We start from the raw sequence: 58,967 nt of genomic DNA, 5'->3' as shown, positions 1-58,967 counted from the left end.
GCAAAAACTCATAAAGGCAAGTATTAATGTACATTCATCCTCGATATTTACAGCTTAAATTTTAAGAATCCTTTGTTATGGAGTCCTGTACTCACATATTTTCGACAAATATGACAATTATGATGAAAACTTAGGTTTCACTGCTGCCGTAAAATCAAAGTGGTACCAAAAACTTATTTAAAAAATGAATGACTGAAAATTCAAAACATTGTGTACAAATAACAGAAATTCTTGGGAGCTGTATAGATAAAGTAGATGGAAACAAATGTTGTTAAAATAGGCTAATGAAAGCGTTTTCATATTTTCAATTTAATATCACTTTTATCAATGAGGTTTAGTCATATTAATAAATGTAAATATTTCGTTTTAATTTAATAAACTCTGTCACAGCTTAATTTGATTCTTTTAATTCATTCGTGAAAGATTCCCTGCCAAGTCCTTGCTGGAACTTCACAACAAACACAGAAGGAACCAAAGCATTCGATGAAACGCGCGCAGTGCTCATCCAAAAAGCTGTAGCGCGCTGAGTCTAAAATACTTTGTTATTCTATACTTGTGATGCAGCACGTATTACACCCAAACTGGTTCTCATAAAACCCACCCACGACCATATTGCACCAACTGGACCTGCAGTCTGAGAAGCTTTACGCACAGATGGTGAACGCGGCACATTTTGCGCACATTTGTTTTTATTTATTTACATATTTACAATGTATGTGCATGTTTATAGAGTCATCTGGACATACATTAGAAATAGGCTAATGTATATATTGGTATGTTAACAGCTATATCTTGTATAGGCTAATGGAAAATTCAGGTAGGCTAACTGCAATTTTGATGTTAAAATGAACTAATTTCACCAAGGAATGAAGTGAACCGTTTTAAAAATGGAATCAGATGATCTAATTGGTGTGAGGAATCAGGTGAATATCTCGGCTGTTTTTACAAACATCTCACCAACAATAACAGGACCTGAGGAGCACGCGCCTTCATACGATTTACTAATAACATCCATACTCGGCACAATTTTGACCATCATGTGTTCAGTAGGAGTAATTGGAAACGCTTATACCCTGATCATCATGAACACCTCCGTGCGCGTGACTGGATCGATGTACGTCTACATTGTGAACTTGGCTCTGGCGGACCTGCTGTACCTCTCCACCATCCCTTTCGTGGTTTGGACGTATTTTGCGAAGGACTGGTACTTTGGCGACGTCGGATGCCGCGTTCTGTTCAGCCTGGATTTGGTCACCATGCACGCCAGCATCTTCATCCTGACCATCATGAGCACGGAGCGCTATCTAGCTGTGGTGAACCCGCTGGACACTTTCGGCCGGTCCCGGCGCTACAGGCGCGCGGTCACCTGCCTCGTGTGGCTCTTCTCCTTCATACTGGCTCTGCCGACCATGATCATGATTGACCTCAAGAGAGACGTGCACAATGGAGTAGAGAAGCGCATGTGCCATCCGACCTGGCAGATGACCGCGTACAGAGTGTATCTGACCATCCTGTTCAACACCTGCATCTTGGCTCCTGGGTTAATCATCGGATATCTCTACCTGAAATTAGCCCGGACCTACTGGCTGTCGCAAACGTCTATATTCCCATCCAGAGAAATGAAGAAGTGTCCTAAACAAAAGGTGTTATATATGATCTTCAGTATAGTTCTGACTTACTGGGCATGTTTCTTACCCTTCTGGTTGTGGCAGTTGCTCAGTATCTATTATTACGCGCACGGAGGGCTCTCGAGCAGCACGGTGGTGTACATTAACTTCGTTGTTACTTGTTTGGCGTATAGTAACAGTTGTATCAACCCTTTTTTGTACACTTTATTAACGAAGAATTATCAGGAATATGTGAGGGACAGACAGAAAAGCAGCACAGAGTTTAAGAAGAGGTTCAGACTGTCCTCTCAAAGGTCTGTGTCTTCTGGGGGTCAGCAGTGCGCACCGTGATGGCGTTCTTCTGGATGCTTACAGCACACTTGATATGATATTGTTGCTTAAACATGGCTGCTTTGTGGAACTGATAATTACATTTAACAAACTTATTTCCTCAGTGTTGTATAGGAAAGATTCATAGAAGATTCCGAAACATACTTTTTTTATATTTTGGTTAACCAGGACAGCTAACCAAAAAAAAAAAAACCGTCAACGTTCTGGGAAAATTATTTTATAGTTGTAAAAAATAAAGCCCCAAGAATAATTTGAGAACAAATACTAATATTAATGTTCTGTGTTGGTTGGTGTGTTTCATCAAATCTGCATTAGAGATTTGCTAGACCGATTATATGATAATTGTTGTCATAAACAAATATGAATGTTAATATTTTGCACTTTTTTGTTCATGTTATGCATCTAAAGAGTTGTTCTACATCGCTGACCAAATATGTGACCCTAGAGCACAAAACCAGTCATAAGTAGCAGGGGTATATTTGAAGAAATATAGGCAAAAATACATTGTATGGGTCAAAATTATCAATTTTTATTTTTATTCCGAAAATCATTAGAATATTAAGTAAAAAATAATGTTCCGTGAAGATATTTTGTAAATTTACTATCATAAATATACCAAAACTTATTTTTTGATCAGTAATATGCATTGCTTAGAACTTCAGTTGGACAACTTTAAAGATTTTTTTGCACCCTCAGATTCCAGATTTTCAAATAGTTGTATCTCGGCCAAATATTGTCCGATCCTAACAAACCATACATCAATGGAAAGCTTATTTATTCAGTTGTCAGATGATGTATGGGTCTCAATTTCAAAGTTACAGTGCTGACGTGGTTCTGAATCTAAGGACTATATTAAATACATGCAGGTTGTTTCATTGTTTATTGTGAGAAATGTGTGCAATCATAAATAAAGAGATGGATGTGCAATATATAAGTAAATAATGTGTTTGGATTGATCTTTGATTTCTTTTTATTAAAAATCACACATGACTTTCAATAGTTTTTGTATTATATTTATATGTGCTTTGTTATATATATAAGTTATATAACAATATGTTCGTTATAAAGTCTAGTTTACACATTAAATATGTTGTACTCAAGTACTTTGTTTTGCTCAAAAGCTATTCACAAGGCTATTGTCAGTTGTGATTTTTCATTTGCATGCAAAAGAAAGCAGATGTGGTTGAAATCATGCAACCAAACCTGGAAAAATGTCCCCATAGTGACGATGTCTCAATTTCCTTTAAAGCACTGATGCCTGGAATATTGTCAATGCATCACATCCATATATACTTTTAATATGGCGTTTTATTTTAATAAACTGTAAAAAAAAATAGTGCAAAAAAGGCATTTGTTTTAGCTTGATTTTATTTAAAAATATATATTGTTTCTCTTTATGTTTATTCTTCTCCTTATTTGTGAAAATAAACTTGGCAACATGGTTAAGAATTGTTCATTGTTAAGCGTCCCATATAGTGTCTTGGACACTCACTAGACTTTAGTAAGCTGTTCTTCCAAACTATTTTTGAATGATCTAGATGGTCCAGTGTTACTAAAGCCAAACACTTACTCTGTTCAGATATTGTTTCAAATGCACACGCTGTACTGGCTGTTCTTTTTTATGTTGAAGAATTGAAACCATCTATCTGGCTACAGTTATCCTGGTCAATGCGTTTTGGACTTCTTCTTGACTCGCCTTCAGTTGTGTAATAAATGTCATGGCTCCTGTTCAGGGAAGCTGCGCTTTCTTGTAAACAATTTATATGTCATACCAAGCAATATATTTCCCACAGAACTATACTTTTGGTTACATTTGAAGCAGAAGGAAAAAGAGTAACTGACAGCAAAAGTCTCAAAGTTTTTTATTCATTGTATAAAATATTTTGATGAAAAGATGACCCTTTAATGAAAGACAGACATTTGTAAATTTAATTAAAAAAATCCTACAATACCGATATTTCAGCAAGAGGTCTTTAACATTTATTAGTTTTTATTTGTTTTAATAATTTAAAAATAATAAATACATGACAGATACCAATTGTATATTCTGTTGGAGTTGGTAGTGGTGGGTTAATATTTTTTGGGGGGGATTTTAAATAAGGTTTTGCAATCCCTATACCATCACTACAGTGAGCCAGACCTAAAAATGTTGTCTGTTAACAAACATTTACACTTTTGAATCATTGCACAACAGCAATTTTCTGTAACAATTTGATTTATTGTGACTCATAAATCTCTTTTAAACAGCAGATGAGCAGCATTCACAGACTCTTTTAAACATTATATTATATAATTAAAGATATTTTTACCTTTTGGACAGAAAAAAAAAAACTTGTGCACAACAGAGGAAATCTATATTATTTCTTATTTTGATGAAGGACTGATTTAGGAGATCCCATCTGTTAGCTAATACAATGTTTTACCATTTTCATGGCCTGGTAGGGGTATGATTTTAAGGATTGATATTTCAATAGATTCTCCTGCTGGTAAAGTCTGAACTTGAGTGATGACTGACAGGGTAAAACCAGCATTTATGAGAATTTTTATGAATAGCTGATATGTTTGTATAGCCATTTGCAGATGAAGCATTAATTTTTTAACTGAATTTTTTATTAATGAGGATACAACAGCTTTTAGCATATGACACATGAGTGGAAGCCCACAGGTGCTACATTCCTCGCTTTGAGTTAAAGAAGTAATGACTGAGATTGCGGTTTTCATTGGTAAGATCCCATGTGTAGATTTCAAGTTCGTTCTTCCAGTCATGGCCATCTGATGCATACTTTCCAACTACACTGACCTACTTTGAAATGTCTTCATCATTTTAGTCATCACCTTTTGCTGGAGAGCCTGTTGCATCCTAAGGGAGTCTAAGCATAATTGCCCACCACTGTTCATCTCTCCCAGGGCCAGCATACTTTCCATTTTCATGAAATGAAGCTAAGGACAGTCACTTTGTTTGACTTGGATCTGTGCCATTCAGAATAAAGACTACTTTGTTGGAGAGGCTTTATTTGGACACAGTTTATAAAAATGTTTTGGTCAATATATTTAAGATATGAGACCATGTGCATTATTAAAGTCACCATCAATTTAACATTGACAATTCTTCTCCTTTTTTTATTTAATTTATATGTATATTTTTTAGGGACATATGATGCATGGCATTTTTTGTAGGCAATAACCTGGAAACAAGTTAGCATTTTCCAGTACCGTTGTCCTTAAGTCAGTTAGTTTTTGAATGAGTTTTTGGTTAAATTTATATGTGGTTAACAAGCTCAAGATATTTAAAAAAAAATTCTATGCTAAAATATCAGTGATACATACCCCCTTGTGATTTTTTTAAAGCTTTCACTCATATGAAATGGTCTTGAAACAGGTGATTTATCTGTCTATTTGTCTTTCTGTCTGTCTGTCTATGTAAAGACAAATATAGGGATAAAGATTTGTCTGCAAATCACCATAAATATTATAGGGAAGACATGTCCTCAAATATTCAAAGCAGAGTATAGCAAAATAAATAAATAAATAAATACAGTACTGTACTGTACGGTACTGTACAGTAATACCTTAAATGTTTTTTTTAACTGTAACTGTATAACTGTAATTCTATATTTTCATCAACGCTGTCTTGTTGATTTGGATACAGGTTTACATTACAAAGGCCTACATGCAACCACGTCAGAACAGAAAACAAGGAAAAGTGGGACATGGGACCACAGAAACCGTGAATGGAAAATAAAGATGATGAAATATTGCATCCATATGTAGCCCATATTACAGTAATTGATGTCAATGGATCACAGGCTATTATCCTGGAAATCATTAGGTCTGTCTAAACATGAAATAGCCTATTGCCCATCACTTTCCCTAAAACAATGAATTAAGAATAATTGAAAAGTCAGTCCGTCTACAGTTACTTCAACTAATAGTTATTTCATCATGATGAAATTAATAGACAGTCATCTCAGACGAAAGTTGTGAATTGCACTTTGGAATTAAATGCAATTAAATTTTAAATTTCATTTGCATTTAACTAATTTTCTTATGTTTATGTGTATCCAAGAAATTGGGGGGGGGGGTCTGGCATGTTGAAAAACATGACCATCTGTTAAGAGAGTTTAATCTAAAGTTTAAAAAAAAGGCATCAAAGTGGTTGTAAACTGTAAGAAGGAAAACAGAGACACCTAGAGGACATCCAAAACCTAACAATAAACAACAGAGAACTACAACCCCCATGATCCTCCGCGGCTTCGCCTACCGCAAGACGCATTTGCGTCTGACGTCACACGCTGTCTTGTTTTGGCCGTTTGTTTCGATATCCGGCGATCAAACGCTTTCGAGGTGCTGGATATTGTGACTGAGAGGTACGTGCAGTTTATTAAACAGTCTTCGTGTGTTGTAGCCTTATTAGAGTTCGCTCGTCCTCGCCATTAAGTTGGGATGAAACACCCGTCTAAGGATGAAAATCTGTCTTGTTTAAGTGATATCAGCTGGCGCGGTCGGTTAACGCCAAACAGCTAACGTAGCTGAGCCAGGCTAGGGACTTTAGCGAGTACAGATTTGTTTGTTTCTTTTATCCTACTGTACGTTTTACTGATCTGGCAGTGTCCACATGTTATAAAAGACGAAGGAAAGCGAAGGCTCATAACATCAACAGGGTTTCTCAGCACTTATATGCGGGATCAGATAACGTTAGTGTGTTGTTCTTCCAATCTGCTGTAATTAACAGGCTGTGTTTCAAACCCTAGTGAGCAGACTATTTAGACAGCAGTGTCACAGGCGCGTTGATCTGAATCATCATAGATGCACATAACACACTTAACTCGCTTTATGTGTGTGCTGTGTATGAACTCAAACTGAGTAAGGGTCATGAATATGTTGTTTTGAATCTGTCTTGCGTGCTTTAAAAATTTCAGTCATGTTTGGAAACTACATCACTTCGTGTGAAATAGGAAATTAAATCGTACGTGCACACGCACAGATGTATCCAGTCTAAGTGCATCATTAAGATACAATGACTGTGTTTATGTCATAAGCATGATGAATACACACCATGTCATGAATGTGCGGTTCTGCTTGTCTCATTTCAGGTTCCTGTGTGTGTGCATGGGTGTTTGTGTGAGAGAGCGAAGGTGGACGACTCAGGGAGTCTGTGTGTCTTATCATGGCGGACGAGTCCAGTGATGATGATGTCATCCACCTGGCTAGTTTCAACACCCATCGCAGTCGGGGTACTGTCACCAAGCCTTTATTTTGGCGTCACGTTCATCTTTATTGGAAGTAATAGTAGTATTCTGGGTGTCATGACACTTTCGTTGTGTTATTTTGGTAGCTAAAAGAGCTAGGACGAGGACGTCCTACATAACCATATCCTCATCGTCGGATTCTGATGATGAACCTGTCAGATTTGTACCAAATGTCCATGTTGTGGGCAAGGACGATGAAGAAGAGGAGGACGTTCGCATCTTAGAGGTAACTGGAGCTGCTTTCCAATTCACAGGGTCCCTGTTTGGTTTTTCTTCTCCCTGCATTCTTTATGAATATGAAAGTAGAATTTATGAATATGATAATATAGTTTACTAGTGAGTGGAGTCAGCAGGGACCTGGTGATATTGCTTTATAACCATATATATATAGGTAACAGATTAATAATATTGAATGATAGTTGAGCAAAAATCTGTATCTGCATTTGGCTTTTGTACTTTGCACTTGGCTTTTGTACTTTGCACAGTTGTTATTCCTATCTGGTTTAAATTTTATTTGAATTTGATTAGAATTTTGTGAGAGATCATCTTTTAAAAAAAAAAAAACAACAAATGAAAAAGACACACCTCTTCTGCAAGAACTTCACCACGTCACAGCCATAAACCAATGCACTTAGACATACACAAGACTGCATTTCGTCTACTCTCTAGCTCGCTCACTAATTTAAGTGTCCTGGCATTTTACATTGCAGATTTTGTTGGCTATTTGACATATTGCTTTTTCACCTCTTATTATGAGAATGGTAATATGATATAATAATAATAACACAAAATATTAAAGGGGTCATGGCTCATGAACTGCCTTTTTACTTTGTACTGAACATCATAAAAAAAATCATAATTTTCGAGTAATAGGATATTTTCTGTTCTCATCAGAGCGCTCCATTTGAATAGTTGTGGCAGATTGTAGACTCAGAACAGAAGTAAATGCCCACTGCTGTGATTGGCTAATAGTTGTGTATGTTTGACAAGCTACATCCTTCATAGATGGACACTGATGTGATTTAGATAAAAAAACACATAAATACTCCGTACATATCAAGCGATCTGTACTAACAATCAAAGCAATCGTGATCATGTAATAAAAACTGTTACTCACACTTGTGTTGTGATGTTACTGTCGAATCCCATATAGTCAGCACAGCATCGTCTTTTAGTTTAAATCTTCATGAAAATCCTGCGTTTTGTGCTTTGTTTGTAAACAAATCCGCAGTAAAATAAAGTGAACAAAGGACCAAGTTCTGACTGATGCTGTCTGGAACTTAATTAAATTTAAAGTTAATCAAATAAAGTTTATAATTAGTTTTCTGTGTAGACCTGCATTTGCCGCTCTTGTCATTTAACCTACCATATGCACAAATCTGTGGACAGGGCTAAATAAACAGCTTACCAAATCAGTAAATAAATTAACAAATGACAGTTAGTTTTCCTCATTTGTAAATCACTTTGGATAAATATGTCTGCTAAATTAATGAATGTGAAACTTGGAACATTACTTTTTAATTTGAATTATTTAAATGAAACTTACTTAATAATAAATGTCAATGGATGGCATGGGCTTAAATAATATATAGTTTCCTAAAGAGAATCTTACATATGCCGCGTTTCCACCGCAGGAACTTTACCCAGGATCTAGGGACTTTGGCCTGGTACTCGGTGTGTTTCCACCGCAGGAACCAGGAACTAAATAAAGTTCTGGGTAAAAAAATGCCCCTCAGAAAGTCCCTGCTGGCGAGGTGGTACTTTTTCAAAGTTCCGGAACTTTCGGGGGCGGGACTTGGCCGCTAAACATCCTGATTGGTTGAGTTCACGCAGCATTGGTTGAGTTCAACCACCAGTTATTCGGATCAACATTTTCAAAATATTACTGTTATTGTGTCATGAAATGTAATTTTAAACGTATTTCAGGCGAGAATGTAGTTGTTTAAAACTCAAATCTGTGGTTTATTTATAAAGACAGCGCCTATTTAAAAATGTGTTTCGCCGATCTCAGAGACGGTCAGCTCGACGCGACCAGCGGGAGCTCAGTGATCGTCTATCCGCCAAGAAGCAGCCTCTCCTCGGCTATACCTTCTGATGTGTGCCGCTGGCTCTGATGTCTCTTTAGTGGTTAAACATAAAATATAATTCGTTTTGGGTAAATCTAACAGGTTACCTTTGGTCTGTATTCAATTTATCTATATGTTAAAATGAAAATAAAAAAGGCAAATCTATATAATATTTCGTTTCATTGTAATGGCTGTATATATACACATATCCCTGAACTAAGTACATTTCTGCAGCTGTTATTATGCTTAAATGAAAACGAAAGGAGGCAGTGGTATTTGATATCCTATTTCGTTTTATTGTAAATATACTGAGAGGAAAATAGCAGTAGCCATGGTCAGCTGACTGAAGTTATCAAGTACTCTGCTGTTTGCAGAATTAATGAACTTGCGTCGTCGCGGACATCACACTCCCGAGTCGAATGCACAAAGTCTGAACTACCGAGAATGCACGTCCAAAATCAGCGTACTTTGTATTGAGAAACGCGCGCAGACCTACGTCACCAGTCTATTTGCCTAATCTTCCCGGTACTTTACACCGCGGTGGAAACGCAGAAAGCAACAGGTCTGGGGGGAAAAAAGTTCCTGGGAAAAAAAGTTCCTGATACAAATGTTCCGGGTAATTTCGGTGGAAACGCGGCAATAGTATATTGTGAGCTTTTTTTGTACTTTTTACACAAAAGAATTGTTCAATGGGGGCATGCAAGCAATTTCTGTGGTTACAAACAATATGATGCCTGCCTGTCAGTGAAAATATCCTAAAGAAATCACTAAATACTATAGTAATAAAAAAACACTTTCTGTGAAGGACCTAAGTTGAGGATGCATTCACAGTTCTATGATCGTTCCACACAGGCACTCTGGAGCCCCGCTACACGTCTTAAAGGGATAGTTCACACAAAAATGAAAATTCACTCATTAATTACTTGCCCTCATCTGTTTCCAAACCTGTAAGACCTTTGTTCATCTTCAGAACAGAAATGAAGATATTTTTTATGAAATCTGAGTTTTCTGACCCTCCATAGACAACAATGAAACTACCGAGTTCAAGGTCCAGAAAGGTAGTAAAGACATAATTAAAATAATCCATATGACATCAGTGGTTCAATATTGATTTTATGAAGCTACGAGAATACTTTTTGTGAGCAAAGAAAACAAAAATAACAACTTTATTCTACAATTTCTTCTCTTCTGTGTCAGTCTTTGATACGCGTTCACGAGAGTTTCAATTTAGCATCAAACTGCCTTGTTATTTTTTCAGGCAACAGGGTTAAGTTAACTAAAGCTAAATTACTAATTACTTGATTAAAAATATAAATTAAAAATAAAATATGAAAAACTTAATTTCAACTAGTTGCCGATTTTTCATTTTAATTTAGTTAAATTTGATGTGCTAAAATATGCAAATGCGTTTATTAATAAAAAAGTTTTTTACTGTTACAAATAAAAACTCAATACTAAAATAACACTACTGTGGTAGGCAATAGCGCATGTAACCATTTGATATCTCTTGAAGTCTGCGGTCTAATGATTTTTAATGATATTTAATTGTTCCTTAAATGTCTGAATACTTTTAGGAGCACTGTTTTTGTTTTGGAGTTAAGAGATCATTTGCTCAGTGCTTACATTTCTGATTTCCAGAAAATGTATGTGTAATCACTGCACTAAAACATGATGAGCAGTTCCTGTTCAAATATTAAACATACACTCTCTTTCCATCCGGCAGCCACAGCCCTCACCTCATCGTGAGCTGATCCGACCTGCTGCCAAGTGGGGTGCGAGCACCTTCCCAAGCCAGGCATCTGGATCCAACAGACATCCTACCAGCGCACACGCTCATCATCCTTCTGTAGTCACCGCACATCCTACATTAGGAAACCAAGCCATAGGTGTCTTAACCACGGACCAGAATGCTGTACCCTCGACGTCTAGAGAAAATGCCTTGCACAGACCTCAAATGCCTGTTAAGGACTCACTGCCCCTTCCTAAGGACCCTTCATCCAGTGCACACTCAGTGAATCAGGCCAATTCTCTTTTCTCAGCTCCACCCACCACTGAATCAGGTCAGGCAGACTTGGGAAACAAAATTAAAGTGGTTGTCTGGCCGAGAGCTGAAAGGACCACTAAAAGGCCTCGGACACCACAGGAGACTGTGCTAGTAGAGGTCAGACGAGACGAGCAGCCGGTGGCCCCCCCCTCTCCTGCACGTTTCCCTGCACTGGCTGATAATGAGAGACCTGGACCTTCAGCTCCCAGAGAACCCTTCATACAGGAGACCCCTGACCGGACGGCCCTTGATATACTGGTGAATGGGGTGGTGAGTCTTTTTTTTAGCTCCTCATGTTAAAGGGTTAGTTCACCCCAAAATACAATTCTGTCATTAATTACTCATCCTCATGTCGTTCCAAACCGGTAAGACCTTTGTTCATCTTTAGAACACAAATTCTGATGTTTTTGATGAAATCCAAGAGCTCTCAGATCCTCCCATAAACAGCAACGCAAATGTAATGTTCCCAGGTCCAAATAACGTAACAAGAACATCAGTGGCTCGACTTCACTTTTGCAAAGCTATGAAAATACTTTTTGTGTGCAAAGTAAACAAAAATAACTTTTTTTCAACAATACTTTGTCCCCAATTTACCGTCTTCTGCCATTTTGGAGAGTATCACAACACACACGCACACTTTCCCCTAAGCATAAACAACGCTGATTACGTTCATGTGTGCTCATTCACCCCCGAACATAAACAGCGCTGGTTACGATATGGGGGACTCTCCAAAATGGCAGAAGATGGTGACTCGGGGGAGAAGAATTGTTTAATAAATTTTTATTTTTGTTTTCTTTGTGCACGAAAAATATTCTTGTACAACTCCTGATGTCACATTGGTTTTACCAATGTCCTTGCAACGTTTCTGTAGCTAGGAACATTACAGTTTGCATTTCTGTCCACAGAGGGTCAGAAAGCTCTTGGATTTCATCAAAGATATCTTAATTTGTGTCTGAAGATGAACGGAGGTCTTACAGGTTTGGAACGACATGAGGGTGAGTTATTAATGACAGAATTACAATTTTTGGGTAAACTATCCCTTTAAAGGATCAGAGTATGCAAATTGTATTTTAAAGGTGGGATTTATTTTGACATTTTCAGATGGACCTTTTCCCCGATGTGCAGGACGCATATGTAGCAGAATTGATCGAGAGAGGTGACCTGAAAGATTTAAATGTGTAAGCACAAACCTTTTTCCGCTCATTTTTGATCAGACGTTTTTTGTTTACATGGGATTTATTTTTTTGTGAGACATTGTTTTTTTTGTTTGTTTTTTTATCACAGAATATGCAATCTGTTGTTGGAAAACCCTGATTATCCGAAAAAAGCTAACTCAGTTTTGACACAAAGCAGTGTTCTCCTCGAGACGAATGATTCTGAGACACAGGTTTGCACAATATTTTCATCAGATGCGTAGTTTATGTGTGGTGGTGTATGAATGTATTAAATATAAGCATCTACTGTGGTGTTATTTACTTAACTTTTTACTGTTTTACGCAGGAAAGTGAAAATTATTTTGATTACTTCAAACTAAAGACTGTTGGCCCAGATGTTGTCATTCAAGCTGCAGACATGCTGATGGGTGACTTCAGAATGTTGAGCTGTCAGGATATCAAATGGGCCCTGAATTGCCTCAAAGGACACTATGCAATCACCCGAAAGGTGAAAAATATTCTCTGTTTTCATTGTGTGTATTTTAAGGAAAATTGTGAATGATCTAAATATTGATTTGATTTCAACTAGGGCTGTCACACTTGTTCTAGAAGTTTTGGCTGGAGTGTAATTGTTTAAGACGTAACTGCGATTATGACGATTAATTGTCTCTTTAACATTATACTTAAAAGAGACATATTTAGAAATTCATTTATTGTCATCGTAGCAGATGTAAGAAAAAGTTAGGATGATGTAGAAGATCTTGATGCAGATGCTTATAAAGTGAAGTGACATTCAGCCAAGTATGGTGACCCATACTCGGAATTCGTGCTCTGCTTTTAACCCTTCCAAAGTGCACACACACACACAGAGCAGTGATAACACACACACACACTGTGAACACACCCCCGGAGCAGTGGGCAGCCATTTATGCTGCTGCGCCCGGGGAGCAGTTGGGGGTTCGGTGCCTTGCTCAAGGGCACCTCAATCGTGGTATTGAAGGTGGAGAGAGAACTGTACATGCACTCCCCCCACCTACAATTCCTGCCGGCCCGAGACTCGAACTCACAACCTTTCAATTGCGAGTCCAACTCTCTAACCATTAGGCCAAGACTTAAAATATAATTTGCAGTCCCATATTGTATGACCACTAGTCATTTGTGTGGCATTAATCTCTCTGGTAACCTTTCAAGGCCTTATTCCAAGCCCTCAAGAAGTGGCAAGAGAACTCCACTGACCCCTCAGGGAAGAAGAAGAGAAGGAGGGAGCCAAATGAGCGTGCATTCATAGACTTCAAGTTTGAGCAGGGTGTGTACATATGTCTTTATCTTTAGCATGCTATTTACATTACATTTAGTCATTTAAGATGACTTACAAATGAGGACAATGTAAGCAATCAAAACCAACAAAAGCGGAATGATATGATTCTTTGTTGAGCGCAAAATAAAACCATGTAAACGCTGAAATAAACACTGCATCTCGTTCATCTCAGCTTCTTTTAAACTGGAGAGAAAGATGTACTTTCTGGAGAAGAATCGCAGATGGAGCCGCGGTAATGAGAGTACACTAGAGCCGTCGCTTGTGAAAGAGCTGCAGTTCTACGAGCAGAAAGCCAAGGAAATGGCTGAGGTACTTTACATGGCTCACTTCTTCTATTTATTTCTCATGGTTCCTCCTGAAATAACCCAAAAAAATTGGGTTGTGGTGAATTGAGCGGACGGGGTGTTAATTGTTGAAATAATTATAAAATAGTTTTTTTCTCCCACTTTCAGCATGAAGATTTCCTGTTGGCTTTGCAAGTGAATGAGGAGCAGTATCAAAAGGTGGGTGTGAAGAGCCAGTTTATGTACTTTAAATGCTCTTGTAAAGGACATGTCAATCCACGTCATGAGAAAAAACTGTAGTGTTTCCAGCTCTAAAACCAAATTAGAGTGACCAAACTCTGCCTTGTAATGTGCTCTAGATTATAATACTGAACTGTATGTTGAAAGCATGTGACATTTTTGACCTGTGCTCTCAGGACGGCCAGTTGATTGAGTGTGGCTGCTGCTGTGGGGAGTTTGCCTTTGAGGAGATGACCCAGTGTACAGATGGTCATTTGTTCTGCAAGGAGTGTCTGGTGAAATACGCCCAGGAGGCAGTGTTCGGCTCGGGACGGGTAAGTCATCTGTTCAGACTGTTCAGTCTCTTCACTAATTGTATTACTGGAAACTGTGTGTGCGTTCATGACCATTATTATGTCACAGTGTTTTCATGCATTGTGCACAGGGTTCATGTTTTGTTCTCGTGTTTTTAAAATTCCCATGTGTTTTGGTTTCATTTTGCCCTGTGCTTTTTAGGTGTTTCCCAATTTGTCTCCCATCTGAGTTTCATTTACATTCTAATACTGTTTATTCACCTTGATTATTGCACAAAACAAGGGATACGACAAGTTCTCAGAAAAGCTCTGTCATCATTGGTTTGCAGGCGTTTAATATGTTATGTCTAATGGAGTTGAATTCATACATAGTGTTTAGACACATCCACTACCATTCAGAAGTGTGCGGTCGGTCATTGTTTTTGAAAGAAATCCTCACCAAGATTGTCTTTACTGTCACATTTGATCAACTTAATGCATCATTTAAAAAAAGGGCATCTTACTGACCCCAAACCTTTTAGCAGTAGTGTAGCTTCTCAATGCAAGCACTCGTTTAATTTTACAGTTGTAGTGTACTTTGGTATTAAAAAGGGTGCTTTGTGCTTTGTGTGTGTTTGCAGTCAGAGTTGAGTTGTATGGATGGGAGCTGCACCTGTTCATTCCCTACCAGTGAGCTGGAGAAGGTTTTACCTGAAAACATTCTGTGCAAATATTACGAGAGACAGGCAGAGGAAGCCGTAGCAGCCACCTGTGCTGATGAACTGGTCAGGTGAGTTAAATGTGTCGATCGACAGCTATATGACTTAGGGCTGCAGGATAAATCCCATGCGACATTGTTCACTTACAAGCTGCGCCAAACCACGATCATGTTTTGCAAAGCTTGTCAGTGAACAACTGCTCTGTGTAGTTAATGCTGCTCAATGAGAAATCACGCACGTAGAGATTTACCGCTGATTACAGAACCGTCTTTACTGACAGGATGCACATTAAATATCGCATGCGATTTATCGTGCAGCCCTGTCATATAGCCTAAGTCATAATCCACATTAATGATACAAACTTGAGATTAAAATGATCCATCATTATAAATCCTAACAACACTATTTTTCCTCACTTTCTTTTCAAGGTGTCCATTTTGTAACTTCCCAGCACTGTTGGATAAAGACGTTTCTCTGTTCAGTTGCCCAAACCCACGCTGCAGAAAGGTTAGTCCATGTGCCTTGATACACTAGTGTGTATGTGGAATTCAATCGTTGCAGTGATCTCTTTATGAAAGTCCTGTCATGTTCTGGATCAGTTCTCTCTTCCTCTGTCAACCTATATTTAGCAACCTATACCTAGTGGTCACTTGCTGGCGCCATAGGCCTGGGGAAAAGATGAGCAAAGTCTGTGGTTTGCAGTCTGAGGCCCCATAATGAACCATGCTAGAGTATATCAAACTAATGGTATTTTTTTCATTGGCAGGGTTTACTTAGCTGGAATCAGTCAGGGCAAGAACAATGACAGCAATTCATCTTGTCTGCTATAAATATTCAGCACTCTGAACCCTAAACAGAGCTTAACCAGGGTCAGGGAAGTTCAGCAGAACTAGATGAATCAGTATTCTGGGATATCACTGCCTCATGATGTTTTGGAAATGATAACAGGGAGAATTTGGCTTATACCTTTGGGATATGAATCACGAATCCCAACCTGTTGTTCTCTTTTGAAGCAAGGTTTCGGAAAACAGACTGAAAAAGCGACTGCTGAAAGGAGATCCTAGCTTAACTGTATTTTTCAGTAGTGTCACAGTAGCTTAGCTGTTTGTAAAATGATAAACCTTTCCAGTAATAACCTTCATTTTATAACTACTGAAAAATTATTCACTGGTCAGTGTTTAGTAAATAGTGTTTAACAGTAAATGAATATGCTTAATGTTGCTGTTTATCACAAAGTTTTGACTTTGTAATATAAATCAGGGTGTGTTCTAGTTTTTCTAGTTCTATTTATATTCAAGTTTCATGGAACATAAAAAAGTGTCAACCGTGAGAATGGTCAGCATTGTTCCAGGGTTTCCTTTGTCATGGAAGACCTGGAAATATTAGGCATTTTTTTGTGTGTGTGTTTTGGAAAAGTCACTAAACTTACTAAAATCTTAAGTCATGGTAAAGTCATGTAAAATGGTCCCCAGCTTCCACTGCTAAAGCATGAGGCAAAACTTAACCATTCGGTTAAATATTACAACACAATGCTTTAAAACTAGGAAAGAAATAGTACTTCTGCATTCAATTTTACAAAAGTAGCGGTGTAGACATGAATAATATTACAAAAGATTTAGTACAAAAAAACGCTGTTCTTTTGAACTTTTTAATCAAAGAATGTCAAGAAAAAAACAAATCGTATTATAGTTTCCACAAAAATATTAAGTAGTTTTCAGCCTTCATAATAATAATAATAATAATAAACGTTTTTGAGCAGCAAATCAGCATATTAGAGTGATGTTTTATGCATGATCAGTGTCCAAAAGTTGTCCTCTAGAAATCTTAAATATCTCTTGTTTTACATTTTAGATGGTAGTTTGTAGCTGGACAAGGTTCATGCCATGGTAGCTTCTCCAACACTGGTTACAAGTACATTTGATGTTTTGTCTTGAGTCTTATCAGTGTTGGGCTGTGAGGAATGTATCGGGCCGTGCCAGGACACAGAGAGCTGTCGGCCCGTCTGTGTGTTAGTGGATTCAGCTGGCAGGGGGAACATGTCAAGGACCCTGGAGTCACAGCTGCTTTCTCAACAGGCCTGAGAAGAATGCTAGAGCCGTCTGCAGTGTGTCAGGGCTATCTTTCCATTCATCTGTCCACCTCCATTTCTCTCTCTCTAGCTCTGTTTGACCCTCTATCACTTTTAAAGTAATAAGCGCATGTGAGAGGGCTGTAATCGCGAGTGCCTTTCAAACATTATCGAAGCTGAGGGTGTACATATACATACATTTGTTGTCATTTAATGTAAAGCATGTTTTGAGTTCCTTTCATTTTGAAGCAGACCATTTCCCACATAACTCTGAGTCTTATCGTCTCAGGAGAAAAGGTTTCTTGTAAGTTTGCTAGATATTCGCAAACAGTTGAGTATTTAGTAAACCTTTTTGTTTAGGGGTTAGAGTTGACCTGAAGGCCACTCACTGTCCAACACGATATTCAAAGACCCCATGATGGCTAAAATATTTCTGCTGTAATTATAAGAAAGCTGCTTGATTTCACACTTTATTAACAGATACTGTTGATAAAGTTGATAACTTAAAAATCACCCCCCCCCCCCACAATATTCAGTATTTTCTTATTACTGAGAGAAACCGTTGCTTTTGTGTGTGTATTTCTAGCATTTCAATTAAGATAGTGGTCTGTGACTCACTGGTTTTGTGTGGTCAAACTTTGTATTTGTGTTTGTAATTTTTATGTGTGTTTGTAAGTGGAATAATGGAACATGGATCATTGAATTATTTAAAATTAGCGCATACCAGAGATGTAATGATACATTATTTATCATTAATCATTCAGTGGTTTACTGGCAATTATTCTTTAAATATCTTTGTTGGTTATTATCTGGGCAAGTCTTACTGATGTGAAAGGGAAGATGATGGTAGGCATTTCTCTTTTAATGTCCTGCCATCAGGAATGCATTTTGTGTTTTCGGTCATATAACTGTTGTCCATTGGGTGGCGCTCTTGTTCTATGACTCCAGAGAAGTTTTATTCTGCCTGCCTCACATCTGCTGCTGATTGCACTGCTAAACCCCGCCTCACACTTCTGCAGCAGCTCACAGCAGGACGGGAAGCCGCTCAAATGGCCGCGTCTTTGGCCTTCCTCTCGGCACAGCCGTTAGATTAAGTGTGCCATCAGGCAGGACCTCCATTTTCTCCTCCTATCCCTCTTCCTCCTGGTGGAGTCACTTGACTGGACGGGGGGAAATTGAAAATGGTTGTGTGGTTTGATTTCATAATGTGACCCACTTTCATTTCCTCTTTCTGGCTCTCAGCATGGCATTCCTATCGAAATGGAGAACTGTGCTCTCGTGCACAGCAGTGCTTGACTTGGCCGGCATTATCAGGACTTTTCCAAAGCCATGCTTCTAGGGAACAAATTTCTTGGGTAGATAATCTGTATAAAATGGAAACCACCTGATAAATGGTCAATTCTAGTAAAAAGCTTACAGAGCTGTGGCTTAGTGGTTAAACCGCTGAGCTGGTAACTGAAAGGATGTAGGTTTCAAAGGGTTGGTCTATGAACCATCACAAAAACATTAATGTCCTAGACTACTAGGTAAAATAATTTATAAATGTGCAAAGTTTTATGCATCATCAGTGTCCAAAATTTGTCATCTAGAAATGGTGAATAATCTTAAATATTTTTTTCATTTTTTCCAGAACTCCATTTGGCTGTACATTACAGTTCTGTAAAAATAGACACTTCTGTTTTCCCTATAAGTAAAAGTCATTGTTGTTGTTCTCAGTAGATGGTCTAACATCACTTTCATCATTAAGAATACAATACTATTATTGTTAAGATGCGCTAACATTAGCAAAATTACAGTGAAAATTTGTCAGTTGTGTACGAAACACAGCTGAGACAGAAGTCACTTTCAAACCAAGCAGCTTTTTATTGGTTCGCTTTCAAAAAAAAAAAAAGTACAAAAGCTGTCCTTTTTCAAAGGTAAACCTTTATACCTTACTTACCCCTAAAGGTACTTATTATAATTAAAGTTTACATATTAGTACCTAAGTGGAATATAGTAGTACTTTTTGAAAAGGTAGCAAGTTTGTGTGGTGGACTTAAACCCATTGTGAAATAGGGGTTGAACGACTTCTGATTTTTTTTTTTTAAGTCGTCTTTTATGTGATGAGAGTCGAGTCGAAGTCGACTAGTTGCTGATGTCATCATTAATGAAATAAGTCTGGAGCTGTGCCAAACCCCTTGTGCACAGCTATGGCATATAACACAGCGCTGCGTACATGGCTATTGCAATTTGGAGCATCCAGCAATATATTCACACGTCTTGTGGAGCTTACGGAGTATACATTTATTCGTAATTTTAACTATTTGGAAACGGAGCGTAAATGTGGAAGTCCTTCAAATATTTCTTATCCTGTTGCGCCCTCTATAGGACTAGCGACTAATCAACGTCAAGCTTAAAGCGTCATGACAGAGCACTGAAGTCAACTAGTTGATTAGTCTGTGCAACCCCTATTGTGAATGTAGATGGCGATTAAAATGTGGGAAGCACGCTGACGTACAGAGCTGTTGTGCTACAGGCGTCCCGAGTTCGAGGACCTTTCCCAATCCTGTCCACCTCCTCTCTTCCTCTTCACTTCCTGTGAGCTCCAGACTATCCTATCATAATAAAGGCAAAAACATCAAGAGTAAAAAAAATCTACAAGAAATCTTTTGCCCAATCACATGCATACTTTTACATATGACTAGATGTTTGTTACAGTTCTATATAATGTTACTGGCCCCATATTCTACCATTTTAAAAAGAAAAAGAAAAAAAAACATATTGATGGACCTCTACTCTAAATATTGAGGGTGATGTCTTCCCATTTCTGATTGTGTATGGAGATTTTTTTTGCAGCTGTCTAGCCCACATTTGTCCAGTCGGCTGTGGAAAACTCTGGAATCCCAGTTCCCATGTTAACAGCACAAGTTTTTTCCCTCCTGTCTTTTTTCTGTCTGATGTCCTATTTGTCTGTGGTGATGTGTGCCCTCAAGTTCCTGTCTTCAGTGGTGAGGAGACATCCTCTCCTCTGTCCTTCTCTTCACTCTTTTCCCTCGGTGAAGTTGTATAACTGACACACTTTCCCCTCTCCACTGCCTCTGTGGCCCCACCCCTTGTTGTGGATCAAGGACTTTCATTGGCTGGACCCAGATCCTTCAAATTTGAAATGTGGTACAGTTCATATTTGACCCAGATTTTTTCTTATTTTGCTTAGGGTTGTACGTTTCCAAAAAAGCTGTTTTCCTCTCAGTGATTGGATGTGTTAGTTGTGGTGTTCACACGCAGATCTGCCAGCATTCCCTACTCTCTGGCTTAGTTGGGGCGCTTTTGTTTGCGCACTATATTTTCCATGAAATCCATGATGTTTCTGAGATTGCCTTGATAGACAGCAGCAGCATGCAAATCCAAGATTTTTCAATAGTACCATATTTAAATATATTTACAGTAACTTTAATATTAATAATACAAAATCCTCTACCATTCAAAAGTTTGTGCTTGGTCAAATGTGTTGCCAAGTTTCTTCTGCTCACCAAGGCTGCATTTATTTGATCAAAAATACAGTATAACAGTTTTTATAATTATAATTTTAAAGAACTCTTTTCCATTTTAATATAATTTCAAATTATTTATGCCAAAACTGAATTTTCAGCATCATTACTCCAGGATTTAGTGTCACACGATCCTTCAGAAATCATTCTAGTATGCTGATTTGCTGCTGAAGAAACATTTCTTATCATGATCATTGTTGAAAACAGTTGTGCTGCCCAGTATTTATATGGTAACCGTGATACATTTTAAACATTGCAACATTATAAATGTCAGTTTTGATTAAATGCATCTTTGCTTGTGGGTATTCGTTTCTTGTGCAGTAGTGTATATAGTAAATATTAGTTTGGAACGCATTCTATCAAACCGATCTGGTTAAGACATGCTTCATACTCAACTGTTGATGAGTTTTATAGAGAGCTGTGTTTGTTCAGCCCTGCCTCCCATCACTTATCAAGAGCCAAACCCTAAAATCTTGAGTGTTTCATCAAAACCTTTTTTCTGTTCTAGCTTTATGATATGCAGCCTGGGCTTAGGGATGTTTGTGTGTGTTAGCACGCGCTGTGGGTGTGTCGCTCTCTCCCTGAGGCTCATTCAGGCCCGTGCTTCTCCAGAACAAGCAGCCCCCCAATCAGATGCTCCGCAAATCTCCTCTTCTGCCTTATAAGGCCTGCTGCTGCGGCACGGCTGTTCAGGAGAGAAGCAACAGAGAGGGCCTCAACAGATGTTGCAACAGTTCACACTTTGTCCTAGTGTATGCTGCTTTACTTTGGAGAACTAGCCACATATGCAGTGGAGATGTGTCATGGAAGCTGTATGATTATGACAGAAATCATAATATTGTTTTTCTTCTTGTGATAGTGCTGTCGTGATTATTAGAATTGACAGTAAAATGCTTATTTTCATGCTCCTATTTTAATATAATCACTGAGCGCACAGGTTAGGGTTAGACAGTTTTTGAGTACCAGATTTGAATGCAAACTAACAGATTGTCCTGACCAAGTTTAGTCAAGGCATTTAAAAGGATAATCCATCCTCAAATGCAAATTGTCGTCATTTACTCACCCTATTTATATTTTAAGAGTCTTTCTTAGAAAGTCAAAAAAGTGTTTGGTTACTGTAATGATAAAACCTTTCATATTCATCCGGAAGAAGGAGGCGGGAAACGGCGGACAATGAAACAACATTTTAATAAAGCAAAATAAACACAAAACAGCGCACCAGCCCCTCACGGACGACTGGTGCGCGCAAATAAAAACCAAAACACAACTAAAAGCCCAGGCCTGGTCCTCTCTCGTCCTTCACTGATGTCGCTCCAGTTTTATATCCTTCCATCTCCTCCGTGGGCCTCGAGACCGGCGGGTCGAACAGGTGTAGCTCATCTCCAATCACTCCACCGGCCTCGCTCCCATGTCCCTCGGCCCCGCCCCACTCGTCACAGTTACTAAAATATATATATTTTTTGTTTCACAGATGAGAGCAAGCAAGGGGTTTGTTCTTGGATGCTCTCGTCTAATCAATGAAACGGTCTAGACTGGAGAATAAATCATTGTTTACGTCTTATTGATTATAATGGAAGCATTTTAGTTTTCTTTCATCTCTTACTCGCTCGTTAGAACAGGCCTATTGACTATTTTAGATGGCTCTGATTTGACATTACAATCATATGCATAACTGATTGTATAAGTTCTCAACCGCTGCGAAACATTAAAACAATGAATGCTGGTGGCTTTTCCATCGGAGGAGGATATGAAAGCGGAGTCCAACAGAATGGACTAAATTTACACCAAAATATGTTCAGTCAAGATAAAACTAGCGTGACTACCTTTAGCTGTGGTTTCGGGTTATAAGGTTTCAGCTTAAATGAGAAGTCTGCACATAGTGATTAACAGGAAAGAAGGGCTTGTTAGTTTTGGTGAGTCAGATTTATGTTAGAAGAATATGTGGCGTGACCACAGTTGTCACCTTGGGCATGTTTTGTTGAGATAAAGACTTGCCGTTAAAGCCGTTTTCCTCTTGTCACATAAGCTGTTTTTCCAGTTTATTGTGGTACTTCGATCACTATGCTAGATGTCAACCAATTTTCTGTCTTTATTACACAAAACAGACGCTTATGCAGGTACAGACGAACGCTACACACATCCTGTGTGGTTGGAAGGTTCCTGTGGCTCATGTGAAACAGTATTTTAGTGATATATGACATCTGCAAAGTCACTTTTCTTAGCACTGTGATTCATGGCACTGTAGCCATGTCTTTCTCGGCAAGAACACTTTTTTTCAGTTCTGTAGTAGTTGGAGATCATGAAAGAGTCATGTTAACCGGGTTGTAAATTTCTTTGGTTGTTCATAAGCTCCAAATATCATACACTTACTTTGAAGGAATCTGCAGTGTTTGCCAACACTGATAAGAACTGTTGCAAAACAGGGGCGACCTGTGAATCTGAGACTGACTCCGCCCCGTTTCCAGAGTGTGCGCCCTGCTGAACAGGAAGCGTCAGCCTGGCCTTGCAAGGTATACTTTGTACCAGGAAGTGATGATGTCAGTGTGATGTCACCGCTGTATTTTTAGTGCTGTATATAAACAGAGGCACCAGTGTGTGTTCACACTCCTGATGGTGAGAGTCGCCTAAACTGAGAGCCGCAGTCACTTTCCTGTTAACTCCTTTTGTCTGTGCACATAAAAACATGCCATTCAGTGATCTAAACTCAAGAAAAGGTCATTTAGCCTCTCAAATTTTTCACATTTTCAGAATCTCTTTACATTTTTTTAAAATAATGAAATAATCACTTAAACAGTTAGTAATTCATAATCTGAAAATTCCTACTTTATGATGTATAAAATATACCTAAAATATGTTTATAATAAAATATTTAATGTGATGTAATATATATAACACATGTGTGCGTTTGTGTGTGTGTGTGTGTATATATATATATATATATATATACACGCACACACACATTAGTTATATTAGACACGAAATTAACTAGAAGAAATAACTCATTTTAAAAATAGGCACTATAATGCATATTCATTATATTTTAATAAATCTGTCATGAAATTACTTTTTATTACATCCATCCGAATAAACGTTAATATTTTAAGAATGAATTGAAGTCGGAAACATGCTTATCATTAAAAAGTTGAAATAACCCACCTTATGTTCAAATCAAATGTTTATATGGCACTTGTTTTTGTGTGTGTGTGTGTGTGTGTGTGTGTGTTAGTTATTAAATAAACAAGATTTAACTATTTGATTAAACTTTTTTCAGATAAAATAATTTCGTTTTCTGGTACACTACTAGGTATTTTAGCTTGAAATGTGTTTTTAGTAAGTAAATTAAATGATTATTAAATGTGATTTTAATTAATTGATTATTAAATAAACTTTTGGATCTTGGTATTGTTGTTGTCTAGTCTGACCATGATCTGTTTCAAATATGAGAATGATCTCTGTAAAATGAAATATTTTTCAAAGACTCTCTTCATTTGAAAGGTGTTGGCCTTCCCATGTCCTGCTGTTGTGCTCCACTAGGGGGCAGCACATCACTGTGGGACTGTAGGTCACACCTCCTCATGTCTCCACGCTTCACGCCTCATGGCTATTGTCTGGCCAGATCTTTGCGCATCATTCATTGCGTTTCCACTACAGTTTCTGGTACAGCTTTTTACACAACAATACTGATGAACGATGACTTATGTTTTTTAAAACATGCAACCTGAGGCTGTATTTCATAAGTTTATTTCTGTGGAAGTCACTTAGCTAGTGTAGTTCATCATGTAGGTACGTTTCCTGACACCAAGGGGCAGGAGCAATTGTTCTAAGGGCTTCTGCATCACACTAAGCTGTCATTTATCATCTGTCACTGTCATTAATATTCAGCTTCATCTTTAATTATTTATGCTAATGGTATTTACCATGGGGACTGATAGCAGGCAACAATGGGTTACGGGATTAGAGAGAGACATGTGCCGCTTCTCCATCGCTGGAAGAAATGGCTAATATTTATTTGAAAAATGCATGCAGCTTTGGCTATTTTGGAAATATTCTACTTGGCAGCAGTCTTTAACAGACTCTAGCAAATGTAGACGTGTCAAACACATCCTAATTTACTAGCCAGCTGTGCGACTGTGAAATGCGTAGGCGTTTACATGGTCTTCATGTGCTGAATGTAGAGCTTTAGCTGCATGTTGCACTCGGATGTCCTTTCCAGTCAGCTGAAAGGCAAAGCATTGTGGGCAGGCATGGCTAAAATGGAACAGATGAAAATGTTGTTTCTAGGCAACCAGACAGATGAGGAATCACTTCCAGAGTGGAGGGCTGTTTACCCTCAGTCTGCGCTAACTGCTTTTTATATGATATTTTATAAAAGCAAACAGCCATGTCAGACAGTTTAGATTAGTTTATTGTTATTTGTAATCCTAATGAACAGTTCTGTAGCCTTTTGCTGTCGACAAGTGATATTTTGGGCCCTGGTCATTTCTTTATAAATATTGTTTGTTTGTGATGTGACATACAGCCAAGTATGGTGACCCATATTTAGAATTCGTACTCTGCATTTAACCCATCCAAAGTGCACACACACACAAACCGTGCACACACACACACTATGAACACACACCCGGAGCAGTGGGCAGCCGTTTATGCTTCGGCGCCCGCGGAGCAGTTGGGGGTTCGGTGCCTTGCTCAAGGACACTTCAGTCGAACCCACAACCCTAGGGTTAGGAATCAAACTCTCTAACCACTAGGCCACGACGTCTCTATTTGCTATTTGTCATTCTTGCATAGCATTGCATTTAGGTATGTGAATAAACTTCTAACCTATTGTACTTATTAAACCTCTAACTTATTAGGCTTATATGAATGTAACACTTGTTTATTCTAGGCTTATGATTAATTATTAAAATCCTGCTGTTTGTAAAGGAAACAGACTAACTATTTTCACTTCATGGACATAAAATGGCCAAAAAATCACATAGAATTGAATTAAAAGAGGGAAGTGCCTCATATCAAGGGACCAAATATCGAATTGGAAGTGGCCTTGTTTAAGTACTAGATGCCCCAAATATGATCATCCTTTTGCGAGGTACTCCTATCTAAAAATGTAAAAACAGCTATATAGTTTCATGTATAATTTTATACATAAGTTTATACAGTTGAAATTTATTTTAGATATGTAGGTTTGTAAATAATTCTTTTTTCAAATCACTGTAGTACTGTATTATTCAATTCAGTTATTTAAAAAAAAATGTTTTGCAGTAAGCCCATGTCTTTTTCCTACCTGTTTTTTATGACCCTACTGACCCACCTTAATTTAGCAATTTCTAATATTGCAACACACACAAACATACATATATATATATATATATAAATATGATTTCTGTGCTATTTAAAATGCCACCATGGCATTTAGTTATTTCAGTGTCAGTGTAGAAAACGTCATCTGGCTTTAAACTAGTTAAAATCAGGGCGACATTTGTGGTGTGTCTGAGACCTCTGTGCCAAACTCTAATGCTTTTTACTGGATTTTGCAGCAATGTTTAGTAGCCTTGTGATCGAGACCAATCAGCAAGCATCAACACATTTGTTCTGAGCTCATGCAGCGCTGTCTTTTGTGCCAAGCTAATAACGGTCCATGCAAACTGCAAGTGCATTCAAGAACTAAGAATAGCAACACTAAAAACACCTTGATAACCACATAGCATTGCTGCAAACCACCTAGAACACTCTAACACATAAAATATAGCATCATACGACACAGAGAAAGACACACATTCACTTAAGTATATTAGTACACCAGCTGATATGCCAGCAGTGCTGGGTTTCATATTTATATTTTCTGGTTGTTGTATGTGCGGTTATGTTTTGTACAATAATACTGGTTGGTTGCCAATATCTACATTGGGATTAATTCCAGAAGGGTCATAGAGCGTTATGCATGGGGAAGGAAGCAATATGCACCTCTGAAACAATGCTGGGAACACAGACTCCATCCGTATGTACATACCCGATTCCAAAAAAGTTGGGACACTGTACAAATTGTGAATAAAAACAGAATGCAATGATGTTTAATTTTCAAATTTCAATATTTTATTCAGAATACAACAGATGACATATCAAAGTTTGAACTGAGAAAATGTATAATTTTAAGGAAAAAATAAGTTGATTTAGAATTTCATGGCATCAACACATCTCAAAAAAGTTGGGACAAGGCCATGTTTACCACTGTGTGGCATCCCCTCTTCTTTTTATAACAGTCTGCAAACGTCTGGGGACTGAGGAGACAAGTTGCTCAAGTTTAGGAATAGGAATGTTGTCCCATTCTTGTCTAATACAGGCTTCTAGTTGCTCAACTGTCTTAGGTCTTCTTTGTCATCTTCCTCTTTATGTTGCGCCAAATGTTTTCTATGGGTGAAAGATTTGGACTGCAGGCTGGCCATTTCAGTACCCGGATCCTTCTTCTACACAGCCATGATGTTGTAATTGATGCAGTATGTGGTCTGGCATTCTCATGTTGAAAATGCAAGGTCTTCCCTGAAAGAGACGACGTCTGGATGGGAGCATATGTTGTTCTTGAACTTGGATATACCTTTCAGCATTGATGGTGCCTTTCCAGATGTGTAAGCTGCCCATGCCGCACGCACTCATGCAACCCCATACCATCAGAGATGCAGACTTCTGAACTGAGCGCTGATAACAACTTGGGTTGTCCTTGTCCTCTTTAGTCTGGATGACATGGTGCCACAGTTTTCCAAAAAGAACACATTTTGATTGGTCTGACCACAGAACAGTTTTCACTTTGCCACAGTCCATTTTAAATGAGCCTTGGCCCAGAGAAAACGCCTGCGCTTCGGGATCATGTTTAGATATGGCTTCTTTTTTGACCTTTAGAGTTTTAGCCAGCATCGGCGAATGGCACGGTGGATTGTGTTCACCGACAATGTTTTCTGGAAGTATTCCTGAGCCCATGTTGTGATTTTACATTACAGTAGCATTCCTGTGTGTGATGCAGTGCCGTCTTTTCGGCCTTGACCCTTATGCACAGAGATGATATTATGTACTGTAGATGATGATAACTTCAAACTCTGCAATTTTTCTCGGAGAAACTCCTTTCTGATATTGCTCCACTGCCACTCTGAGAGGCTTACATGCAAGTTATTGTTAATTTCGTCAGACGACACGAGACGAAATATGTTTGTCAACAACCTTTTTTTTCATGACTAAGACGAGACGATGACAAGACTGCACCACTGTCCAAAAATGCTGATTTAGACTAAATTAACATGCGTTATTGTTGCCGAAAAAAGATGAGATAAAATAAAAAATAAGATAAAATCTCTTTTCATTTTCGTCTACTATCGTCTCTGGTTTTTCATCAGCTGTTACGGATTTAAAATATTCAGAATGAGTTCGCGGCTTCGCGCTGTTGCTCAAGTTACAGGTCTCATACTCCTGAACTCCGAAACTGCTGAACACACAACACCCGAAGCGAACAGGAGTGACAAGCGACAACGACATGCTAGGTCGAAGGAAGAGGCTCGTTGTGCGTTATAGTTTGCAGCGGTCTGTTATCAAGAAATAAAATAGTGTGTGAGTAGAAAGAATTTGTCCACACGCCGCTCAAAAAAAATAATAAAATAAAATGAATTCCACCGTCTAGGCAAGCTTTTGTGTTAAATTATATTTCCTGTTGCTGCGCAGGCTCTTCTATTGTACATGACAGCTTATTGCAGTCTTTGCATTAAGATTAAAAGCAGTATCAATAAAGTAAAAAAATTTGATCAGGTTAATCATTTGTGAAAGTGTCTCCTAAGTCAGAAATTGAAAACCAGACACGTTTAACATTTGCATTCAACAAAAATCATTCAAAAAGTGTATTTTGTCAGGTAATTATGACATTTAACCAATGTTTGAGATATGTGAAACACTTTTTTTACTGAAATGTTTATCAGTAATAATCTCAGTAATAATGTGTTATTTAAAAAAAGACATTTTTGACTAAAACTAGACTAAAATTAAAAGACTTTTAGTTGACTAAAACTTGACTAAGATACCTTGAGTTTTCTTTTGACTAAAACTAGACTAAATGACGAGACATTTAGTCGACTAAAACTGGCCTAACAAAAAAAGATATGTGAAATGACTAAAACTAACAAGGACATTTGGCACAAGACTAAGACTAAATTAAAAATAGGTGACGAAATTAACACTACCAATCATGTTGCCAACTGATCTAATAAGTTGCAAATCGGTCCTCCAGCTGTTCCTTATATGTACATTTAACTTTTCCAGCCTCTTATTGCTACCTGTCCCAATTTTTTTGGAATGTGTATCTCTCATGAAATCCAAAATGAGCCAATATTTGGCATGACATTTCAAACTGTCTCACTTTCACCATTTGATGTGTTATCTATATTCTATTGTGAATAAAATATAAGTTTGAGATTATTCCGTTCCTTTTTTTTTACTCACAATTTGTACAGTGTCCTACTTATTTGGAATTGGATTTGTATAAACGGGTGACTGAGCAACAGAAATGTGACCCTTTTTTTCTACTGGATGTATGAAGTGTAGTGCAGGTGTTCTCTTTCCCCTGTGCTTTTCAATTGTGATCAATAACACAGATGCTTATTTGTGTCCCCTTCCTCAGGAGAGTTGCAGGAAGTGCCATGTGGTGTGGAAGGAGCATGCAGGAAAGACCTGTGAGCAGGTGCTGGAGAGGGATGAGATCCGGCTGCGGGTGGCCTTGTAAGTGCCTGACTGAAAACTCTTAGCTTGTTAATAATTCATCCGTGCACTATTGAGGGTACTCGATAGTGTAGCGAACCACCTGGGAGATCATTAGCATCCCTAATGCTGAGTCAGCTGTTTCCCCAGGCCTTTCTCATGGCAGGGTAAACACTTGCTGTATTTGATGGATTCCCTTGAGTGTTATGTTTGCAAATACCCATCATCCAGAGCTGCCCCTGTGTGCAGCGGGCATTCATGAGGAAGTGAACTGGAGTGTGGGTGTCTGTGTAAACTGATGCAGTGTGAAAGCAGCCTATCACTACTGCTCAGTCTCTGGACTGGACAGGATGTGGTCACCGGGCTTCCTTCCTATCATACACATGAATCAAAGACTGTGCATCCTGTTTACCCCGAACCTTTCTGTTACCTACATTTATAGAGACAGGAAAGTGACCCTGACTGGGCGATTGAGTTAAGTATGGTGTCACAAAGGCAGATTGTGTTTTCACATTTATGTGATACAGCAAGATAATATGTCTCTATATGTTACATACAAAATTAGTTTAAGAATTAAGTCGTTAATGGTATAAATGACAAATATTTTCTGAATGCTGACAGTACATTAAAAACAACATTATAGAGACAGAGCGACACACATCATAATCTGAAAACAATCCAATGCTTATAACAAAAAACAGAACAATGTCTAAAAACTGCTGTGTGACAAGGTGTACAGCAATCGAGCTAAAAACCCCAAAACTATGTTTTTATAAGCTGTTGACCCCCCCCCCCCCCCCCCCCCCCCAAGCCGCGAGATGTCGGTGTATTTCACGTTAGGCCGTTCAGTTGGATCATTTCTCAAACAAAAGGAAGGTTAGGAAAAGGGGCACTTACATAGAGCAATAAAATTGAGTTTCTTAATATATCTCCTCCTCTCAGATTCAAATTGGGTGGTGAAATAATCTTTTGCCATGTTAAAAACAAAGAATGTTTCCTGTCGCCGCTTACGTTTCCCTCTAGTGGGTGTAGTTCTCACAGTAACATGACATGTTGTTCTCTTTCTTTTGTGTCCTTAAACCCAAATTCTTTGAGTCTACAGCTTGTTTGCTGTACACCTTTTTTTGATTTTGAAGAGCGTTGATGTGCGCGGTCTCGCTCTTCTGTGGTCGACGTGTGCACAGGCGCGCTTTTCAGGGAGAAATGCTCATATAAGGAGTTCCATTCTCATCTACGCCTTTTCGATCCACGATCGCAAAAACAGTCGAAACTTGTACCAACCCGGAAGTAAGATTTTCGAAACAGAAATTCTCAGTCATTCTTCTAAATTATTATTTAAAACTTTGGCCATGTTTAGCATGAGAATCCATCTCTTTAACACTGTGAACAACTCTGAATACATGAAACAACATTGTACCCCCCCTTTAATGGAGAGCACTGGATTGTTTTCAGATTATGATGCGCGTCGCTCTGTCTCTATAACGTTGTTATATTTAAAATACTGTCTCGACAGGCAGATCACAGTGCTTGCATGTAAACTGAACTCAAGTGTCATTTGTTTCATGGCCAGTGAGGAAAAGATGACCGCTGCCCGTGTCAGGAAGTGCCACAAGTGTGCCGCAGGTCTGGTAAAGTCGGAGGGCTGCAACCGGATGTCGTGCCGCTGTGGCGCCTTCATGTGCTACCTCTGCCGTGAGCCTATTAACGGCTACAACCACTTCTGCCAGCACGCTCGCTCACCCGGCGCCCCCTGCCGACAGTGCAAGAAGTGCTCGCTGTGGACGGACCCCACGGTAAACCATGACACACTACACTTCTTTTGTTTTGAGAGAGGCTGCTTTCATGCTCAAAGCTTGAAAAGCAGCAGACACCTTTATTTTCTAGTTCTCCAGGTTTGGTGTAAAACATGTTCCAACCTTTTGTCCACTAGCCTGAGCTTATTTGTGCTCAGTTAAACACTCCTTTTACATGATGTACTTGCTGCTACTTTTTGACCCTCATTTTGGAATGTGTCTGGAATGGTTAATTGATTAAATTACATGATTTGCATTCTTGCTTTTATTTTAAATAACATTTTTTATTACTTTTTAAAATTGTTTACTTTGTTTTATAATTAACAGACAAAAGCATTTACATTTGAGTAGCATTATTTTTCAAGAGAATAAATTGTAATACATTATCATCTCTAGCCTGTGTTGCACTGATAGATTATTTGTAATAAGAGTGATTCAGTCTTAGGATGAACACCAGGTGATATATGGAGTTGTGTTGGTTTTGTATACAGGACTCTTCATGAGTATAACACAAGAGTGGAGCATGCTGCTTCTCATGCGTGTTGATTGTTTAGGAGTGCTGAGAGCTCTCCACTGCAGGAATACTGCAGCTACCGCACTCAACTGTCATGCATTAGCCGCATATTATATAATAGCAAACTGAGCGCTAAAGACATAGCACTCAGCAGGCCATGACTTAAGCACAAAGTGCTCATTCATTATTTACATCATGCTGGTTATTGTTCCATTTATTAATCATAAAAGGTTGTTATAAATACCTTCTTAGTAGATGGGTAAAATACACAAATATTGTATTAGATTTTAATGGTGAAAATCATCTACTCATACTCTCTTAGCTTATTCTTTTTATTAATTTTAAAAGTTATCTAGAAGAATATTCCTCTGTTTTTACACCCTAGCTGTAAACTCTAATTCATGTTGGTAATTTATGCATTACGCATTGATGCTGCTTGTTTATGACAAATCGTAATCAAGATTATTTATTGATATGGAAACATCAATCATTTATATACTTAAACCTTTTAATAGTGGATTTGAAATATAATTTGACTGAAAAACTAAACAATATATATACAGTACAGACCAAAAGTTTGGAAACATTACTATTTTTAATGTTTTTGAAAGAAGTTTCTTCTGCTTATCAAGCCTGCATTTATTTGATCAAAAATACAGAAAAAACAGTAATATTGTGAAATATTATTACAACTTAAAATAATAGTTTTCTATTTGAATATACTTTAAAAATAATAATTTATTCCTGTGATGCAAAGCTGAATTTTCAGCATCATTACTCCAGCCTTCAGTGTCACATGTAACATCCAGTCTATCACATGATCATTTAGAAATCATTCTAATATTCTGATTTATTATGAGTGTTGGAAACAGTTCTGCTGTCTAATATATTTGATGAATAAAAGGTTAAAAAGAACTGCATTTATTCAAAATAAAAAAAAATTCTAATAATATATATTCTTTACTATCACTTTTTATCAATTTAACACATCCTTGCTGAATAAAAGTATTGATTTTATTTAAAATAAAGAAAAAAAATTACTGACCCCAAATTACTGACCAGTAGTGTATATTGTTATTACAAAATATTTATATTTTAAAAACATAGCTTCTTTTTTTTTTTTTTTTACTTTTTATTCATCAAAGTATCCTAAAAAAGTATCACATGTTCTGAAAAAATATTAAGCAGCAGAACTGTTTCCAACTTTGATAATGAATCATCATATTAGAATAATTTCAAAAGGATCATGTGATAATGATCCTAAAAATTCAGCTTTGCATCACAGAAATAAATGATAATTTAATGTGTAATAAATTTAAAAACAATTATTTTAAATTGTAATAATATATCACAATATTAATTTTTTTTTTCTGTATTTTTGATCAAATAAATGCAGGCTTGATGAGCAGAAGAAACTTCTTTCAAAAGCATTAAAAATAGTAATGTTTCCAAACTTTTGGTCTGTACTGTATATTTATTTGTATTCCATTATTCTATAAATAATATATTTGGGTGAAAGCAGCCCATTGTGAAGGAAAGGGCTACACTGGATTTATAACACAAAAGCATCATTGTGGAATGGAATGTGGCCCAATATCAATCTCAATTATCTTGTTTTCATACTTGTTAAAAATTGCACAGCTCTACTCCACACCATAAAAAAAGAAAAAAAATTGAATTTCTTTTGTTCGGACTTCATATGTATCACGACCGGTGTGTAACTTAAGAGCTAGTGTTTGTCCCTGATTTTCACCATCAGAAAGACTGGACATTCTGCTCGCTCTCTTCCTTTTGTTGTTTTGTGGCAAAAATACATTTTGGGTTTGGCCCAACTTGAGGATGAGTACATGGTGATGGAACTGTCATTTTGGGGAAAAGTATCCCTACACAGTGAGCATGAGTGAGAAATCCCTTTCCGGTTGATCCAGGAGTTCCACTAATTATCCGATTAAGGCATTTGAATGGTGTTTCTGTGTGAAGAGCGCAGTCAGGGTGGCGTCCCGCTGGCAGCCTGGGGGCTGCAATTACTCCTCCATTCACAGCCGTGCCTAATCACCTGGCACCGTGCACCAGGCAGACTGATGAACTTGAGCTGTTTTGTGTTTGACTGATGAAGTGGACTCCTCCCAAGTTCATCTGATGTCCCATTTTGGTCCAGGCTGTGGTCTGACGTGGACATGGGCATCAGATTGTTTCTGGTGGGGTTTGCTGGTCTTTTCACATGATTGAACAGTAACCGGAGAGCCTAATTGCCGTGCCATTTTTGAAAGGCTTTTTTGTTTTCTCTACTTCTCCCCCCTTTCACTTTCTGTGTCTTTTTTCAATCCACAGCAAGACGATGAGCGAATCATTCAGGAGATTCAGAAAGAAGGGGAAGCGGAGCTAAATAAGAAGATCAGTCAGTCAGGTCAGTGTTCCTCAGCTGGACATCTTGAGTCTACCAGCTAAACCCCAGTGGTTTCTAATGATATTTTGTAATGTCTCCCTCAGAAAGCACAGGGAAGAGAGTGGGACCTCCCCCTGAGCCCATCCCAGCGAAGCGCCCACGGGTGACACCGCAGGCCCCTAACGCTGCTCCTCAGGCCGTGCGTGCCCCACTGCTCATCCCCCAGGTCATGCTGCCCGGCCCACAGCGTGTTTTCCTTCAGCCCATTCCAGCCCCCTACGTGCCCCCCTTGCCCAACCTCCCCCCAGTAAACTACAACCCACGTAACCTGAACTTTGACTTCAATATGCCTATGCACTATGGACCACCGCATCGCTTCTTCAGACCTCTTTGAGGGCACCATGGTACAAAGCACCACAGTCGAACTACTAAAAAAAATAATCCAGGCTTCTGTGTCTTAACTGTTAGCCCTCGCTGTTTTTTTTCTACGTATTTTGTAACAGGACCTAAACTGATTTTCTGGTGAGTTTTCAGGATGCCTGTTGGATTTTTTTTGAACGGCATACGAGTAAATCATATGAACACCTGTTAGTTTTCAGTTCAATAAAACAAAGACTTGACGGAACTTTAAACATTGTTCGTGAAATCAGTTCAAATATGTGTTGGTTTGGCTGGGATTTCCAATGATGTTCCCCGTGAGGTCATCAGAAGAAGGTCAACAAACCACTAATGTTTTTTTCATCCAGGGTTTTTCTTGCTCAACATCTTTCTCCTCGTGCAAATGCCTAGATTATTAGTTTAGATGGATATTGATGCCATTTCAGATCGGTAAATCAAAATGTAGGACCAGTTTTTGCTACTGATGTTTACACTGTTCAAAACTTTGGAATCTGAAAGACATTAACAGTATTAAGAAATTAATGCTTTTATTCAGCAAGGATGCATTAAATTGATTAAAAAGTCACAGTAAAGACAAAAGATTTTTATTTCAAATCAATGCTGGTCTTTTGAACATTATATTCTTCCAGAAATCCTGGAAAAAGTGTATCACAATTTTTACCAAGGTATTAAGCAACTGTTTTGCAATCTTGATAATGATAAGAAATGATTCTTGAGCAGCAAATCAGCATATTAGAATGATTTCTGAAGATTGTGTGACCCTGAAGACTGGAGGAATGATGCTGATAATTCAGCTTTGGCATAACAGGAATGAACTGCATTTAAAATATTACAATAGAAAGCAGTTTCACAATATTTACTGTTTTGACTGACTCCAGACCTCAGACATCGTTATTAGTTTTAACCCCCTAATACTTGTGAGTCATGAACTTTAAAAACACTGCAATATTCACAATTTCATGTCAGCGTAAATTGTGAATATTCAATTTGGTGCCCAGCCCTAGCTGGGATGTAACATTTGAGAGCTTATCAGGTTTGCATCACAAAGGGAAATGGAGGAGGAACTGTAAGCAGATGTAAATGGAGTGGTGGAGAACATACAAATTTAATTAGATACTAGACATTTCTTTGTTCTGGTACATCCTCACTGTGAGCTTGACAGTCTCTCTCATGGATGTTTGTAAATGTAGATCTGTTGAGCTATTTTTATGAATTTATAATTACTATCTCTTGCTTTCATATTCATACATGCTTCTTAATATATTTTCTGCACTGATAAGGGAAACCTGCAGAATTCAGCTGAATTGATTTAAGCAAACGTGTAGTCACATGAACAAAACTACAGCAAAATATCATGGGCAAAGATGGTCAGTTGTCAGTGATGCATGAAGCGCCGCTTACTCTGGTCTTTTCCGAACTTACTAGTTTTTAGTTGGTCAATTTCTGTCCGAAGTTAACCAAGTGTGTGGGGAGCACGTCCATCACTAAAAATGACCAAACCCTTCAGATTCCTAATGCACCGGCAGAATTTTGGCTTACAAAGGCAAATGTGTTCACACCCTTATGCAGAGAGTGTTACAGTCATACTGGTAGCTAAAAGCATTATCAAATGAATCAAAATTTGTAATAAATGAACATGCAAATGTTTACTGCAAAATGTGTGAATGACAGCCGTTCCACTTCTGCAGAGCGTTTTCTCGTGAGTTCTTTTGGCTCGTAATCCATGTGGACCTGCTAATCTGACACACAACAACAACATCTGACAGAATGATTCAGGAACTCTTGCTTCTGATTTATGTAATGCAGGCCATCAGTGCCAAAGATCAATACATTATCAAGCATTAAGCTGTTGTTATTCCGCACGGCGGCCCGTAATGCCTGTAAAGTGGCTTGTTTATTGTGTTGTATTGCGTGACTCGTTCATTGGCGTGACTGGTGCAGTGAGACTCCCACAGAGAGTCCCGTTCTCTTGCCCAGAGCTTCAACAAAGAGCCACAGCTCTTGCTCACTAATGGAGCCCACAGGATCCTCACCTTCAGCTCTCCTGTGTCCCCTCTGCCCCGGGCTTTATTCAGACCCCTCACGCCTCTTAAAGCACATTACTCATCCTCACAGAGTACGAGGCTCTTACAGAAGCCCTTTCTTTGGTGAAATCAAAGGGATGGTGGTGTGGAGACCAATCAAACCAGCAAAATAACACAATCCTGAAAAGATCAGGATAATCTGGTCATTTTTTACTCCCATGTGTTGTTGGTGGTGTATCTGAGCACCGGTGTACCACACCTGACGCTGTGCAGGCGAATGAAGGGTCTAAGTTTGACATGGTAACCTCCTAATGGGTCAGCAGATGGACGGTCTTTAGGCCTGTAGGCCTGCAGGTGTGAAGGGTCGACCCTGGCAGCTTGTGCTAAACGCACCCACAAATTAAGAGCTTCCTGAAACTGGATCTGTGCCCCTGAATCTTCTGCATCATGTTTCCTCAAGTATCTCATTCTGAAAAATAAAGCTTCTTTTTGGCTTCTTTTTTTAAGAACGTTAAACAACCATGGAACCTTTCAAGATGTTCTTCACATTAAGAAAAAATGGTTCTTTTCAGAACTTTTCACTGAAAGGTTTTTTTAAAGAACTCATAATGGTTATTCTATGGCATTCCTGTGAAAACCCCAATTTTGGAACACTCTTAAAAATAAAGGTTTCAAAAAGTTTTCTAATTGATTCCAGCGACAAACACTTTTTGGGTTCCTCAAAACTTTTTTTTTTTTAATTTTGATCATTTTAATAACTGAAAGGTAGTTTGGGGGACCAGAAATCTGCTTCTGTGGCATCATGCCGAAAACCTCTTTTTGGAACACTGAATTATAACAGTTACATTGTGGTTTGTGGATATGTGTCAGGTCAACCTGAAGCTAGATTGCAATTCTTCAATGTTATGTTAATGTACGGATGATTTCCAGAGGGATGGTCAATGTATCCAATAATCAGCCTGAAGGGAAGTCATGTTAAGATTTCCTCCTTTTGTGTTTGCTGAAGTGTTAATGTTGTGAAGGGCTGGACTTGCAGTCATGAGAGTGTCATCATGCCCCGTTGTGATCTCCTAGGCGGTGGTCACACATTGCAGTGATTTCCTGGGGTCAGTGATAGTCATGTGACTTTATCTGCTGTCCATGATATTATAAACTCCCAGAGATTAGGTTATTTACTTAGGAAGGAGATATGTGTGGGGATGCAAATGCAATCATTTCCATTTAACTGAACAGTTTAACCTGATCACTAGTAAATGTATTGGATTTACTTTATGGATTTACTTAAAATTTATTTATTTGGCTATAATTTGCATGTCAGTCTTTTCCTTATATAATGGAAACATCATTTTGGCATACAAACCTCTGCAGTATAAACACTATTATTCAAAGGTTTTGGGGCCAGTCAATTTAAGAATTTAATACTTTTATTCAGCAAGAACATTAAATTGCTTAGAAGTGAAAATAAAGATATTTATAATGTTACAAAATATTTTTATTTCAAATAAATGAGGTTATTTTCTTTATTTTCTATTTATCAAAGAATGCTGGAAAAAAACAAGAATACTGGTTTACACAAAAATATTAAGCTGGAAAAGAGTTTCAACATTGATAATAATAAGAAAAGGTTTCTTGAGCAGCAAATCATCATATTAGAATGACTTCTGTAGGATCATGTGACACTGAAGACTGGAGTAATGATGCTGATAATTCAGCTTTACCATCACAGGAATAAATCACTTTTTTAAATGATATTTTATAGTTATTTTCTGGGAAAATAAATGAAAATTGAAAATGCAAGATATTTTTCAAGGCCAAATGTAAGATAAGATCAAGGGTCTAAAGTCACGGATAGAGGCCTACTGTTTCAGTTACTATTTAAAAAAATATATCAGGCAGCATACCTTGTGAGTACGTCCTGTTCCTTTTCACACATATCACAATGCAAATGCATGCAAAACTTCGAAACCACATGTATAATGAGAGAAATGTCCTGACATTTGTCACAGTGCAAACATTGTTGGCCACATCGGTGCAAAGCTGTTGCTCTGCTCTGATGTGTTTATTCAAATGCCATCCACCGGTCCATCATGTGAATCTGAATTCAGCCTCTGTGATCTCAGCTTGCACCTGCGTCTCATGAAAATCATGACTAAATGAAGAAATCCTGGCCACCTGAAATACTGCAGTTCCAGTCCCACCGTCAACCCCCCACAATACAGCCCTTTCAAATGACATGCTCTGAGTTACCATGGAAACACTGGCCCCTCAGGCTGGATCATTTAACCCTTTCAGTCTTAGTTCCTGAATTGAAATGCTCATGGCGTCATCTTCCGCTGTATTTGTAATCTAATATAACACTCATGAAGACTAATAGTTATAAGACGATTCATGAAGACTATTAGTCTACCTGTCAATCTGGTGCATGCATATTTATTGAACTCACAAATTTCTGATGGGCTTCCTGTTCAATAAACCTAATTTCCCAGCTTAGAGAGTATGATGCACACTCTTTGTTTCTGGGATGGCTGTGTATGCTGGACGGATCAGTCTACAGCAGTACCATTTCAGTTTTTCCACTTAAAAAAAATGTTTTATTCAATGTGTTAACTTGCATTTGTTGCAATTAGTATGTGATCTGGGTATCTCCATTTAAAAATGTCTGTTATTTTTCATGTTCAATTAAGTGGCTTTTCTGCGGGTTTTATTGAAATATTGTGGTTTTTAAATCTTTTTATAGCTTGCAGCAAAGATCACATGCTTTCAATTTGTATTTCTATCTGCGGTTTAGATACGGAAGCTCCTTCTTTGTACAGCGTAGTGTCCGTTCAGTTACAATTTTAGGCTGAACTTCTGTAGCAGTTTGCAAACTGCTGCTCCAGCAATAACACTGAACAAAAGCCTCATTGGTGGAGCGGCCAACAGCTTAAAAAAATTAGATGGAGTTGCGATCTCAGGAGAAAACTATTTTCTCTCATTCTGCTGCAGCGGAGGTAAGCTTTCCAAAACTCTGGGAGCTGCGCTCATACTTCACCAATGCCTGCTCAAGCTTAATGACAATTACCATATCACTTCACAAGAAGAAAAGTGTGTTGATCATTGGTTTGCCACTTAAAGAGAACTAATATTTCTAGATGTTTCTTTTCTAGAATTAAAAACAATTTCATATTCAAAGTTTCATATTCAAACCATATTTATTTCCAGATTTCATTTGTACCCATGGCACATGAGGAAACATAACCATAATATCAAAACAATATAAAAAGTCATTTGTAAAGACTTTACAAAGTATAATGTGGAATGTCTTTTCCCCCCCAATAATAAGGCACAGTCATTATCATTCCATTAGCAATGGGAGATCATTATCATGTGAAATGATAGCTCTATTCTTAAATAACGAGAAGTTCAGCTCAGAGGGACTCCGTTATTTTGACGCACACCTAAAAACCAATTAAGCACCAGTTTAACCTCAGGCTTAAAACTTCTGGTGTGAGAACTAAGCAATCTGGTGTGAAGTTTTACGGTCTTAATTTGGGGTTTTTGTCTGAGGTGTAATGTGTATAAAGGAATGAGGTTTATGATAATGTCTGTGCCTACTCAAAAACAACAACAAAAAAACATTTAAGTTACTTTTCCAGATTAGACCACTGCATGAGTCCAGTGAACCCAGATCCGCCATTCCTTTGAGAAATTGTCCGGTTTAAAGGGGAAAAGTGGTTTCATTTAGCATAAATACTATGTTGAACCTGCAACAACATACCTCACGTCAGTATCTTCATGCTCAATGTACCGATGACATCACTTTCCAGTTGCAGAAAACAATTTCCACTTTAATATCTATACTTTTTTCCCCACCAATTTGCAATTTCAAGCGTAACCCTAATTGTGAGATGAGGGACTGTACGTTACCAATCCAGTTCTCTTGGATTTCCTGTTTTTAAACATTAAAATTAATTCTAATGGCACAAGATCGTTTGGCAGTACACGAAGCACTGCGGTACTTCAAACACCAAAACAAAACAAAACAGTTGAGCTCCTTGCCTTTTCAGTGGCCTGAGAGCTTCCTTCATAACTCTTGTCAAGTGTACGGAAAGAAAAAAAAACGAAACATTCATACATTTACCTCTAAATATTGCCTTAGTCCTCGGGTCATGAGGGTAGGTACTTATGACTGGCAATACAGTGGGAAGCATTACATCATCAATAGCTCAATATCAATAATAACATATTTTGCTCTGTGTTAATATTAAGAGTGCGATACAGGACTGTGCAAAGACTAGGAAGAGGGATCACGCTACAATCCGGTACATCAAAATCCTGTGGCTCAATGTGTGGTGCTGGGATTGCCAAGCATAGTCGATCTTCCAGAGACTGAAGCGACTTGTCGATTAGTATGACAGATTAAGAGATGACATTAGATGTGCTAAACCACAAAACATAAATTTGGATGCCAGTTTAGTCCCAGAAGTCCCAGTTTTGGCCACTTGTCATCAATGAAAACCGCACAACACAGCGGTAATGCTGTGGCACACAAACCCTGAAGTATTTAGACAGAATCGAGTATACGTGACTAGAAGTAAGACCCTTCCCCTTGGGTTTCTCTCTGCTATGGGCCTGTGTGCTCACTCGTATTCAAAAACCATATTCAAAATGCATAACAGAAAGGGAAAAACTGGAAAGAAAAAGCCACAGTGGTTATGCAAGTGTTTTTAGTACTCCCACATAGTGGAGGTGTCCAGATCGTCGGCGTTGGCCTTCAGAACACCTGCGTGATCGCCCTTCAGATACTTCCCCTCAGGTGACTTGATAGCCACTTTGTTGTAGTCGCAAAACTCGAGGAAGAAGTCCACCGGGGTGTCGCTACTGCTGAGCACGTTCGACTCACTGCCCACCATCCAGTATTTCCCTGTGGAGTCTGAGAGGATAAACCTGTTAAAACCTGGCTTTTTTCTTCTTTCCAAAGAGAAAGTCTAAATTAGAAACATTAAAGTGCAAACACACCTCGCAAGCTATAGGCTCCATCTCTGAACTCCAACCCAAAGACATCATATGAGGAGCGGTTGGAGTCCAGGGTGCCGGTCACCTTCCTGCAGCCAATGAAGCCATGCTCCCCTCTCAGCACGATGAGGGGCCTATTGATGAGCTTCATCAGGAACTCCTCGGTCTCACCTGAAAAAACAAGCTTCTAAATTAAGATTGTGCTATTGAAGTGCTCCACTTAACATCTATTTCTCAACACGTTTACTAAATCACTGGAGAATTTCCAAACAAGAGGTTGAACCAGAGGAAACCATGCTACACCCCACCTGCTGTGTCAATAGTGGCAGCCAGCTGTCCGTTCTTTTTGGCAGCCACATATTTTCCATTGTTGGCACGCAGGGTTATCTTCTTCCCACGCCACTCAATGTCAAAGTAGCAGTTAGCAGACCTGGTTGTTGTAGAGATTATACATTAAACTATAAAATATAAAAGATACTCCAAAATGATACTCCCATCAGCAAAAAGATTATCAAAAATTGAAAATTAATGCATGAGGTTTTAGTGCTTATAGATTTATTTTAACTGATTGCAAGATACCCTTTACAATCTAATTATATGAATGTTGTATAGTTAATGCAAGACATAAAAAATAGGCCCACCAACAGGCATAAATTGTTTAGTCTAAAGACTGTTAGTATGAAAAGACTGACAATACTAAGCGGTCTTCATGATGGCATGTTCCTGTGATTCACACTCACTTCGTAGAGGCAGTGCACTGAAGGCCACCATTAGCTGTGAGGGTCCAGTATTTGCCAGTGCAGGTCCTGAAGGCACACTGCTTCGTGTCCTTACTGATTTCCATCTGGAAAGTCTCCTGGTCACCTTCTTCATCCTGGTTGGCCGAGAGGTCCATGCCTGTCAAACACAAAAACATATCATACTGTAAACCACATTATAACCACCACCAATCCCTTGGCTTACATCAGTGTGAGCACACAACACATCTTAGATCTGGATCAGCCATGTGGAGTGAGCAGAGAGCTCGGCAGATTTAGGAATGCTGATCTTTGAGATTACTTGACTAAAGAGTGTTTAATGCTATCGACTATTACTCTGGCAATTGCTTTGGCCTCCACACACACACACACACACACAAGATTACTTGACTAAAAAGTGTTTAATGCTATCGACTATTACTCTGGCAATTGCTTTTGGCCTCCACACACACACACACACACACACACATACACACACAGAGTTAATCCCCTTAAGAATTTCTGACTGTCATATATTTCAGGATGCTTAGTGGGAGGCTTCAGGACAACAATAGTCAATGCATCCAGTGAGTAGTTTAGATTAATGGATCATTCATGGATTAGATTCAAGCTCTGTGAAAGACCAGACCACCAGTCCTCTACTGCAGGAAATCTAATTAAACTCCATTGTGTGCATTTACAAACACAGTCATCAGATACATTTAGCATTTATGGTCTCTGAAGAAGAAAACAGAAGACCAGTTCTTGAACAGAAATATTAAAGCTGCATGAAAACAAACATCTACAAGATGAAGGTACAGCTAGAATTTTTATGAATATTTACTCTGAGAATGAATCCTAGAACATTTAATCGGAGAAATCAAGACTCTTTTTTAGATTGCCATGGTTTATTTTTCAAACATGCATGGTCAAACACGTCATCTATATGTTTAATCTGTGATTCACCATGATTGCTTTCATGTTCCAGTTTCACCAAGCTCGTAATACAGCTATAGAAAATTGCGTATTAGCACTGCTGCGGCCTGGCCTCTGGAAGGCAGATTGAGTTTCCCCAAAAAAATGCGTGCCTGAATGAGCAAGGAAAATAAATGGCCAAGATGAGAAACACATGGCTGCAAATGGAAGATCTGCAAAAGAGAATGACTAAGACGCCCGGAGACTTGCTCTAAATCAGTCTCAGGCATGACAAGAGGGGAAAAAAATCCCCTCAATCATTCTAGGGAGGTATGCATCCTCACCCGACATTTAAATGGTTTGGGAGGTGTTAAGACACCAGCAGACACACCCCCAACCCCCATCGCTCGACTGCGAATGGTTGATCCACACGAAAACTGCAGGGCTTCATTTCCCCAGTGAATAGCCTTTAACCTTAGAAGCACAATATTGTAGGAATATACATTTTGGATATTTTAAGTCAATTTCATAATTATAGTGATCTGCCAAACACTCAGCCAACAGGATGAAGCAGCTGCAATCATGTAGCAGCACAGACAAATAATCCCCAAATGAATACAAAATATAATGCAAGATACTGTTGGAAAACCATCTAAGCATTTACGCAATGACATACATCCGATGTCCTTGCCACAAAGGAAGGAAGAGCAGGCAAGCGAGCAGGGAGACTCATAATCTTTTAAAGCAGATGTATTTAAGCAAGTGTACATCAGTGTTTTAGGTGCGTGCTGAAATGGCTAAACTTGTGCATAGCGAGGCTCCATTGTTCTGCGTGCTGGGCTGCCTAAAGACTCTCAGCAGCTGGGCTGAATGGTGAGCTGGGGCCCAGAGCATGCGGTCTTTGTTCTCCTTCTACCCTCAGCACACGTCTGAAATCTCGGCCCCCTCACAAATTCTCTCAAAGGAACATGACACAAACATTGAGTCATATTCTCTAAGGATTGTATCCCTGAAGGCAAATATTTGATCTAGGCAAGAATGAGCATTGGTGAGGTCTCTATGTTGTAAGATGCTGTGCATCATAATTAAGTCCAGATCACTGTAAGCAAATGGCATGAACTGCTTTTTAAGGATAGATGCAATCTTGCACTACCACAAGGCTAAATGAATCGCAAACATAAAAGAAGTTAAGTCTAGGAAACAAAGGCCATATAGAAAAATCATGACCTGCAGAGACCACGTGCCTCTTGGCACAGGCCCAACACACTGGCACTGGCACTGCCTCATCTAGCAATACTGGCTAAAACAGAGCTGGGATTGCCAAACAAATCCCAGACATCCTCACGTAATGATGCCATTTATATCTTTCAATTAAATTTTATTCAATTTAGCAGTTATTAAAACAAAGCAGATCATCTCATTTCATTTTCAGCAGTAATAGGGCAGCAAAGCTGTAATGGCGACACTGAAAATCACAATATTTCACCAATAGAGCGTTAAGCAGTGTATAATTTAATCTATTATTTCAGTCTGGCAGTCTCAGGTCAATTCTTCTGGGTGTTTACAGTAATGATTGCCTTCACTCTCAACTTAATTACAGCACACTGGCCTCTCCAAACTACAGCCGTTATGGAATTTACAGAAGAATGATTGAGAAAAGCTGCAGACAAGGGCTTGAGCATCGATTTCATTCTCAGCTAACAGATTTCTATTGTGACAATAACCAGAGTACTGTAACCCATAGAGAGTCATCAGACAGAAAAAAAACATAATAATAATAATAATAATAAAAGCAAAATTAAGATATCACCAGGAAACATTTGCGAGTAGACCAGGATCTTCAAAGTGAAGCATATGGATTTTTTTCTCTCTTTTCCCGCATTTGCACTGATCCACCCCTGGGCTCTGCCCATTTCCCCACAACCACAAGAAAAGGAAAATAGTGGAATACCTATAATTAAGAATGCGCTGTAGATAATTATGGAGGATTTACAGGAACCCAACCCTGACTGGTGTACTCTTGCATAAACGAGCACACAAGTAACTGACAATAAATAAAGCAGCATCGTTTACCTTGCCTGGTGGACACATTCCTGTCGTTGCCAGCGGTGAGGACCACTTGAGGGTGGCTCTGCTCCAGAACAAAAAGCTCGTCTTTGCCAACCTTCGAGCTCTTGCCGGACTTCATGGTTCCACTGGGACCAGAGGGAGCCAGGTACTTCCCAGTGCAGTCTCTGAAGGCAACCTTCCCGGACCTGAACTCCAGCGTGTACCCCGTGTTCTTGTCAGGGTTTGGGGACAGGCTTCCGTCGTTCTTCAGGAACCGGTTGTCAGATGTCTGTAAGTGGTATCTCTGGTCCTGGAAGACCAAGGTGATGAGGGAATCGACGCCCCAGGGAACGTCTCGATCAATGGCGATCTCGCTCTGCTCGGTGCTCAGGTGCGCGTATCTTTTTCTTGTGACGCTGAATATGTTGACCTGGGGGTGCATGGCAATGTGCACGCTCCATTTCTCTGCGATGGAGATGGTCTGAGCGAAGCAGGTGATTCTGTCCTCGGTGCCGCCCAGGTAGCGCTTGTGAGGCTCAGACTGCAGCGACCAGCGCCCATCATCATGTGCAGTGATCACGAACCGACAGTCCTCGCTCGGGGTCTCGCTGTCACCCGTCACGTTGCCGTCTTTGTCAGCCGCGATGTATCTCCCCAGATGGCTCTTCAGGTAGAAGGTGTTCGAGTCGTCGCCGTTCTGCTCCAAGGTCCAGATCTGTTTCTTCTTCATGCTGGTGGCTGATGCATTGATCTTGAAGCCGAACGTTTCAGCTGTGAGGTATTTGTTCCCACAGTTGATCAGTCCGAATTGGATCTGGAGCATGTCGCTGGTTCCGTTTGCACTCATGATTCTTCTCGGCCTTGCTGGAATGGGTTCTGCTGGTGCACCGTTGATGATGTTGACGGGTCTCTTTGTTTGAAGGAGCGAGCGTGCGCGCGCCTCTCTCTCTGCAGCCTCACATCGCGAGCGCACAGACACAGCTGTAGCTTTTATACAGATGAGTGATGTCACGCGCGCCGTCCCGCCTTCCTTCATCTCTCTCTCACAGCCCAAAATGAGTTGGTAAAACACAGAATTGGATAATATTCTCACTACTAAAATATATTGGATATATTGCGTAAAATAGACGCGAGCATCCTAGCGCGTTGAAGAGATGTCGAACTCTGTCGTGCACTTAAAAAAATGAACGTTCTAAAAAAAAATTACTCGCACTCATGTCGTGCCAATCCTGTCCAATCCACGCAGGATTGTATTTAAAATCTATGGACAAAAAAAGGGTCAACATAGGCTATATGAACCTGGACCACAAAACCAGTCATACGGGTAAATGTTCTGAAATTGAGATTTATACATTATATGAATAACTAAGCATTCCATTGATGTGTGGTTTGTTAGGATAGGACAATATTTGGCAGAGATACAACTATTTAAATATCTGGAATCTGAGGGTAAAAAAAAAAATCGCCTATAAAGTTGTCAAAATGAAGGCCTTAGCAATGCATATTACTAACCAAAAATTCAGTTTTGTTATATTTACGGTAGGAAATTTACAAAATATCTTAATGGAACATGATCTTTACTTAATGCTCTAATGATTTTTGGCATAAAAGAAAAAATATCTAATTTTGACCCATACAGTGTATCACTGGCTATTGCTTTAAATATACCCGTGCTTCTTGGTTTTGTGCTCCAGGGTCACATATCTTTTGTTCACACACAGAAAAAAAAAAAAGTTTGGCTAGACATGAAGGTGAATGATGACAGAGCAGTACGTATGGTGTAAAATAAAGTAGGCCTATTTTAAAATTGAAAAATTTTAAGGAAATAAAAATAGATGGCAAATAACATAACATAACAGATCTTGGTATCTGGGTTACATAAATGTACATATCATTTGTGTGCTGCATGATGAGTCTCTCAGCAGTTGTTTTACTTCAGGACAAATGCCACTTCGCCGGCCAGAGAGAGGATGAGGAAACACAATGCAGTGTTTATTCTGCACAAAGATATATTCACAGGCTGCACATGTTGGTCAGTGGGTTCAGGAAGGTCTAGTCAAATAAACAGCAGCTTCATCCAAATACCACTGGCACCGTTTCAACAGCAGCACACAGGCATGAGAAAATGATGCAGGACAAACATTCCACAGTGTTTGTCTGTCTTTGTAGTTACTATGATTCTTACATATGACTTATAAATCACATATTCCTTAAAAATGCTTGAAATGTCTTTATTGACATTTATTACAGGAAATGTGCAAAACGCCTTAGTATAAATACACAAGCACATTAGAGCTTTTTGGAAAAATCATCTATAGGTATTTCAATAAAAAAATAAATTCATTTAAAAGGGCAACTGCTAATATAAGATTATTTTAATAAAACAAATGCATTCTGTGTAGAGTAACTGGATCAGACCACAAGCCACCAGTTTCATTTGCATGTCAGATTAGATATTTATCAGGCATTAGGAGGAGAATATAAGGGTGTTTGAAGAGGAATTTCTAAAACAACATACAATATGTATAGTTATTTATGCTTATTCATCTTGATCAGTTTAAAGTATAAACAGGTTAATATATATATATATACATATGACAGTACATCTCTAAAAAAATAAGTAGTGTATTCTGGTGTATAATTATAAGAAAGTTTTGCAGAAAAAGATTTAATGTATCAGTGAGATGTTTTTACGTTTTATTGCATAAAGATTTTGATTATTTATATTAATATTACTGAAACATTTTAGTGGTTTGGTTGAAAACAAATATTCCTATAAAAAAATGTGTTCAGACTGAAAATTCCAAAAAGAAAAAGTGCACTTCAAATACCTGGATAATGCGCTTAACTGACTAACTAACTAATTCACAAACTAACTAAATAAATAGAATTGCACATTGTTGAACTCATGCATTCAACTGCAGTAGCTTTATTGAGTATAATAAGGATATCAGGTTTCGATGCTGGATAACAAAATAATCTTATGAAACATATATACTAGAGAGCTGAGAACACACACAACAGTGCATAGTAAAACAGTACACAGTATATATAGTACATCATTTGTGACACAACTAGAGAGTGAAAGAAAGAGAGATGAAATCCTTAGCTTCCAGTCAACTACAATTTAGCCCCATTACTTATCTGGGTTGATTAACAAGCTGAGAATGGCCATCTACTTTACACAAATGTAAAAGGAAACGGCCATTTAGCAAAGCCATCTCCCTTTTTGATCCTAATGCATAATGGAAGAGAGTTGTGGCACTTGTCTGGGCTGATGTTTGCCTATAGAGATTAAGTGTAAATAACTGCATGTCTTCCACACAGAATTTCACCTCAATCCTTTAAAAATAGTGAGGTTTAAGCTACACCCATATTGCTGTATTCTGAATAGGTGGGGATATATCTGCATTTCTAAGTGAAAGCTATCTTTGTTAACAGTGTGAAGCCAGAGCAGTTGCCATGGAGACGATACTCCAATCTGCTGTGCTAAATTAAACCAAGGTCTGCAGCGTAAGCCCAATGAAAGCTGATCACAGCAAAGCAGACGCAAGAGGACTTTTAGACACAAAATCTGTAGAAAGCAACCGGATATCAACCGGTCTCATTGTGCTTATTAAAGGTATTATTAAATGGACAGTTCGCCCCAAAATAAAAATAAAAAAATGCTTAAAATGTACCCTCTGGCTATCCAAGATGTAAATGAGCTGGTTTCTTCATCAGAACAGATTTGAAAAAATGTGGCATCACATCTCTTGTTCACCAGGGGATCCCCTCTGCAGTGAATGGGTGCAAAATATGAAATATGCACGGATCGAGCAATGTTTAAAACTATTAAAAAATAGTGCAAAACAAGTATGCTGGTGGGTTTTGTTGTAAGAGGACAACAGGGAATTGATTTTCTTTTTATGGATAATGGATTAATATTTTGGCCGGAAATGGCGGTTTCAAGTTAAATCCCATTAATGATGGATTTGTTTCTTACAACCATGCAGCTGATAGCCTGGACTTGTTTGGATTATTGTGATGTTTTTATCAGCTGTTTGGACTCTCATTCTGACGGCACCCATTTACTGCAGAGGATCTATTGGTGAGCAAGTGATGAAATGCTAAATTACTCAAAATCTGTTCTGATAAAGAAACAAACTCATCTATATGGCCTGATGGAGATACATTTTTAGCAAATTTTCATTTATGAGTGAACTATTTCTTTAATAAAAGCCTCAATAAGCACACTCAGAAAGACAAATATATCAAGTAAGCACACCAACTCAAAGCAATGACTGTGGCCCGGCTGTGTATAATGTTCTGTCTGTTCCAAACAGAGTCTTTTGTGTGCTGAGATTGTGTTGCTGAGAGAGGATAGTGGGGTGTGCATTAGCTGGCAGCGGCTGGTGATGAGAGGCTGACTTTGCAGATGCCTGAAGCCATGCAGCATAGCAACAGCACACAAACCCCTGTGTGGCTGAACGCTCGGTCACTCTCTCTCCAAACAGCAGATGTGCACATGGAAAACTTTAGAAACATTTTGTATTGCCTCTCTTTCATTTGAAGAATACGAGGAAAGGTGCAGTGGCCAGCGTTTTAATGCTATGCTGCAGTACTGCGTCAGCATGTGACCTGGCAGCGGTCTGAGCAGATGCAGACTCCTCCATCTCCCACATCCTTGACACGCACACCCCTCTGGAGCCCAGCCAATCGGACAGAGCTGCTGACAGACACAGCCTCGTGTAGCCCCTCCCTCGAAGTGTGAGTCCATCGGAGCCTGCATTACAGAGCTTCTTTGTTTTCACCATGATGAGTAATTTCTAATTTCAGCAGCACATTTACCTCCCGGGCACTAGAGACTTCACAAGTTGACAAAATAAGCAAAACAGTTGTTACTGTGCAAATGCTGCTGCTGCCAGTTTTGTACTTTGCATGTGGTCCTAGACATCCACAACAATGGTGATTATGTTACAATAAACACACCATACAAGGGCTTTGAAGGACTTCTGTGTTGGACAAATGTTCCTTTATAACTCAACATGAAACATTAGTCAAACCTGCTGTTCACACATTTGAACATTAAGGTCTGGTCAACACTAAGCACAAAGTTTGTTCTAATTTTGAACAGATAAAATATATGTATTGAACATATATCAAATATTTTATCATTTGAAAACTAAAAGATTTGTTTTGCTAGAAAAGTGTGTTTGTGCTCTCTTCCCTTATGTAAAAAAACACACACACACACACACACACACACACACACACACACACACACACACACACACACACACACACACACACACACACACACACAAAAAACTAGTGTAGTGTACTTCAAATCTTAAAAGTATATTTTGCAGATAATATAATATTAGTGAAACAAAAGGCAACTTAAGTGTACTTAAATGTTTCTTAACACAATCAATTACAAATATATTTAAATATGACATACAAGTTTCAATAGAAAATACATTAAAGTATATTTTAGTTAACAAAAAATGCTTGTATATTCAGCAGTACACTTTTACCATATTTCAAAGACAATAGAATTATGAAATTACGTATAATGTACGTAAAGTCCTACTTAATTCAGGCAAAATGCACCCTGAAGCTATTTGCATTGAATATAAGTTTAAACTATAATACATTTTCAGTTAAGTGTCCGGAAACCTTAATGTAGTTGGTGTACGTTCCTTTAAGGTATATTATTTCCGTAGCTGTGTTCTTCTTTTTAACATGGGTTTACTTAATATTTTTGAAATTCTTTCATTCATTTTTATTTGTGCCTAAAATGTTCAAATATGTCTGTGTTCACTGTATATCTCTTTACATGTAACATGCATTAAAAGTGACATTGTCCTGAAACATTACGTATACTGCGGCTCTTTGTTGCACGTCAGCCTCTGGCTCAATAGCTCTTATTTTTGGAGACCAAACCACAGTGGAAGAATCCAAGAGGATGTTAAGGGATATTTCCTGCATGGGCGTATGTTTCTGCCACACTTCCTCTTAACTCTGTTGAGGTGATATAGCAAGGCAAATCAGACAGAAACACATTAAAAGGTCAGTGACCAAAATGTGGTGCATAAAGAGCCCTTTTTGTAGCTCTCACACCTCTTGGTCTCCTCCTCTCAGCTGACTAAGCAATGACTGTCCTGTATCCCACAGATCTGAACTGATAGCAGCCACTTATCTGTGGAAAGTTTGCACTGACTGACTGACCTACATACAGTTCAGTGAGAAGCTCATAGTGGTTTAGGCACTGAATGTAACTGGCTCACACCTATACAACATGATGATCTGGCACAGACAACCGGATACATCAAGCTAGTGCTAGTTGTGGTTTTATAATTTGTACAAAACTTAGATGTTTAGATGTTTTTGCATTTCTATTCACCATTAAGAGCAAAGGGGCTTAGTAGAGGGCCAGATTTGTGCCATGCACAAATTAATAATAAGGGAGACTCATTCCCATAGGAAATTATGTTCTTACAGAACTGAAACAGGAAATTAAATTAATATTGTTCCTTCATTATTAAGAGACCTGACATACCAAAGGGGCCATATATATTATCCTTCTTGTTATATAGCTATTCCCAAATAAATGAATAAATGGACATGAAATATTAATCTGACTTGGATTTATTATTTTATGTGAGAAAACAGAGTGAAAGTGAAAGTCGTGACATTTGGCATACTCGGAATTGGTGCTCTGCATTTAACCCATCCAAGTGCACACACACAGCAGTGAGAAGTGAACACACCGTGAACACACACCCGGAGCAGTGGACAGCTATATCCAGCACCCGGGGAGCAACTGGGGGTTGAGTGCCTTGCTCAAGGGCACTTCAGCCATGGGTATTGAGGGTGGAAGAAAGCGCTGTTCATTCACTCCCTCTCACCTACAACTCCTGCAGCACCAAGACTTGAACCGGCGAACCTCTGGTAACTAGGCTGGCTCTTTAACCATTTGGCCACAGCTGCCCCGAGACAGCAAAGTGATATGAGATACATGAAACTAGTACAGCAATGTAGGAGATCATTTATTTCGAACAGCAGTCCCAACGGTTATGCAGTTAGGGGCCTTTATACAAAAAATTATTTTACAGCAGAATACAAAACGACTGATTAAACAGATTCCAGCATTCTAGATAAAAATCTATATAATGAACAGTGTACACAAGTCTTCTTTGCTAATTAAACTAAAATGGTTAATATTTATTTCATTTATGTTAAAATGATTAACTCTAAGTTAAGTAAATCTCATCTGCAGTATTATTTTCTGATGACTATTCCACATGCTGGATGTGGAATGACATTGTTTTGGGCAGAGAGAGTCCAGGGATGGGGTGAGGGGAACAGAGAGAGAGCAAGGGTAACCTTCACTGCCCGCTCCCAAATCTACTTTAGTTCATGCCTTTTTTTAATCTTGCAAAACAAAACAAATTATCAAATTACCAAGTTGCTCTTTGCAATACAACAACAATGCACTGTGATCACTTGCAGTCAAGTTCAGATGCATTTTTGTCTTGTGTATTTTTTTTTAATACAAAAGCATTCACAAAAAAATAAGATAATGAAACAGCACAACTGTTTTCAACATTAACAATGAGGAATGTTTCTTGAGCAGCATATCAGAATGATTTCTGAAGGATCATGTGACTCTGAAGACTGGAGTAATGATGCTGAAAATTCATGCCATCACATGAATACATCACATTTTAAAATATACTAAGCATGGTGAGCATAAAATACTTATTTTGTGAGAAACCTTTGAACCACAGTGCACATATGTGTGTTGGGATCTGAGTCACCACCTGGGCCTCTGTGCTGAATGACAGCAGTATGACTAAATTAACACATCTTGTACGCATGATTGCTTTGATCAGGTCTTATCTTGCCTTGCCTATCTTGCCCAAGCGAGCTTCAACTGGATTCCTCACAAAACAGCTGCATGACGTCCCTGATTATATGTATTAGTTTTATTTAATTCAATGTACCAAGTCGTAAGCAATCCACAATGTGATACTAGTCAAAAACACTGCCACCTAATCTGTATAGAATTAAAAATTGAAGAATGGCCTGTTTATGTCTGAGGAGCAGCACCACTGGATGTACTGCTTCCCAACTGCAGCTCTTTCATCACAACTTCCCCTGCTCAACAAAAGACCAGCAGCTGGGGGTGTAAGGTCACAGGCTTGTTTTTGTGGAGGCCCAAGTCTGCTAGAGCACTTGCCTCCTCTTTCCCTCCAGCCATTGTCATGCTGACAGGAAAACGGTTGCTCAGCCTGAGCCAAAAGCAGCAAAGCCGGCAGAAAAAAACTAAGCTTCTCCAAAAGGAGTGTCCTGTTTAATTCATCACTCCAGCAGTGCCGGGTTATCCCCTCCACCCGGACTGCAGCAGCAGTCGAAGTGCTGAATAACTGACGGGGCTGCCCTACATCTGCAGCAGGGGCTCCTGGGCTCAGAACGTGGCTGAGTGAGTCTGAGCCCATCAGCGCTGAGACAGCAGGCAGCAGAGAGCACCATGAGAGTGCTAGAGATTACGCTTCGAGCAGGCAGATATAGGTCAGTCAGACCCTGAGACAGGGTGGCGAGGCAGGAGTGGGCGGACGTGCTGCAGAGACATGTGGGGAGGGGTGACTGCAGTGTGCGCCACTGACCGCATGAACCAGAGTCAGTCGGAAGGTGGCTTCTGTACCTGCAGATGCAAATCTTCCTCAATGTCAAGACTGCAGGCATTTCATTATGATGTCAAGCATCATAATCGCCTTTACTGACCCTGCTCCAGTTCTGTAAATTAAATTTCATGACACACGAAAATGGGCTCTGGATTACAGCGCTGACATCATTTTTCAGATTCTGATATTGTGGTGTGTGATACAGCAGATGGGACATGCACTGAAATGCTTTTTTTGTGCTCTTGTATAAAATGTTTAAGATATTATGCTTGTTTAAACTAATTTTAAGTACATTTTGACATATTATACTGTAACTAATAAAATAGTTCACCCAAAAAATGAATATTTGCTAAAATTTTACTCACTCTCAGCCTATCCTAGATGTAGAGACTGAAGATTGTGATGCTTGAATCAGCTGTTTGACCTCTTATTCTGATGGCACCCATTCACTGCAGAGGACTGCTGAAGTGATGTAATGCCACATTTCTCCAAATCTAAAGAAACAAACTCATCTACTTCTTAAATGGCTTGAAGATCTGACTTTTTTTAATTTATTTAATCAATCAGGAGTTATGTCGTTTGACATTACATTCCTGGTCAAGGGTGTTGTGACTATTTGAAAAAGTAAACAGATATATCCAATTACGATGTAATGAATGATAGTCCGATCATCTTTTTTAGGCTTGCTGCTGATTGCATACTCCTAATAGAATAGATCAAATAGAGCTCATGGTGTGAGAGATAAGGTGATCATCCTGTGTCCAAATAAACATAATGAGACAACTGCTGGAATTGTAAACATTACCATAGATAAGTGAAGAGGAAAACAATGGCATGCCTGCAGTATTTCGTTTCACCACACATTGATACAGTGAGATCCAAACATTTGGGCCATCTGGTGAAAATGCTTCTATTTTGCATTTTACTAATTTGCCACTTTTTTTGTTTTCATGATAGCAAAACCCAAGCAAGATTGTCTGAAACCTGATGACCATGTGCATCTTGAGCTTCAGTGGAAGAACATCTGACCTTCTGTACACGTGATCAATGACTCTCATTTGCTTATTACAATCTAAAATAGTTTTAATTCATTTACATCATTAACTTTCTTTGTTTTTAACCTAACCTTAAGCTTTCAAAATGCAGAGACCTTAAGTTTGACATTCTGTACCATATCTTCTGCACGGATCACTTTCACTATAATGACACTTGTCCAGCATTTGCATCTTTTATTTGCTACAATTTATAGTTATAGTTGGATGTGAAGTGCATTTAATTGGCTGTACTTGTAATCTAATATAATGTAATCAAAGTCTGCAAGCATTGTCTGCATCGCCATATGTGCATTAAGACTTGCAGAACCTGTGTTTATGCTGTGGGTTTGGTGGTTATGGCTTCTGAGTAAAACCAGGCTGTTTAATGTGATGCTGAGTTTAAACCTTCAACCCTGGTATCTGAATCCAGTGGTGTGGGTGATCTGTCAACAGTCCCCTCCTGTGAACTCCCCCCACCACCTCCTCTGGATCAGCATGCACTCCCCCGCCTGCAGACCCCATTAGAAGCCCCACATGAAAGCCTCTGAATAGGCTCTTTCAGATTAGCACTGATCCCACATTGTTTATGCGGAGTAATTAGGAGCACACAGGAAAGCCTGGAGGTTAATTACAAAAAACTAGATTACAGTCATATCTCTGTCATGTCTAAACAAGCAATGCACTGCAATGTTTTCCAAGACGCCAAACTCATTTTCTTGTTGCATCTGTTTTATGTTTTGCTATTTATATGGAAACTTAATGTGCAGAGATCTGTGAAAGTGTGAGATTTATGTGCTAAAAAAGGTGTGATATTTATGTGCTAAAAAAAAAGGTGAGAGATTTATGCAAAACTAACATCACAATGCGGAAATGTCCTGTTACAAAGTCACACTTTTCATTGAGTCGCTGTGTTGCTGTGTTGGGGGCTGAACAAAAAACACTCAAACTAAATAAAAGTACAGTGTTTACACTTTTAGGAGAAAATTACTAATAAAGTTGAAGTTTATGCATATTAAGATCAGTAAAATTACACACATCATCACCAAGATCTTCAGAAATTGGTACTGTAAGATGACCCTGACAGGAAACTGTACTCATATACCAACATTTTCATGTTTTCTTAGTTTTAATTAATTCATTGTTATATGCTACTGCGATTTCTTAAAGACATTGTTCACCCCCCCAAATAAAATGAATATTCTACTCCCCCTCATCAAACCTACAGGACTTTCTTTCTTTTGCAGAACATAAAATATTCCGTATTCTAAAGAATTCTGGTAATTAAGGTTTTGTTTGCCATTGACTAAATAATAATATGTAGACATTTCTCAAAATATCTTCATTTATGTTCCACAGAAGATAGAAAGAATGGAATGACATAAGGGTGAGTAAATGATGACAGAATAATTTTTTTTGAGGGTGAACTGTCCCTTATCCATGACTGGCAGTTCCTCATTATATCTGAGTATCAAGTGAGACCCACTCCCCCAGTTTTCACTCACACACAGCAGATTTTCCGGATGAATGAAACAGGAGAGGGTCACATCAAACGGGTCTGTGCCACAGAACAAATAAAACACAAATCTGCTCTCCTCCCTGGCCCTGGATCCCCTTACATGCTGCCCTTGGCTCCATTGATCTTCATGTGAAAAGTGTGTCAGATGGATAGGGAACAAGATCTGGGGAGGTGGAATGCATGTCCTTGCAGCTGCTTATATGACAGAGCTCAAGGTCAGGCCATCAGTGAAACACAAACAAAAACCTTTAGCAGTTAGTTCATGCATGATGTATCATCATTAAGAAAGAAAATATATATATAAAAAAACATTAGGCTAAGCTCGATAACTGACAATAAATTACACAGCAATCACAATGTCTGACTGAACTAGCTGCCATACTGACATGGTTTCTTTTTGGGTGCAGCACCATGCGGATTTTGTGGCTGTTTGGGGCTCTGCTGCGCCATCTACTGACCCCAAGGTCTAACTGCATCATATATAATAACTACTGCCAGGCCACACGTCTGAATACAAGGGACCCAAGAAGAATTTGGACACTATAGGTCACACATAGAAATGTAAAAATGTAATATCAAAATATCAAACCAAGTGAATTTATGAAAGCACAAGCACACTTTTCAAGCAAAACATTCCACAATTCATGCTTTTATAGATATCAAATGAATAACCAATTGTTTTATGTTTATGAAAATTAAATCATTTTGTGAAAGGTCTAGAATCATTTATTTCAGATGCCATTTGATGTGATTATGTAATCTAGTGTAATGCCATTCACATGTTTAGAGTGACACTTCCTGAAATAAAAAAGCTGTAAATACATATATAAAACTATTGTTGGATAATCAAACAAAAATTTTGTTTTGCATACTTTAATTTAAATAAATTTACAGCAAGTTGTTACTGCATGTTAATTCTGTTATATCAAGCCCTCTATAGCATTGTCTGTCATCCATGCTGTAATTAGGACTGTGAATGGCACATCTACTATTTGAGGTGTAACTGAAAGCTTTCATGTCATGTGCTCATCTCAAGATTTCCGCAGGCTTCCCTCCCCCTCTGTCTTCACACAGCTCTCTGTCTCCACAGGGTAAATAAGGTATTTTATATGCTAATGATATGCTCTGGTACAACAAAGAACTTCTGCTCTCATGTGGGGCTGACTCCTTTGACCATTCACAACCAGCTGTTTGCTCTCTTTCTCCACACACATTGGCCCAGTTGTGAGAAGTTAAATTAAACTAAATATTTAAGAACCAGATTATAGCACCTCTAGCGGAGATTCCATGGAGATGGTATTTAAAAAAAACATGCATCCTTTATTTAAGGTATATTTTCAACATTGTGTTGTTTTAACACTGTTGTGAATTAAAGATTTTATCATTGACACTGATGCCAGTCGGAGACTCTTATCAAGTGTCATACTTTTTATTTGTGGGGACACATACCATCTGTTCAGAGTGATGTTTCATAAACATCTGGCACAGATGCCCCAACACACAAATATCAAGAGAGTACAGTCTGCAAGGTTCATGTCCATTGTCTCATTTTGGCAAACTCTCTCCATGGAAAGTAAATCGTTTACTCAGAAACTGTCCCAGAATTCACACTTCAAAATATAAGTAATTTATTGCCATTGATGGTTCAAATGAAGAACCTTTAATTTTCTATTGCCAAAATGAATATTCAATTAGTGTTCCTATCAAGCGCATGGTTGGGGGTTCGATTTTTCCCGGGAACACATGATAGGTAAAAATTGATAGCCTGAATGCACTGTAAGTCACTTTGGATAAAAGCGTCTGCTAAATGCATACATTTAATTTAATTTAATTTCTATTGCAGCAAAAAAAAAAATAAATAATAATAATAATAATAAACAATCTACAGTAAAATGTGAATGAAAATATGAATAAAATGTCAAAATATTTGTGATTCAAGCCTATACGATGTCCCAAAACTATTAACCAGCCCACAATGTCTTTGTGAAGCCCACCCATGTATCAGAAAGCAGTGAGGGTGACCCGAGGCCAGCTGTAGGCCTGTAGGTTAAAGCTGGTGGAGGAAAAGGGCCTGCAGGCACCACCCTCACATCTCATGCTGAGCCAAGTCTTTGTGATCGGAGATCCTGCCTCAGCACCGCCCATCTGTACAGCTCCCAACAACACACATTCTCTCATTCATTAGTCAAACAGCAATTTGTTTGCCATGGCACACATCTACTTGGCTCCAGTCCATTTTTGTTCTTATCACATCCCATCAGAGAAACAATATTTGGGTGAAGGGAAGAGCTGAGTACTAAAAAACAT

General features: G+C 38.6%; 3 protein-coding genes across 4 annotated transcripts; 2 read left to right on the top strand and 1 right to left on the bottom strand.

Annotated features, from left to right (window-relative positions):
* The first annotated feature begins 887 nt into the window (after positions 1-887).
* On the top strand, positions 888-2,055 carry uts2r5 (urotensin-2 receptor 5). Its single transcript, XM_059550125.1, has one exon. The coding sequence runs from the start codon at positions 888-890 to the stop codon at positions 1,956-1,958; it is 1,071 nt and encodes a 356-aa protein (XP_059406108.1). The 3' UTR covers positions 1,959-2,055.
* Positions 2,056-6,196: 4,141 nt separating this feature from the next.
* Positions 6,197-35,292, top strand: LOC132149423 (E3 ubiquitin-protein ligase RNF216-like). Of its 2 annotated transcripts, none has more exons than XM_059558659.1 (17): positions 6,197-6,325; positions 7,052-7,192; positions 7,294-7,433; positions 11,003-11,587; positions 12,419-12,495; positions 12,602-12,704; positions 12,818-12,979; positions 13,663-13,777; positions 13,962-14,098; positions 14,242-14,292; positions 14,490-14,627; positions 15,227-15,375; positions 15,733-15,811; positions 29,550-29,647; positions 31,197-31,419; positions 34,265-34,340; positions 34,424-35,292. In XM_059558659.1, the coding sequence occupies exons 2-17, from the start codon at positions 7,126-7,128 to the stop codon at positions 34,711-34,713; spliced, it is 2,490 nt and encodes an 829-aa protein (XP_059414642.1). In that variant the 5' UTR covers positions 6,197-6,325; positions 7,052-7,125; the 3' UTR covers positions 34,714-35,292. The 2 variants fall into 2 exon arrangements, with proteins under 2 accessions (XP_059414642.1, XP_059414633.1); XM_059558650.1 differs by lacking the exon at positions 6,197-6,325 and adding an exon at positions 6,714-6,821.
* A 5,318-nt stretch (positions 35,293-40,610) lies between these two features.
* LOC132149396 (fascin-like) lies at positions 40,611-46,415 on the bottom strand. Its single transcript, XM_059558596.1, has 5 exons — positions 45,463-46,415; positions 42,478-42,634; positions 42,046-42,167; positions 41,741-41,908; positions 40,611-41,654 (listed from the first exon to the last, which is right to left on the bottom strand). The coding sequence occupies exons 1-5, from the start codon at positions 46,283-46,285 to the stop codon at positions 41,449-41,451; spliced, it is 1,476 nt and encodes a 491-aa protein (XP_059414579.1). The 5' UTR covers positions 46,286-46,415; the 3' UTR covers positions 40,611-41,448.
* Between the last annotated feature and the right edge of the window lie 12,552 nt (positions 46,416-58,967).

The sequence above is a fragment of the Carassius carassius genome, chromosome 1 (genome assembly GCF_963082965.1).
Source record: "Carassius carassius chromosome 1, fCarCar2.1, whole genome shotgun sequence".
NCBI classification, from domain to species: Eukaryota; Metazoa; Chordata; class Actinopteri; order Cypriniformes; family Cyprinidae; genus Carassius; species Carassius carassius.
Note: the sequence above shows the minus strand (reverse complement) of the source record. Positions and strands in the feature narration are given on the sequence as shown.

Bases quoted from the DNA above. Each gene is read 5' to 3' on its own strand.
- uts2r5 (XM_059550125.1), top strand. From the start codon at position 888: ATGGAATCAGATGATCTAATTGGTGTGAGGAATCAGGTGAATATCTCG.
- LOC132149423 (XM_059558659.1), top strand. From the start codon at position 7,126: ATGGCGGACGAGTCCAGTGATGATGATGTCATCCACCTGGCTAGTTTC. The intron at 15,376-15,732 runs GTGAGTTAAATG...TTTCTTTTCAAG, and splicing joins TGTGCTGATGAACTGGTCAG to GTGTCCATTTTGTAACTTCC. The intron at 15,812-29,549 runs GTTAGTCCATGT...CCCCTTCCTCAG, and splicing joins CAAACCCACGCTGCAGAAAG to GAGAGTTGCAGGAAGTGCCA.
- LOC132149396 (XM_059558596.1), bottom strand. From the start codon at position 46,285: ATGAGTGCAAACGGAACCAGCGACATGCTCCAGATCCAATTCGGACTG. The intron at 42,635-45,462 runs GTAAACGATGCT...TGTGTTTGACAG, and splicing joins GAATGTGTCCACCAGGCAAG to GCATGGACCTCTCGGCCAAC. The intron at 41,909-42,045 runs GTGGGGTGTAGC...TTGTTTTTTCAG, and splicing joins TGCCACTATTGACACAGCAG to GTGAGACCGAGGAGTTCCTG.